Genomic DNA, 72,089 nt, shown 5'->3' with positions numbered 1-72,089 from the left:
TTTTATGTTGATCTTTATTGGCATGTTAACTTGTTTGTATGGGTTGTCTTGTGTATAGGATACAAAATACGTACGGTACTGTATGCTTTATACGTATGCCTTACTGTTTATCAATGTTAATTTCATAAAAACATATTTATTATTCAAACAAAAATTTGTTGTATTCTTTTTTTTCTTTTAGGTACTTTTTATTGTAATAATATTGTAGTACATTAAAATATTGTATGTTCTATTACATTTCTATATGGCATTACATTATTGCCAGCAGGTATATAAAGCCCAGCCATCTGAGATCTACTCTTTGAAAGCCCCCATGCACTCAGTATAAAGCTGTCATCCTTGGCTCCTCCCTTTGTAAGACCATAATCAAAACGGCAAACATTGCAATATGCATGTCACGAACCAGCGGGTGTGAACCCACTGTGCCACGTGTCCTACCTCCTCTAAGGGCGTTGTCTTAGTGAACTCCTCGATCTTCACAGAACCCCTGATGGTGAGGATAGACTTTCCCGAGGGGAACACCAGGACGCTACCTCTTGAGGAGGATAGGCACATGAGGCAGCTGGTCCAGGAGGACCAGGAGGTACCTGAGAAAGGTACCAGAGGTATAGGCGTTGTCAGCAGGCCGAGTCGTTACCAGGAGCAACAGTGCAGGACCGAAAATGAGGCAGAGGCGAAGTCAGACAGGCGGCACAGGTCAGGCAATCCGGATCGGCAACAGGAGAGTCAAGGCAAGCAGGGATCAAACATCGCAGAGTCCAGAAGTCAGGAACACAAGCAGATATCAGGAACCTTAGCAGGACACAATAACCTTAACACTGAGGCATCTGGGAAGGGGGCTGAGCTACTTATATATGTGCAGGAGGGCTAGGATTGGTTGGCGGGGTCACATGATCCAACCCATAAAACACAGGAAGTGACGCCTGCCGATACTTAAGGAAATGCTGCAGGAAAGAAGAAGCAAGCATGCTGTGGCCAGGGCTGAAAGGAAATACTGGCAGAAGATCACCGCTGAACACGGCGCCCGGGACCACGGCGGTAAGCAGGGGAACAGCGGCACACAGCAGCCGCTGTTACAATGCATACCATAATGTCCACCGTGACAGCTAGAATGCCCTTCATAATACCCACAATGCCCTCTATAACCGCCATGATAGCCCCATGCCTACCACAATGCCCCCATGACAGTTATGATGACCTCCATAACAGTACCAATAGCCTCTATGAGAGCCACAATGCCCCCATGATGGTAACGATACCTTGTAAACAGTAAGGATGGATGGATATTGGATAAATGGATAGATAGATAGCTAGGAGATAGACAGATAGATATGGGATCAGGCTCGGACTGGCCCACAGGGGTACAGGTGAATCCCCGGTGGGCCCCTAGTCTCCCACCCCCTGCACAAGTGGCACATAACACAGTAGACTTACTGCACTACATACATACATATACCTCAACCAGACGATGTTCATATAAAAAACATATTTATTATATTTGAATGCATCCGTACGGTGGGCCCCCAAAATAAATTTTACTCATGGGCCCTAGGTACCCCAGTCCGACACTGTATGGGATGAATGGATAGATAGATAGATAGATAGATAGATAATGGATAGATAGTTAGATAGGAGATACCGATAGATAGATAATAGATAGAGGATAGATAGATAGATAGATGGATAATAGATAGATATGAGATATAGATAGATAGATAGATAGATAGATAGATAGATAGATAGATAGATACCGGTAGATATCCAAGTGGAGTGCTGACTCATCATTTGTTTTTGGATATTGTCTATGGATTTTTGCGTGAAGTCCAGCATGCCTTGCACCCATTCTCACCACTGACAGTGCTGCTGCCATTCTTTGTTAGATAGATAGATAATAGATAGATAGGAGATAGATAGATACATAATAGATAGATAGATGATAGATAGATAATAGATAGATAGATAGATAATGGATAGATAGATAGATAGATAATAGATAGATAGATAATAGATAGATAGATAGATAATAGATAGATAGATAGATAGATAATAGATAGATAGATAGATAGATAATAGATAGATAATAGATAGATAATAGATAGATAGATAGATAATAGATAGATAGATAATAGATAGATAATAGATAGATAATAGATAGATAATAGATAGATAGATAGATAGATAGTGGATAGATAGATAATAGATAGATAGAAAATTATATATATATTTATATGAGAGATGGAGCCTGCAAAACTGGTAAAGATCCAGACTAGAAGTGACTAGCAGAAGGACCCAGATTCGCTCGGGTATATTTCATCTATTTGATTTAATGTTTGTGTGTGTCGTTAAAAGATATCGACAGTATCCCGCCGCCTTAAGAGGCAATTCACACGTCTGCAAAATTGCGGAACGGATCCGGACCCATTCATTTTTAATGGGGCCGCTAAAGATGCGGACAGCACACTTCTGTTCCGCAAAAAATAGAACATGTCCTATTCTTGTCCGCAGACACGGACAAGAAAAGGCATTTCTTTTTAAAGTGCCGGCTATGTGCAGTCCGCAAAATGGTGTCCGTGTTTTGCGGATCCCCAATTTACGGACCGCAAACACTTGCGGACGTGTGAATGGACCCTAACAGTGACCTCCACAGCCCCCCACCCCTTAACACTGACCCCCGCCACAGTGCCCCGTCTCCATATAATAGTGCCGGAAGTCCTATAATGGGGCCGGATGGACTTTGGTGTTGATACCTGGTTCCTGTGACGTTTCACCTGGTACTGACTTCGCACCTCTTCTACCTCTTCCTTCTTGCCTCTCCTAACCGCTATTCCAGTTGTAGGACCGTGAACAGGGGAGGGCTCCCCAGGATACAGCGAAGTCACAGACAAGGAAAGCAACACCGACACCAGCTTTTATGAAAACAGAAACTTTACTGAACAGAAGTATTAAACACAATCTCAAATGTAGTGAACATATAATAAAGTTACATACGCTCGGCCTGGACGCCGAGACCCCTGTGCTGCACAGCACGGCGCCCCAAGATGGCCGACACACACCACTTGTGATAATTTACTTATTGCGGGCACAACTATCACTGTCCCGCCGTACCGCTTATTACCCTAGGAAACGGGACCAATTGTGTGGGGTGCAAATTATAGGCGGCCTGCGGTGCAGCACAAGAGCTAACAATCTTACAGGTTTATACTATAGTTTTCCTTCCCTTCTACCTAAACGACATTGTGACACGTGTCCGTAATACTCCCAGTCAAGACGCTGGAGTAGTTGAAGTTTGCAGTGAAGTTCTTTGTTGATCCAGGAGCGAACTATAAACTTATAACTAGTAGGTCCTGGTGTTGGGTAATTTCAGAATCTTTGTAGCACAATCCTTGCAGCCTGCCTCACCCAGGATCCCTATCTGACTAACTAAATGCAGGCTAGATCAAAGTCTCTAGTTTTTCCAGGCTCCCACAATATACTGCGGTGCGTGCATGATCTGGCTTACCGACCTGGGTCTGTTCCAGTGGCGTACCGCCAATATAGGCAGGGTACGCCACTGCTATGGGGCCCGCGACACAGGGGGGCCCGGAGCGCACGGAAGACCCCGCCCCCTGCAACTGTGCTCACTGCAGGCTTAGCTTGAAGGCCCCCCCCCGAACTCTCACTGACTCTGCGCGCTCCCTAGGACCCAGCCTGACACTCCCTCAGCTCGTGCGCCTGCACAGCACCACACATTAGGAGTGTGCAAAAATACTGCTGCTGATTGGCCCAGTGTATCGCTGGCTGGCAGCAGGCGCGCACCCAGCGTGGAAGAAGTTGAGAGTGACTTGTGCTGTCTGCCCGCCTCGCCAGTGTCGCCAGCCAAACCGTCATCTCGCAGCCAGTCCGGACCTGTGCCACTGCCAGCCCCCCCACACAGTAAGACTGCCCCAGCCCCCAGTCACTATCTTTCCAACCCCAACCCAGATCATTAAATTGAAACAATTCTGTACTAATAACAGTCTGTCTTACTGGCACTGGTGTAATTAGAAATGACAGGGCCCCACAGCAAATTTTTTAATGGCCCCCCTCAGTTGTCCGGCACCTCTGACCGGCAGAGACCCTTGACTTCTTCCCTAATACAGTTCTATTATCGTCCAATAGACAGTGTCAAAATATCATACTACAGTATACATATATTTCCATGACTTGTCTATTGGACAATAATTGGACTGTATTAGGGAAGAAGTCAAGGGTCTCTGCCGGTCAGAGGTGCTGGACAACTGGGGGGGCCCGTTCAAAAATTTCCTGTGGGGCCCAGTCATTTCTAATTATGCCAGTGTCCCTGACGTTTTCGGTAGGTCATGTATACATTATTGGCAAATGGGGGAAGGGGGGGGGGGGGGGCATGGGAGGAGCCAGGGCAGGAGGTGGGATGGGCCAGGCTAGGAGGGGGGTTAGGAGCCCAATTCAGATTCTTGCTATGGGGCCCAATGATTTCTATGTAAGCCCCTGGTCTGTTCTTCATCCGATGGTGACTTAAACCAAATAAGAAGTCTGTCAATCCCCAATGAGGCCCTACAGAGTCTGTAGCTCCGTTCCACAGCTTTTCCAGCCTTCTGGGAACCGATCCTCTTTCCTGTATGACATCTGGATTGCTGACAGTCATTAGTCACTTCCAACAGTGACTCTGGCCACTCCAGGTCTCACTGACACCTGGATGCCACTAGATGCTGCCTTCCAGCTCCTGTCTCTGCAAAACATGTCTTCCGAGTCATTTCCCGGATCTTCTCCAGCTAGTAACCACACCTCTCAATGCATATTCAATTACTTGCAGTATGTTAGCTGTGTGGGGAAACAGCGGCCTCTTGTGGCAAAATGCAGAATGACAGTTCTAATAAAGTAATGTGTACAAAAACAGTATGAGCTGTTTCTCCATCTTACACATTGACAACCCTTGGCAATATTCCTAGCTTCACTACAAGTTCTGCGCCAGTGCGCACTGACCAGCAACTGATGAGCATTCAACCTGATCACAACCTGGGAGTCTCCGGAGAGCGGGGGCTCAACTTTTACATTAGAGTTGCACTCCTGGTCCAACAGCCTGGACGGGCAGAAGTGCTGATCTGGACTGTTTATCTGCTTAGATGCAGTGGCCAATAGTGACCGCGGTATACAGAGGGAACGGACTCCCACTGTCTCTTATCGGCACCCCGCAAATTACATCGTGGGGTGCTGATGTCTTGGCATGGCAGTATTGTTGAGCGAATCGAAGTTAAATGAATTGACTTTGATCGGATTTTCAGGAAAAATTCGATTTGCCACAAATCCAAATTTCCAGCTGCTTCATGGTAACAAATACATTTTTCCTGAAATGGCGGTAAAAAACAACAACATTACATACCTCGGGCTCGGGAGAGACCGTCGCGGCCATCTTGATTTAAGAAAACGCACCAAATCTCTTGTGCGCTGATGTATGACGTCATCATGTCATTAATCAGCGTGTGGGATTTGGCGCGTTTTCTTCAATGAAGATGGATGGGGTATGTATTTTTTTAACCCCTCATTAACCCCTGAAGGGTCTCAATGTGACCAGCCTCTGAGGGATACATTGACGGGGTGGAAGCACGATCGTCGTTCCCTGTGATCGCGCCCGTTACATACAATGGAATGCGGTTTGTGACAAAGTAAGGCCTCATGCACACGACCGTTGTGTTCCATTCCGCAAAATGGGGTTCCGTTGTTCCGTGATCCGTTTCCGTTTATGTTTCCGTGTGTCTTCCTTTATTTTTGGAGGACCACCAGACATAAAGAAATGTAAAAAAAAGACAGGTTTGCCATGCAAATGATAGGAATAAAACGGACGCGGACGCAGATGACAATCTTGTGTGCCTCCGCATTTTTTAGCGGTCCCATTGACTTGAATGGGTCTGCGAACCGTTTTTTTTTGCGAAAATAATAGGACAGGTAATATTTTTTTGACGGACTGGAACCACGGATCACGGACGCGGATGGCAAACGGTGCACTATCCGTATTTTCAATGGCTCCATAGAAATGAATGGGTCCACACCTGAAACGTTAAAATCGGCGGAACGGACGCGGAATCAAACAGTCGTGTGCATGAGGCCTAATTAATAAGAAATTGAATTTCTTTGTGAACTTCGGCGAAGCAGCCAAATCGAATTTCTGATAACTTTGCTCATCTCTACATAGCAGTCTAGGGCCTAACCCTAGTATCCTAGCAGACCATGCCTCTCTGGCGCAGCCTGCTGGTGACTGTGAGTATAACACTGACAGTGTAATTCTCTTGTTACTGCATAAGCAGTACAAGAGAATTATAGAAGCAATGAAAATATTGCCTATTATAGGCCCCCTGTGGTACTTTTAACCTCTTAAGGACACATGACGTACCGGTAAGTCATGTTGTCCTGGTACTTAAGGACACATGACGTACTGGTACATCATGTGTTGTTCCGATCACTGCCGCCCGGCGGGCGGTGATCGGAACAAGGTGCCTGCTCAAATAATTGAGCAGGCACCTCGGCTAAATGCGCGGGGGGGTCCCGTGACCCCCCCGTGTAGGCGATCGTAGTAAACCGCAGGTCAATTCAGACCTGCGGTTTGCTGCACTTTCTGCAGTTTCTGATCCCCGCGGTCAGACACTTTAACATGCCAAAAATATAGATTTTCACCCCCCCTGCACCCCTGAGTGATTTTATGGCAGCGGGTGGTGTAGGGGGGGGTTGCGGGTGGTGCGGGAGGCGGGCAGTGCGGCAGGCGGGATCACGATCCCCCGCCCGCCTCCTCTTGAATATTCATTGGTGGCCAGTGGGTATACCAGAGTGTCAGCACATTGCTGTCACGAGGGTGTCAAGAACCACGCCTGACTCCGTTATACCCGGGGTCAGGAAGTCGCAGCGGTTGGCTGCGCGCTCTATGTAAGATAGGGCTGTTTCCTTATGGTAGCTTTCTGGGTTTGCTTTGCAACCCTTTTTGGCTCACTCAGGGATCCGTAGCTCCTTCTCCTCAGCTGTTCCTTGTCCAGCACTCCCAGACCTCCTTATATTCCCCTCTCCCACTTCTATGGTTGCCAGATGTAGAGCTTCCTGCCTGAACATCTATTCTGACCCTCTGGAGCTGTGTTGCTGCGTTCTCTGGTAGTTGATCCAGAACGCTGCCCTCCGGATCCCTGTTGGACCTTTGTGGTATGCTGTTGTCGCCCACCTGGGTGTATGTGTTTGTCTGTATTGTCTGTCCTCTCCCTGGTGTTTCCCTCTTAGTGTCAGTGGTGCGGACTAGCGATCCCACCGGCCCGTATCTAGGACTCATTTTAGGGAAAGCCAGGGTTTAGGCACGTGATCGCCGCACGGGTGAGGAACCCGTCTAGGGACGTCAGGGCAGTCAGGTGCCAGCCGCAAGGTGAGTCAGGGGTCACCACCTTTCCCTCTCCCTTGGGCAGGGCTTTCCCTTTTCCCTCCCTGTGCGTGACGCCGGTCATTACATTATATATATATATTATATCTGGCCCTTATTTTGTGTAGGTAAAAAAAATAATTTTTTTTTTTACCTACTTAGAATCTAGTATGGATCCAATTGCTGCTTTGTCCAAACAATTCCATGGCCTGTCTTTGGAGGTGGCAGGATTGAAGACGTCGGTCCTCCAGCAACAGCAGCAATTACAACTGACCGCAAGGCCAGCGGTTGCTACTGGTAACCAGGTTGTTGCGGAACCCAAGGTCCCTCTCCCTGACAGATTTTCTGGGGGAAGGGACAAGTTTTTGACATTCCGTGAGGCCTGTAAATTATATTTTAAACTGCGCCCTTACTCCTCTGGTAATGAAGATCAGCGGGTGGGGGTTGTTATTTCCCTGCTGCAGGGGGACCCGCAGTCCTGGGCGTTCTCTTTACCCACTGATTCCCAGGCTCTTCGGTCAGTGGATGAGTTTTTCGGGACCTTGGGTCTCATATATGACGACCCTGACCGAGTCGCACTGGCTGAATCAAGATTACGGAGACTCCTACAAGGAGAGTGGCCGGTAGAGGAATATTGCTCTGACTTCCGTAGGTCGGCTACGGATACCCAATGGAACGATCCGGCTCTCAGGAGTCAGTTCTGCTCTGGGTTATCTGAAAGGGTTAAGGATGCACTTGCATTATATGAGACCCCCTTTTCCCTTGATGCGGTTATGTCCCTTTCTATCCGAATAGATAGACGCCTTAGGGACAGGTTGAAAAAACTATTTCTTTCTTTCTAGAAAGTGGAGCAGGGGTAAATTTGATAGATGCCCATTTTGCCCGCACTATGGGTTTGTCTCTCTGTACGCTACAGAGACCTATTCCCATATTCGCTATTGATTCTGCTCCTCTGTCTCAGAGAAACCTCACCCACATTGTTCATAATTTACACCTTCGGGTAGGGGACCACCATAACGAGATGCTTTCATGTTATGTTCTGGAGGGGCTTCCCACTCCGGTAGTGCTGGGCCTTCCCTGGTTGGTAGCGCACAATCCAGTGGTGGATTGGCAGGCCAGGGAGATATTGGAGTGGAGTGAGCAGTGCAGAGAAAATTGCTTAAATAGCAATTGCTTAGTCGCCTCCATAACTACCCTACCTACATTTATTTCGGATTTTGAGGACGTTTTTTCTGAAAAGGGTTGTCAGAAGTTACCACCTCATCGTCCTTATGATTGCCCGGTTAACCTTATTCCCGGCGCAAAATTACCCAAGACCAGGTTATATAATCTTTCGGGTCCAGAGAGACAAGCCATGAAAGATTATATCTCCGAGAGCTTGGCTAAGGGACACATCAGACCCTCTTCTTCACCCGTGGCTGCAGGGTTTTTCTTCGTTAAAAAGAAAGATGGGGGCCTGCGTCCTTGCCTAGATTTTCGCGAATTAAATCGGATAACCATCCGAGACCCATGCCCTCTTCCTCTCATTCCTGACCTGTTTAACCAGATTGCGGGTGCTAGGTGGTTCTCCAAACTTGATCTTAGGGGGGCCTACAATCTGATTCGTATTAAGGAGGGGGATGAGTGTAAGACAGCTTTTAACACCCCTGAGGGGCATTATGAAAATCTAGTTATGCCTTTCGGTCTGACCAATGCTCCTGCCGTCTTTCAACATTTCGTTAATGACATTTTTAGTCATCTAATCGGCAGGTTTGTGGTAATATACCTAGATTATATTTTATTCGTCTGATCTGAGAACACATGAGGTGCATGTCAGACAAGTACTGCAGGTCCTACGGACGAATGAATTATATGCTAAAATTGAAAAATGTGTCTTCGCCGCTCAGGAGATACAATTCCTAGGTTATTTTTTATCTGCTTCAGGTTTCCATATGGATCCTAGGAAGGTCCAGGCAATTTTAGATTGGGATCTTCCTGAGAACCTCAAAGCACTGCAACGGTTCTTGGGCTTCGCGAATTTCTATAGGAAATTCCTAAAAAATTATTCACTTATTGTAAAACCCCTTACTGACATGACTAAGAAGGGGACTGATTTTTCTAAATGGTCTGACGCCGCTAAAGTTGCTTTTTCCTCTCTAAAGGAGAGGTTTACCTCGGCACCTGTACTAATCCAACCTGATGTCTCCCAGCCTTTTATTGTTGAAGTCGATGCGTCAGAGGTGGGAGTGGGGGCTGTGCTGTCTCAGGGTCCGTCTCCTGGCAAATGGCGTCCTTGTGCTTTCTTTTCTAAAAAACTATCTGCAGCAGAAAAGAACTACGATATTGGCAATAGGGAACTATTAGCTATTAAACTAGCGTTTGAAGAATGGCGTCACTTTTTAGAGTGGGCAGTCCACCCCATCACTGTGATTACGGACCACAAAAATCTTCTGTACCTCGAATCAGCTAAGCGTCTCACCCCTAGACAAGCTAGGTGGTCGCTATTCTTTACCAGGTTTAACTTTGTGATTACCTATTGTCCTGGGGCAAAGAACACCAAGGCTGATGCACTATCTCGTTGTTTCCCTGGAGGGGGTAATGTGAGTGATCCGGTGCCCATTCTACAAAGAGGAATGGTTGTTTCTGCGGTACACTCTGTTCTGGAGGGGATGGTGTTAGAGGCCCAGGGGGATGCCCTGGTCTCTTGCCCCTCAGAGAAATTGTTTGTACCGTTGAACCTGCGTTTCGAGTTATTAAAGGAAGATCATAATTCGGCACTTGCTGGGCACCCGGGTAGTAAAGCAACCTTGGAGCTATTGTCTCGTCATTTTTGGTGGCCAAGGTTGCGTCAGGATGTATTGGATTTTGTGTCTTCTTGTTCTACTTGTGCGCGCGCAAAAGTTTCACATACACGTCCTTCAGGGTCTCTATTACCACTCGTCATTCCCAATAGACCATGGACACATCTGTCAATGGATTTTATCACTGACTTACCTTTGTCTGCGGGTAAAACAGTTATTTTGGTAGTAGTGGACAGGTTTAGCAAAATGGTACACTTCATTGCGTTACCCGCACTACCTAATGCTAAGACTCTTGCTCAGGTATTCGTCAGTGAAATCGTGAAGCTTCACGGGGTCCCCTCCGCTGCTGTTTCGGATCGGGGTACCCAGTTTATTTCTAAATTTTGGAAAGCTTTTTGTTCCCGTTTGGGGGTACACTTGTCCTTTTCCTCAGCTTTCCATCTTCAGTCGAATGGACAGACTGAGCGTACCAACCAAAACCTGGAGACATATCTAAGATGTTTTGTGTCTGAAAACCAAGAGTTGTGGTCATCATATTTACCGTTAGCTGAGTTTGCCATAAATAATAGTCGTCAGGAATCCACTGGCAAGTCACCATTTCTTGGTGCATATGGTTTCATCCTCAATTCTGTACTTTCAAAGAGGGGGGGGGGTCTTCTGGGGTTCCTGAAGAGGAACGGTTTTCATCATCTCTTTCATCGGTATGGCAGAAGGTGCAAGCTAACTTGAAAAATATGGGAGGTAAATACAAATGCATGGCTGATAAGAGACGGTCGCCAGGTCCGGACCTAGGAGTGAATGACTATGTGTGGTTGTCTACTAGGAATATTAAATTGAAGGTTCCCTCTTGGAAACTGGGTCCTAGGTTTATTGGTCCTTACAAAATTGTAGCCATCATCAACCCCGTGGCTTTTTACCTCAGACTTTTAAAATCCATAATGTCTTTCATAAGTCGTTACTCAAAAAATATGTTCCACCTCTAGAACCGTCACCGCTGCCACCCCCTCCTGTTGTTGTGGATGGTAATCTAGAGTTTCAGATATCCAAAATTGTTAATTCTCGTCGGGTCCGCCGCTCTCTTCAATATCTGGTGCATTGGAGAGGTTACGGTCCCGAGGGAAGAATGTGGGTTCCTGCGTCTGAGGTAAACGCCGACAGGCTAGTTCGGGTTTTTCATGCCTCTCATCCTGAGAGACCTGGTCCTGAGTGTCCGGAGGCCCCTCGTAGAGAGGGGGGTACTGTCGCGAGGGTGTCAAGAACCACGCCTGACTCCGTTATACCCGGGGTCAGGAAGTCGCAGCGGTTGGCTGCGCGCTCTATGTAAGATAGGGCTGTTTCCTTATGGTAGCTTTCTGGGTTTGCTTTGAAACCCTTTTTGGCTCACTCAGGGATCCGTAGCTCCTTCTCCTCAGCTGTTCCTTGTACAGCACTCCCAACCTCCTTATATTACCCTCTCACACTTCTCTGGTTGCCAGATATAGAGCTTCCTGCCTGGACATCTATTCTGACCCTCTGGAGCTGTGTTGCTGCGTTCTCTGGTTGTTGGTCCAGAATGCTACCCTCCGGATCCCTGTTGAACCATGGTGGTCTGCTGTGGTCGCCCACCTGGGTGTATGTGTTTGTCTGTATTGTCTGTCCTCTCCCTGGTGTTTCCCTCTTAGTGTTAGTGGTGCGGACTAGCGATCCCACCGGCCCGTTCACTATCTAGGGCTCATTTTAGGGAAAGCCAGGGTTTAGGCACGTGATCGCTGCACGGGTGAGGAACCCGTCTAGGGACGTCAGGGCAGTCAGGTGCCAGCCGCAAGGTGAGTCAGGGGTCACCACCTTCTCTCTCCCTTGGTCAGGGCTTTCCCTTTTCCCTCCCTGTGCGTGACGCCGGTCATTACATTTGCTGACACTCTGGTATAAACGGCTGACATCTGTGCTGTGATGTCAGCCGTTTAACCCTTTCCATACCGCGGTCCGTACGGACCGTGGTATGGAAGAGCAGAGGTTAACAGTCGGGAGCTCCCTCCCTCTCCCATTGGGGGGCTGCTGTTCCTTTGCAGCCCCCAGACAGGATGGGGTCACAGAGGGAGGGAGCCCCTCTCCTTACCCTTCCCCGTCTGCTCAGTTGTGGCCACAACTGAGCAGACGAGGAAGGTTCCCATGGCAACAGGACGCCTTCTCAGGCATCCTGCTGTCCATGGTGCTGAACAGATCTGTGCTAAAGGCATAGATCTGTTCAGACAAAGTGTAAGTAAAATACAGTACAATACACTATATAGTGTACTGTACTGTAATATACAGACATCAGACCCACGGGATCTTCAAGAACCAAGTGGGTCTGGGTCAAAAAAAAGTGAAAAAAAGTGAAAAAAGTAAAGTAAAAAAAAAAACATTTATCACTGAATAAAAAATAAAAAAATAAAATACACTACACATATTAGGTATCGCCGCCGCGTCCGTAACGACTTGATCTATAAAACGGTCATGTTACTTTCCCTGCACGGTGAACGCCATAAAAATAAAAAAATAAAAACTATGAGGAAATTTAAATTTTGCCCACCTTACTTCCCAAAAAAGGTAATAAAAGTGATCAAAAAAGTCGCATGTACACCAAAATAGTACCAATGAAACCGTCATCTCATCCCGCAAAAATCATACCCTACCCAAGATAATCGCCCAAAAACTGAAAAAACTATGGCTCTTAGACTATGGAAACACTAAAACATAATTTTTTTGTTTCAAAAATGAAATCATTGTGTAAAACTTACATAAATAAAAAAAAGTATACATATTAGGTATCGCCGCATCCGTATCGACTGGCTCTATAAAAATATCACATGACCTAACCCCTCAGGTGACCACCGTAAAAAAATTTAAATAAAAACGGTGTAAAAAAAGGCATTTTTTGTCATCTTACGTCAGAAAAAGTGTAATAGCAAGCGATCAAAAAGTCATATGCACCCCAAAATAGTGCCAATCAAACCGTCATCTCATCCCACAAAAAATGAGACCCTACATAAGATAATCCCCCAAAAACTGAAAAAACTATGGCTCTCAGACTATGGAGACACTAAAACATGATTTAAACCATTCTTGTTACCTTGCTTCACAAAAAGTGTAATATAGAGCAACCAAAAATCATATGTACCCTAAACTAGTACCAACAAAACTGCCACCCTATCCCGTAGTTTCTAAAATGTGGTCACTTTTTTGGAGTTTCTACTCTAGGGGTGCATCAGGGGGGCTTCAAATGGGACATGGTGTCAAAAAAAAAATGTCCAGCAAAATCTGCCTTACAAAAACCGTATGGAATTCCTTTCCTTATGCGACCTGCCGTGTGCCCGTACAGCAGTTTACGACCACATATGGGGTGTTTCTGTAAACTACAGAATCAGGGCCATAAATAATGAGTTTTGTTTGGCTGTTAACCCTTGCTTTGTAACTGGAAAGAAAATATTAAAATGGAAAATCTGCCAAAAAAGTGAAATTTTGAAATTGTATCTCTATTTTCCATTAAATCTTGTGCAACACCTAAAGGGTTAACAACGTTTGTAAAATAAGTTTTGAATACCTTGAGGGGTGTAGTTTCTTAGATGGGGTCACTTTTATGGAGTTTCTACTCTTCGGGTGCATCAGGGGGGCTTCAAATGGGACATGGTGTCAAAAAAACAGTCCAGCAAAATCTGGCTTCCAAAAACCATACGGCGCACCTTTCCCTCTACACCCTACTGTGTGCCCGTACAGTAGTTTACGGCCACATATGGGGTGTTTCTGCAAACTACAGAATCGGGGCAATAAATATAGAATTTTGTTTGGCTGTTAACCCTTGCTTTGTTACTGGAAAAAATGGATTAAAATGGAAAATTTGCGAAAAAATCTAAATTCTGGAATTTTATCACCATTTGCCATTAACTCTTGTGGAACACCTAAAGGGTTAACGACGTTTGTAAAATCTATTTTGAATACCTTGAGGGGTGTAGTTTCCAGAATGGGGTAATTTTTTCGGTGGTTTCTATTATGTGAGCCTCACAAAGTGACTTCAGACCTGAACTGGCCCCTAAAAAGTGGGTTTTTGAAAAAAAAAATTGAAAAATTTCAAGATTTGCTTCTAAACTTCTAAGCCTTGTAACATCCCCCAAAAATAAAATATCATTCCCAAATTGATCCAAACATGAAGTAGACATATGGGGAATGTAAAGTAATAACTATTTTTGGAGGTATTACTATGTATTATGTAAGTAGAGAAATTGAAACTTGGAAATTTTCTATTTTTTACAAATTTTTGGTAAATTTGGTATTTTTTTTTTATAAATAAAAATGTTTTTTTTTTTACTTCATTTTACCAGTGTCATGAAGTACAATATGTGATGAAAAAACAATCTCAGAATGGCCTGGATAAGTCAAAGTGTTTTAAAGTTATCACCACTTAAAGTCACACTGGTCAGATTTGCAAAAAATGGCCTGGTCCTTAAGGTGAAATAAGGCTGTGTCCTTAAGGGGTTAAATGGCTAAAAAACGTTTTAAAAAAAGTTTTATTAAAGTAAAATAATTCCATGTTGAAAAAATACACATTTTTTCCATAGGAAAAAAAAAGCTTTTTTAAGTGTGGAAAAAAATACAAAAATAAAATCCCCTTAACATATTTGGTATCACTGTGTCCGTAACTTCCCAAACTACACATCCTGTACGGTGAATGCTGTAAAAAAAACTAATCAAAAAACAATGCCAGATTTGTTGCTTTTTGCTTATTTACCACCAAAAAAACTGAATAAAAAGCGATCAAAAAGTGTCATATAACCCAAAATAATACCAATTAAAATTACAAGTCGTCCTACAAAAATCAAGCCCTTAGATAGCTCCATAGGAAGAAAAAAAAAAATTAAATTATGGCCCTTGGGATGCGGCGATGCAAAAACATTTTCTTCTTTAACAAATATTTTTTTATTGTGCAAAAGTAGTAAAACGTAAAATAAAACTGTAAGTATATAGTATCAATATAATCGGAGTGACCCAGAGAGTAAGGTTTTGGGGCCAGATTTATCATTACTCTGACAGCTCACTCCACTTTCACATATAGCTAAAGTCAGTTTTATCCAAGTCAGATTTATGATCGGCCCTTTAAGACTGTAATAAATGTGGTTTGACGGTAGCAGTTTATCCGTCAGTAAGCAGCTTTACAAAAGTCGCACATCTTTACGAAAAAGTCGCACATCTTTACGAAAAAGTCACACGTTTTACGAAAAAGTCGCACGTTTTACGAAAAAGTCGCATGTTCTATTAAAAAGTCTCATAAGATAAGCATGGTCCTCACTGGAGTGAAATTGCGCATTTTTTTGCGACTTTTTAAATAATCCCAATAGTAAATCTGTCTAGAGATTAATTTACATAAGTAAACACGCCCACTTTCAGCAAACTGGCGAGCATAGTGCAGAGCAGTAAAAAGTCGCAAATTTGTGCGCAGTTTTAGCGTTTGCACATTTTTTTGCGACTTTTTCACTCCATTATTCTGACTTGAGCTAATGATAAATCTGGCCCATCATGTTACCTATGCCGAAAAATGAACACCACAAAATTTAAAAAATAAAAACTCAGTGGCAGTATTGATGTTTTTCCCATCCCCCAGAAAGAGTTAAAAAAAATTATTCAGTAAGTTATTTGCACCCTAAAATGGCACCACTAAAAACTACAACTCGACCCGCAAACAAGAAGTCCTCATACGGCTACATAGACAGTAAAATAAAAAAGTTATAGTTCGTGGAATGTGGCGAAAAAATGAAGGAAAGAACAAAAAAACAATGTTTGGTCATCAAGGCCCAAAACAGGCTGGCCACTGAGGGGTTAATGACATAATCTTACCATGGTTCTCCGTAAACCCCAGGCACCCGATGTAAAATTAAAAAAATGCCTCAAATCCGCCTATTAATTTCAATGGAAGCTGGCACTGATTTTCTTCAGCAAGCTGGAAAAAAAAGCATCCTGTCCTGTCTTCTGGCAGAATCAGCGCTGAAAATCCTATTCAATCCGTGGGAAGCAGAAAGAAAACAGTTGTCAGAATCAAAATGAAGCCAAAAAGAGCGTATAATGCCAAAATCTGCCTCCAAAATCAGCTTGGAAAACAATCAGATTTTCGAGGCAGATTCAGCGACTGATTTGTTTTTTTCTGCCTCTTATTTTAAACCGTGTGAACACATCCTAGTAAGTCACCCGGAGAAATCTCGGGGCCTGTACTGTACCCCCGTATGACTCTTTTTACACAAGTGTCACTTCATTGCAGCTGTTACATAGTTATATAGTTAATACGGTTGAAAAAAGACAAACGGCCATCAAGTTTAACCAAGGGATAGGTGAGGACGCGAATCCCAGAAGGAAGTGAGACTCAGATTTCTACACGTTTTCATAAGCATTAATGTTGCTTAGTTTTAAGAATTCCTCTAAACCCTTTTTGAAACTGTCCACTGTTCCTGCTGTGACCACGTCCTGAGGACGTCTATTCCACAGATTCACAGTTCTTACAGTAAAGAAGCTTTGACACTTCCGGAGACTGAACTTTTTCCTCTTCAGTCGGAGGCAGTGCCCCCTTCTCTTTTGAGCGCATTTTACATGGAACAGTTTTTCCCTGTATTTTTTGTATGGCCCATTTATATACTTGTATAGGTTAATCATGGCCCCTGTTCTCAAGACTAAATACATTTAATTCTTTTAATCTTTCTTCATAACTAAGATCCTCCATGCCTCTTATCAGTTTAGTTGCTCTCCTCTGTACTTTTTCCAGCTGCAGTGCGTCCTTTCTATAGACTGGTGCCCAGAACTGGACTGCGTATTCCAGATGAGGCCACACCAACGCTTTGTAAAGTGGTAGTATTACATCCCTGCCCCGCGAGTCCATGCCTCGTTTAATGCATGACAATATCCTGGTGGCCTTAGAAGCAGCTGATTGACATTGTATACTATAATTTAATCTACCATCCACAAGGACACCCAAATTCTTCTCTATGTGACTCTCCCAGTGTTACATCACCTAGGACATATGAAGCTCGGAGATTATTACTACCAAGATGGAGAACTTTACATTTGTCCGCATTGAACCTCATTTGCCAAGTTGATGCCCAATCACTCAGAGTGTTCAAGTCAGCTTGTAGTGTGTGGACATCTTCTAAAGACTGTACAGTTCTACACAGCTTAGTGTCATCTGCAAAAATAGAAATAGAATAGAATAGCTGTGTGATGGAACAAAAGACCAATGATGGAACTAAGCAGGGGCAGACTTGGAACTTAAAGTAGCCCGGGAAAAAAACCTGTGTCCCCAAGTGTCCCCATGTGGTAGTGGGGGTCAAATTGACATAAGGGAGGGCAACACATGTAGGCAGGGCCACCAGAAGTAGGAGGGGCAGCAATACTATAATGCAGCACAAGATACCGCCCCTGCAGAACCAAATACTGTATCAGGAATGATACACATACTCAGTCAATGGGGGCATATTGCCAGAGGTGGGACACACACTTATATCGAGAATGGAACCCCGAAAGTTATGTAGGGGGCGCACTGCGCATGCTCAGCCGCCCTCCATTCATTTCTATGGGGCCGCCGAAAACAGCTGAGTGCTGGCCCGGCTATTTCCGTCGGCCCTATAGAAATGAATGGGAGCGGTGGCGGCGCAAGTGCAGTGCGCTCCCATTCACTTCTATGGGTAGAGCACTTGGTGGTGGCTGGACCCAGGGAAACACGGGGTCATCCAGCCACTACCTTCCCAGCTCCTTTCTCGATATAGATACCGGCACCTATCAGACAATGAGGACGTATCTTAGCGATATGCCTTCAGTGTCTCAGATGGGAATACCCCTTTAATGCTGAGCATCAGATTGGTATGTACCCAGCTGGCAGCCGTGAGGAGGGCCCCTGGACATCGGCCCATCGGGAAATCTCCCTGTAGGGTCTATGGCCATTCTGGAACCAGGTCCTGTGCAGATGGCTTTGCCGTGTGTGAGGCCTCATGGAGCATTTCTGCTTTAGGATAAGTGGATCACACATTTGTTTCTAGTAGTAGGATGCCAGTGGGGTACATGAAGGCATCAGGGCAATAAGAACCAAATGTGCTAGATATAAGCAGGTTCCTCGCTGGCCCAGGTACCATATATCAGCATTTTGGGAAGGAAAACTGCACAGACGATCATTGGGATGACATCATTTTGAGGAGTCAGTGTCACTTGTGTTCAAATGATGCTACACCAATATATCAGGTTCAGATTAAAGGGGTCCTCCAGGATTTACATACTGATGACCATCAATGTGTGATCGGTGGGGGTTTGATCCCTCAGCGATCAGCTGTTCATAAGGGCTGTAGCGCTCAGGCCTCTTCCTAGGCCAGTGACGTCACCTTCCATCGATCACATGGCCTAGGTGCAGCTCGGTCCCATTCAAATGAATGGGGCTGAGCTGCAATACCAAGCACCACCACTATAGAATGGATGGCACTGTGCTTGGTGAGCTGTTAAGAGACTGCAGAGATCTCTTGAAAGAGCTGAACATCAGAAGTCCTTATAGTCGCACTGCCGCCAATCTGATATTGATGACCTATCCTGAGCATACGCCATCAGTATCAACGTCCTGGATAAACCCCTTTAACACACACTACACTTGCAGTGTATATTCGGCATATGCACTGGGAGCAATGTGACCCATAAGGCTTCACTGACACAACATATGCCTAAAGAGTGTATTTTTGGCATACTTTGGTGATGCAGGTGTTGGCGATACCCTTTTTTATGTAAGTGGTTGTTCCTTGATTTAAAAGAGAGTCTGTCAACAGTTTTGACGATGCTAAACTACTGACAGCACTAGGTAGAAGCAGGAGAGAGCAGAACAAACACAGAAGTAGTGTGATTAGTACGTTTTATTCCGCCAGGTTCTGCTCCTGCAAGTGGTTTGATCCTACAGCAGAGGGGCTATGAAACAGCTCAATGCAGACATTATTTCACACTGAAGCTCCGCCTCCAGGGCGCTTACAGTAGCAGAATCTGGTAGAATAAAACTTCATATTAACACTACTCCTTTTTTTTCCATAAAAGCTCCACAAGCTCCACAGTACAGCTCTCCCTGGCCCCTATCTAATACTCTCAGCAGTTTAGCATGGTCAGAACTGCTGACAGACTCCCTTTACATTCACACCCTATTCACAGGATAGGAAATAAGTGTGTGACAGGTGGGGATTTAACCACTAGGACCCCCACCGATCATGAGAACGGAGGTCCTGTCCCCCCTGCATGAATGGATTTGGAGTTGAGCATGTGCGCTGTCTCTCCATTTATATCTATGGAATGGCTGGAGATAGCCAAGCGCTGTAAAAAATGAATGTAATGCAAACATGTAACCCCAGTTCTCACGCTCGAACGGATCTGAAATGTATCCCCTACCTTGTGGATAAGGGATACGTTTAAATCTTGGGACAATGCCTTTAAAGAGGACCAGTCACATGCCTGTTTCAGTAACTTCTTGCATTCCCTGTGCCATAAAAGTTCTGGAGCATCTATTCTTATAAACGTATGTTCCTTTATTATTCCTAATAGAAGTTTATGAATATATTACCAACCAGTTGCTACCATTCTGCTTGTCTAACAGTGTCAGCGCAGGAACATACTCCGAGTGGTAACATCCAATTGGGAATTTAACCATAAACTTCTAGTAGGAATAATAGAGGAAATACGGAACATAGAGTCATAAGAAAAGATGCTCCAGAACTGTCATTTCAGGTGGAATATAATTATTTACTAAAACAGACACGTCAGGAGGGATGAAAGGTACTTTTTAGGGTACTTTCACACTAGCGTTATTCTTTTCCGTCGCTGAGTTCCGTCCTAGGGGCTCAATACCGGAAAAGAACTGATCAGTTTTATCCCCATAAATTCTGAATGGAGAGCAATCCGTTCAGGATGCATCAGGATGTCTTCAGTTCAGTCTTTTTGACTTTTCAGGACGGAGACAGTGGCATCTCTAGCTTTCAAATTTTGGGGGGGCACACTGGGGGCCAGGACAAAAGTAGGGGGGGGCAGCTATAACAACGATACATTTACACAAGTACGCTTAGAAATGCTGCAATACTTTACCCAATACCTAAAACCGCAATAGGGAAGAAAAGTCCAGCTGTCTGTGGATGACACTTTTATAGGGAGGGGGATCTGTGGATGACACTGCTATGGGGGGGATCTGTGGATGCCACATACCGTATATAGCATCTTATGCTATATGTGTCATCCACAGATCCACCCATGACAGTGTCATCCCCATTTCCCCCTCCATAACAGTGTCATCCACAGATCTCCCTCCCTATAACAGTGTCATCCACAGATCTCCCTCCCCGCCTCTCACAGGAGTGTACATATATAAAATAAACATATTTCACATGAACACTTACAGTTACTTGGCTTGGCCCTTGGGATCTCGGACACCACTTCCACACTTGGCTGGGGGGCTCGGCGGAGCTGATGTTGTGTTTTATCCTAATGAGAAAGATTTCATAATAAGGATTTGGAGAAGGGGCAGAGGGATAGGAGAGCAGGGAGAGGCTGGTGCTGCTACTAGGGGGTCATACCATGGGGGAGTAATAAAGCCCACCATAATGCCCCCCAGTAGAAATAATTATTCTTATAATGTGCAAAACATACCCCCTTATGCCCCCAGTTGAGCTAATGTCCCCCATAATGTGCCAGTATAAAATACCCCCATATAGTGCACCAGTAAATGCCTCCATAGTGCTCCTCTCCCCCTTCCTGCTAGTGCCCCCCATAATGTACCAGTATAAAATGCCCCATATATCGTGCCCCAGTAGATGCCCTCAGTGTCCTCCATAATTTGCAAGGATAAAATACCCCTTCTTAGTGCCCCCCATAGATGACTCCATAGTACTCCTGTTTCCCCTTCTCCATAGTACCCACCATAATGTGTCCCAGTATAAAATGCTACTGTACAGAGCCCCCCATATAAAACACCCCTTCTTTGTGGCCTCAGTAGATGCCCCTATAGTGCCCACCAATAATGTGCCAGTAATAAGTGCCCTCAATAACGTGCCACTGCCAGTAACAAGAGCCCCCCAATGTGCCAGTAATAAGCCCCCATCACATGCCAGTAACAAGAGCCCCCATCACGTGCCAGTAATAAGCCCCCATCGCGTGCCAGTAATAAGCCCCCCAATGTGCCAGTAATAAGCCCCCCATCACGTGCCAGTAATAAGCCCCCCCATTACGTGCTAGTAATAAGCCCCCCATTACGTGCCAGTAATAAGCCCCCCATCACGTGCCATTAATAAGCCCCCCATCACGTGCCAGTAATAAGCCCCCATCACGTGCCAGTAATAAGCCCCCATCACGTGCCAGTAATAAGCCCCCCATCACGTGCCAGTAATAAGCCCCCCAATGTGCCAGTAATAAGCCCCCCATCACGTGCCAGTAATAAGCCCCCCCATTACGTGCCAGTAATAAGCCCCCCATCACGTGCCAGTAATAAGCCCCCTAATGTGCCAGTAATAAGCCCCCCATTACGTGCCAGTATTAAGCCCCCCATCATGTGCCAGTATTAAGCCCCCCCATCATGTGCCAGTATTAAGTCCCCCCCATCATCATGTGCCAGTATTAAGTCCCCCCCCATTGTAATAAGCCCCCCAATGTGCCAGTAACACTATTGTAAAAAACAAAACAAAAACAAAAAACACTTATACTTACCTCAGTGTCAGCGATGCGATGCAGACTCTTCCTGTGTCCCGCGCTGTAAGGCTCAGGCGGCGCGATGACATCATCGCCCCGCCTGCGCCGGCCTCTGATAGGCTGCCGGCCTAGTGCCTGCAGCCTATCAGGGGAAGGGGAAGGGACACGCCTCTCCCTCCCCTGCACCTCCGCTGGCACAGGCAGATTACAATGGAGATGAGCGCAATGGAAGCGCTCATCTCCCTGTGCCCGGCAGCGGCGGCTCACTTGGGGGGGGGGCATTTTAGTTGGGGGGGGGGCACATGGGGGGGGGCACAGCATGATGTAGGGGGGGCCGTGGCCCCCTCTGGCGACGCCACTGGACGGAGATAATACCGCAGCATGCTACGGTTTTATCTCCGTCCAAAATTCCGAAACACTTGCCGGAATGCCGGATCCGGCATTTTTTTTCCATAGTAATGTATCAGTGCCGGATCTGGCCCCGACTGTTCCGGCATTGCGGTCTGCGCATGCTCAGACCAGAAAAAAAAATTGAAAAAAATAAATGCCGGATCTGTTTTTCCGGATGACACCGGAGAGAGACGGATCCGGCATTTCAATGCATTTGTCAGACGGATCAGACTGATCTGTCTGACAAATGCCATTAGTTTGCGTCCATATTGCTGGATCCGGCGGGGCAGTTCCGGCGACGAATCCTCTGCCTCAAGTGTGAAAGTACCCTTAAGCAACAGGCAGTTGTAGCTTTCGGTTACAATTTAGATCTATACAAGTGGAAGACGCTGTAAGGAACACCCCGCCTTACAACTGCACAAAATGATGTCATGAAATGAGATTTCTTAGTTTACAAGAGCTCCATTCTACCAAATACCCGAAGCCGATCAGAGCGCACATGCTGCAGCAGCTCATTGTCACCTGCCTGTCAAGTATTACAAAATGGACACTAGATGGCGACAGAACACCACATGTTGGGAGTGTATAACGTCACAAAATGACCGATTTATTTACAAGGCGTCTCTTTTGTGGTTTTGTCACAAGACTATCGTCTTCTTTGTGGGTGATGACTGTTATCATGTCCACTGATCGTTTGTCGTTAAGATTCACCAGGCAAATATTTGTTTTGGTCGGAACTGTCTGATTTGATCAACTTTGGGGTGGATTCGTATAGGTATTTTATGGCTTTTTGCAGCACTTTGGTGCTTTTAGTGTGTTTGTTGCAGCTGAAGAGTTTGGTGCATTTTTTTTTTCTTCCAAAAACGCCAGATCCAGATGTTATCTGAACGTCTACTCAATTTTAGAATTTTTTTTTTTGCCTAGTGGCCTTTTTTTTCTCCATTTGCTGGCGTTTTTTGTGAATTTTCTTTCATAATGCAGCACGTTGAAGCTACGTTTTTATTTGGCATTTTTCCAATAACGCTATCCACACATTTGTTTAAAAAAAAGAAGCCACTAAGGGGGTCATTTATTAAGACCGGTATTTATTAAGACCCTTGCGCTACAGTTATGCAGATGCGCTGTCCTCTCCAATACTTTGCGGACCCATTGAAATGAATGGCTCCACATACGGTCCGCAAAAAAAAAAACGGAACGGACGCGGAAAGAAAATACGTTTGTGTGCAAGAAGCCTAAAACAGGTGTAGAAATGATAAATGAGACGGCCCTGCCGGCCTGCCCCCACTACGCCCCCTTTTTTAGACCTGATGTGAACGGGGAAAAGTCGCAGATTGCGGTGCAAATAACCTTTGCACCGCAATCTGCGACAGATATACGCCAGAAAACTGGCGTACATCAATTAGTAAATGACCCCGTAACATAAGTGCATTCTACAGCATTTTTTTGTGGTAAAAAAAATGCCACAATTTGTGTGTGAATGAGCCCCTAGCCTTATGCGTTTGGCCATTCCTCTATTATTCCTGCTAAAAGTTTAGAAATAAAGGTCCATCTGGGTGTTACCACTAGGGGGTTGTCCCTGCACAGCCTGACACTATCCAATCATTGCTGCCAGTGTCAGACTGGTAACACCCACATGGATCTTTATTGCAGACTACTGGCAATTCATTCAGAAACTTCTAGCAGGAATAATAGAGGAACAGAACAATAAGAATAGATTCTCCATAACTGTTATTACATGGGGAATGTAAGAAGTTACTAAAACAGACATGTCAGGAGAGGGGACAGCTCCTCTTTAACCTGTTCCGGACACATGACGTACCGGTACGTCATGTGTAGTTCCGATCACCGCTGCATGGTGGGCGGTGATCGGAACTGGGTGCCTGCTCAAATCATTGAGCAGGCACCCTGGGACAATGCGTCGGGGGGTCGTGTGACCCTCCCGTGTCGGCGATCGCAGCAAACCGCAGGTCAATTCAGACGAGTGTATTACTGTGTATATACGAGTGTATTACTGTAGTGCAGCGGCGGCATGAAGCGCACGGCGTCATAGCAACCAATGACGCCGTGCGCTCCTGCTCTGAACAGGAATCCAGCCCGGCATACCACGGACCGCTCTCGGCCGCGGAACACGGCCGTCTGCATTCGGCCTAAATCGGGTGTCTGGGGTCCACAGCACAGCTGTGTGACCCTAGACCCCCCCAGGGGTGCTGCAGCTTGCCCCCCTGCCCCCCCCACAACTTTTTTTGGGGCGCAAGCATATTATTTTTTTTCTGCGTACGCTGACTGTGGCCGGCACTTATAGCGTCCGGCCAGTGGCGTATCCAAGCTATGGCAGCCATGGCTAGTGCCATAGGCGCCAAGCGGGGGGGGCGACCAGGGCCGATCCTACACGGGGTGCAGTGGGTGCCCGGGCCCCGCACCCCAGCGCTGCGGCCCTGGTGACAAGTGGGGGCGGCCGCGGCCGGCGGCAGGGCAGAGCAGGAGATGAGCGCCTCCATTGCGGAAGCGCTCATCTCCATAGTCATCTGTATTGCCGTCCTCAGGACGGCAATACAGATGCCTGTCTGTGCTGCGGCAGAGGAGGGAGAGGTGTGTCCCCTCCTGTTCCTCTGATAGGCTGCCGGCTTAGTGCTGGCAGCCTATCAGAGGCCGGTGATGGCGCGATTACGTCATCGCGTCGCCTGAGCCGTATAGCGAGGGACACACAGACGGAAGAGGTGGCCTGCATCGCATCGCATTGCTGGAGGTAAGTATAAGTGTATTATTTTTTTTTATTTTTTTATATAGGTACAATACTGGGCTGGCACATGATAAGGGGGGCTACTGGGCTGGCACATAAGGGGGGCTACTGGGCTGGCACATAAGGGGGGACTACTGGGCTGGGCTGGCACATGATAAGGGGGGCTACTGGGCTGGCACATAAGGGGGGCTACTGGGCTGGCACATAAGGGGGGACTACTGGGCTGGGCTGGCACATGATAAGGGGGGCTACTGGGCTGGCACATGATAAGGGGGGCTACTGGCACATGATATGGGGGGCTACTGGCACATGATATGGGGGCACTCTGGCTACTGGCACATGATATGGGGGCACTCTGGCTACTGGCACATGATATGGGGGCACTCTGGCTACTGGCACATGATATGGGGGGGCTCTGGCTACTGACACATGATATGGGGGGGCTCTGGCTACTGGCACATGATGGTGGGGGGGGGGCTCTGGCTACTGGCACATGATATGGGGGGGGCTCTGGCTACTGGCACATGATATGGGGGGCTACTGGCACATGATAAGGGGGGCTACTGGCACATGATAAGGGGGGCTACTGGCACATGATAAGGGGGCTACTGGCACATGATAAGGGGGGCTACTGGCACATGATAAGGAGGGCTACTGGCACATAGGGGGGCTACTGGCACATAAGGGGGGCTACTGGCACATGATATGGGGGGGCTCTGGCTACTGGCATATGATATGGGGGGCTCTGGCTACTGGCACATGATGGTGGGGGGGCTCTTATTTCTGGCACATGATTGGGGGCACTCTGGCTACTGGCACATGATATGGGGGGCTCTGGCTACTGACACATGATATGGGGGGGCTCTGGCTACTGACATGATATGGGGGGGCTCTGGCTACTGGCACATGATGGTGGGGGGGCTCTGGCTACTGGCACATGATTGGGGGCATCTATGGGGGCACATCTTACTGCAGATTATTGGGGGGCACTATAGTGGCATCTACTGAGGCTAAAAAAGAAGATATTTTATATGGGGGCTCTGTATAGGGGCATTTTATACTGGGACACATTATGGTGGGTACTATGGGGAAGGGGGGGCACTATGGGGGTCATCTACGGGGGCACTGAGAAGGGGTATTTTATATTGGCACATTATGGGAACATTAGCTCAACTGGGGGCATTACAAATGTTTTGCATATTATAAGGAGAATTATTACTACTGGGGGGGCATTATGGTGGGCTTTATTACTCCCCCATGATATGACCCCCTAGTAGCAGCACCAGCCTCTCCCTGCTCTGCTATCCCTCTGCCCTTTCTCCAAATCCTTATTATGAAATCTTTCTCATTAGGTTAAAGCACAACATCAGCTCCACCGAGCCCCCGGCCAAAGTGTTGAAGTGGCGTCCGAGATCCCCAAGGGCCAAGCCAAGTAACTGTAAGTTTTTATGGGGGTTCTACAAAAGAGCTATCGTGTTTTTTTTTTTGTTAAGGTTATCTGAAAGATGGGTTTAAAATATTTTGACAGGGGCGCAGTTTCAGTGCTTGCCATAGGCGCCATTTTCACTAGATACGCCTCTGCGTCCGGCCACTGTTAGCACATCGCACACCCCACCGCTGATCAACTTTGGACGGTTGATCAGCGAGTTAGAATTTATTTTAATATTTTTTTTTCGAATTTTTTGGCCTTTTTTTATTTTATTTTTATTTTTTTGTCTGTTAGGTTTAGGGTAAGTCCGCGAACACCCGTGCCCCCACACACACGCACACCAAATAAAGTTTAACACGCACGCACACACACACATACGTCCAGCTTGCCTCTGAGTCCGAGAGCCCCAGTGAGGATGAGGATGACCCCACTTTCCTTTTGTCATCCGCGTCCTCCTCATTATCTAGCGATGATGATGAGCCCCCAAGGCGGCTAAGACGCCGCCAGGCGGAGCAAGGGGACCGCCATGCTAGGGACCCTGTGGCCCACACTTGTACGATCAGCTACGAGGTATGGCGTGAAGCTGTACAATCTTTGTGAGAGTACCTCAGGGTACACTTACAAGTTTCGTGTGTACGAGGGGCGAGATTCCCGTATTCAACCCCCAGAATGTCCCCCCACTCTGGGTGTTAGCGGGAAACTTGTGTGGGACCTTATGCACCCACTGCTAGATAAGGGTTACCACCTGTACATGGATAACTTTTATACTAGTATCCCCTTGTTCCAGTCCCTCGCCGCCAGATCCACGACCGCTTGTGGGACCGTGCGGAAAAATCAACGCGGCCTCCCTACCCACCCCCTCCAGGTACCTATCTCCAGAGCTGAGACCCGTGCCCTTACCAGTGGAAACCTGTTGCTGGTCAGCTATAAGGACAAGAGGGATGTCCTTGTACTGTCCACAATTCACGGTAATGGCATCACCCCTGTCCCTGTGCGAGGTACCGCGGCAACGGTCCTCAAGCCCGATTGTATCGTCGACTACAATCGGTATATGGGAGGAGTTGATCTCTCTGATCAAGTCCTCAAGCCATATAATGCCATGCGCAAAACCCGGGCATGGTACAAAAAAGTTGCGGTCTACTTGGTACAGGTTGCCATGTACAACTCTTTTGTGCTGTCCCGGAGCGCTGGCAGCACAGAGACATTCCTCCAATTCTATGAGGCAGTCCTCAAGGCCCTGATCTTTTCTGACCGGGAAAGAGCAGGCAGGAGTACCTCGGGAACTGGAGGCGCCCGGATCGTCCCTGGCCAACTGTTTCCAGGTGTGGTCCCCCATACTGGAAAGAAGGGACGAACCCAAAAAAAGTGCAGAGTGTGTCGCAGGAGGGGGATACGGAAGGACACGACTACTCAATGTGACACTTGCCCCGATCATCCGGGCCTCTGCATTATTGGTTGCTTCAGGGAGTATCACACTTCCATGGAGTACTAAATTTATATTCCCCTTCCCCAATTTAGCCACTAACCATCGGATAAAAAAATATGGTTCTCAGACATGAGACACTAAAACGAAAACATTTTATTTTTAAAAAATATTTAGTAAAACTAAAATAAATAAAAAAGTTGACATACTAGGTATCGTCACGTTCGTAAGAATTTGCTCTATAAAAATACCCTATGACCTAACCCCTCAGATGAACACGGTCAAGAAAATAAAATTAAAACGGTGCAAAAAAATAGTTTTTTTTTGTCACCTTACATCACAAAAATTGTAATAGCAAGCTATCAAAAAGTCACATGCCCCCCAAAATAGTGCCAATAAAACCGTCCTCTCATCCCCCAAAAAATGAGCCCCTACCTAAGATAATCGGCTAAAAACAACAACAAAAAAAAGATTCTTAAACTATGGAGATACTAAAATAATATAGTGCAAAACATAAATAAATAAAAAAGTAGACATATTAGGTATCGCCGCATCCGTAAGAATCTGCTCTATAAAAATACCCCATGACCTAACCCCTCAGATGAACACGGTCAAAAAAATTAAATAAAAACGGTGCCAAAACAGCATTTTTTTTGCAAATTTTCCATTTTAATCCGTTTTTTTCCAGTAACAAAGCAAGGGTTACCAGCCAAACAAAACTTAATATTTATTACCCTGATTCTGCAGTTTACAGAAACACCCCATATGTGGTCGTAAACTGCTGTATGACCAAACGGCAGGGCGCAGAAGGAAAGGAACGCCATATGGTTTCTGGAAGGTAGATTTTGATGGCCTTTTTTTTGGCATCATGTCCCATTTGAAGCCCCCCTGATGCAACTCTAGAGTAGAAACTCCATAAAAGTGACCACATCTAAGAAACTACACCCCTCAAGGTATTCAAAACTGATTTTACAAACTTTATTAACCCTTTAGGTGTTTCTCAACAGTTTATGGCAAATGGAGATGAAATTTCAAAATTTCTATTTTTGGTAACCTTGCCTCACAAAAATGTAATATAGATAAACCAAAAATCATATGTACCCTAAAAATAGTCCCAAAACTGCCACCTTATCCCGTAGTTTCCAAAATGGGGTCACTGTTATGGAGTTTCTACTCTAGGGGTGCATCAGGGGGGCTTCAAATGGAACATGGTGTAAATAAACAGTCCAGCAAAATCTGCCTTCCAAAAACCACACGGCGCACCTTTCCCTCTACGCCCTACCGTGTGCCCGTACAGTAGTTTACGGCCACATATGGGGTGTTCCTGCAAACTACAGAATCAGGGCAATAAATATAGCAGTTTGTTTGGCTGTTAACCCTTGCTTTGTAACTGGAAAAAATGGGTTAAAATTAAAAATTTGCCAAAAAATCTAAATTCTGAAATGTTATCTCTATTTGCCATTAAAGGGAGTCTGTCATCAAAGTTTCACCTTTTTAAACCTTCCCATAGCTTTCTAGCAGCCTTACAGATAATAAAAACGATACCTTTATGAGCAATCCTGGACTTAATGCGCATGCGCCGATGGACCGCCTCCATTGTGGTGTTTTCGCGCCGTTAGCCGGCTTATGCGCATTAATTACTGTGATGCCGTACAAGGAATGGGCATCGCAGTGCGCATGCGCCGGCCAACGGACTGAGTGCGCAGGCGCGGGATCTCGGCGAAACAAGGAGTAAGTAGATGGGTGGTCAGAGGGAAAGGATGGGCGGGCAGAGGGAAAGAATGGGCGGGGGGAAGCGACGATAAGGCTGAGCTAGCTGGGCACCTACGAGGGTAACGCCGCCCCTGGGCACTTGCGAGCCCTCATTTGCATATGCTACTAAGATGTTTTTTGCCGGTTTTATAAGTCCAGGATTGCTCATAAAGGTAACTGTGATAAACTCCCCTCTTTTGATTTTGCTACGAGTTCTTGGAGAGGACTACTTCCCAGCCTCTTACCATGTGATTACGGTCCCATGTTGAATGCACCGGTTTTATGCAATAGCTGCATAGTTATATAAGTTCATGTATTTTGCTGTCTTTTGCTACCATGTGGTTAATGGAGTCTTGCCTCTGTCCTTGGGAGATAAGTGGATCACTTCTAAATTGTCTCCAGGACAAAAGACTGTGTAGAACCGGTTTTGGACGGAAAAGCCATGAGTACAGCCAGGCCAAAGAGACTTTTACTAACTTTTGAATTCCTGGTCTAATTCGTGCCATTTTGGCATGTGTTAAATGTCTATGTGTATTGTAAAGGGTGGGACATTGTATATTTGAGTAAGCGATGTCTGTCCTATTGTCTCCCCGTGTGTATTGGCGATTTCCCTTTGTCCTGAGAGATAATAGAATTACACCTCGGTTGTCTCCAGAACAGAGGACATTGTGTATTGTCCTGCCTGGGATAATTATGTTAATCATTGAGTACGATAATTATATCACAGGCAGAGGGGAGGATGTTATGTGGGTTGTAACCTTTGTGTTATGGGTTATTGTATGTTATTTGTGGGTGTCTCCCTTGCATGGGAGCAGAGGATAAAAGAAATGGTATGTTTGAGTGCCTGTTTGCTTCCAGTAAACGTTTTCCAACATTCAGCTTTGGCTCATGTATGGACTTGTAGGGCGATACCGGCGATAATAGCGATTTATTGCTCTGTGGATTATTTGGCTGTGCTATTACATGGGAAGAAAGGAATACTAGACGGTGACACAGATGATCCCGTCACAGTAACGTTTTTATTAACTGTAAGGCTGCTAGAAAGCTATGGGAAGGGTTAAAAAGGTGAAACTTTGATGACAGACTCCCTTTAACTCTTGTGGAACACCTAAAGGGTTAACAACGTTTGTAAAATACGTTTTGAATACCTTGAGGGGTGTAGTTTATAGAATGGGGTCATTTTTGGGTGGTTTCTATTATGAAAGCCTCACAAAGTGACTTCAGACCTGAACTGGTCCCTAAAAATTTCAAGATTTGCTTCTAAACTTCTAAGCCTTATAACATCCCCAAAAACTAAAATGGCATTCCAAAAATGATCCAAACATGAAGTAGACATATGGGGAATGTAAAGTAACAACTATTTTTGGAGGTATTACTATGTATTATAGAAGTAGAGACATTGAAACTTGGAAATTTGCAAATTTTTCCAAAATTTTGGTAAATTTGGTATTTTTTTATAAATAAAAATGATTTTTTTTTTACTTCATTTTGCCAGTGTCATGAAGAAATATGTGACGAAAAAAACAATCTCAGAATGGCCTGGATAAGGCTACTTTCACACCAGCATTTCGGTGTCCGTCTGTGAGATCCGTTTCAAGGCTCTCACAAGCGGCCCCAAACGGATCAGTTCAGCCCCAATGCATTCTGAATGGATGCGGATCTGTTAAGAATGCATCAGTTTGTCTCCGTTCCTCCTCCATTCCGCTCTGGAGGTGGACACCAAAACTCTGCTTGCAGCGTTTTGGTGTCCGCCTGGCGATGCGGAGCCAAACGGATCCGTCCTGACTTACAATGTAAGTCAATGGGGACGGATCCGTTTACATTGACACAATATGGTGCAATTGTAAAGGGATCCGTCCCCCATTGACTTTCAATGTAAAGTCACTTAGACTTTTTTTGACTAAGTTATGCAGATGAATCCGTACTGAACAGATACCAACGTTTGCATTTATAGGTGTGGATCCGTCTGTGCAGATACCAGACGGATCCGCACCTAACGCAGGTGTGAAAGTAGCCTAAGGCCCCTTTCACACGGGCGAGTATTCCGCGCGGATGCGATGCGTGAGTTGAACGCATTGCACCCGCACTGAATCCCGACCCATTCATTTCTATGGGGCTGTGCACACGAGCGGTGATTTTCACGCATAACTTGTGCGTTGCGTGAAAATCGCAGCATGCTCCTCTTTTTGCATTTTTCAAGTAACGCAGGCCCCATAGAATGGGGTTGCGTGAAAATCGCAAGCATCCGCAAGCAAGTGCGGATGCGGTGCGATTTTCACGCACGGTTGCTAGGTGACGATCCGGTTGGGGACCCGATCATTATTATTTCCCCTTATAACATGGTTATAAGGGAAAATAATAGCATTCTGAATACAGAATGCATAGTAAAATAGGGCTGGAGGGGTTAAAAAAATAAAATAAAAAAATTTAACTCACCTTAATCCACTTGTTCACGCAGCCGGCATCTCTTCTGTCTTTAACTGTGAGCAATAGGACCTTTGATGATGTCACTACGCTCATCACATGATCCATCACCATGGTGATGGATCATGTGATGGACCATGTGATGAACGCAGTGACGTCATCAAAGGTCCTATTGCTCACAGATGAAGACAGAAGAGATGCGGGCTGCGCGAACAATTGGATTAAGGTGTGTTAAATTATTTTTTTAACCCCTCCAGCCCTATTGTACTATGCATTCTGTATTCAGAATGCTATTATTTCCCCTTATAACCATGTTATAAGGGGAAATAATACAATCTACACAACACCTAACCCAAACCTGAACTTCTGTAAAGAAGTTCGGGTCTGGGTACCACAGTCGGTTTTTTATCACGCGCGTGCAAAACACATTGCACCCGCGCGATAAAAACTGAACATCGGAACGCAACCGCAGTCAAAACTGACTGCAATTGCGTTCCTATTTGCGCAGGTTTGCCGCAATGCATCGGGACGCATCTGGACACGCCCGTGTGAAAGAGGCCTAAGTCAAAGCGTTTTAAAGTTATCACCACATAAACTGACACTGGTCAGATTTGCAAAAAATTAAGGTGAAAATGAGCCCGGCCCCTATGGGGTTAATGAGTGATAAACACCAAGAGCGAGATGTTTCACAATGTGTGTGACTGTGTTGGGCTCAATTGCACTTCTGGACGGAGGACAAGTGGTGCTTTTTATGCTTAAAAAATGTTCCAGCAACAGGTCACAGAAACTAAAAAAAAAAAAAAAAGTAAAAATTCAGTTTTTAATCTATAGTCAGGTCCATAAATATTGGGACAGCGACACAATTCTAACATGTTTGGCTCTATGCACCACCACAATGGATTTGAAATGAAACGAACAAGATGTGCTTTACCTGCAGACTGTCAGCTTTAATTTGAGGGTATTCATTTCATTTGGTGCATAGAGCCAAACATGTTACAATTGTGTAGATGTCCCAATATTTATGGACCTGACTCTACATTCCTTTCCTCTGACCACAAAACGATGACCATCTTATCAGTTCTCCTTACAGCGCTGCGAACGAGGCTTGTACTGGACACATAAGACGTTGACACTGTTCACATCAGCCTTTGGTGCTACGTTCCAGTATTTTTACAAAAAAGCAGAGAAATGTTTTTAGTAGTGTCGATGGGATGTCGATTTCCAATGGGGTAATGCCATTGTCTGGCTCCCATTAAAGGGGTTGTCCAAGGAAAAATATTCTACAGTTTTCAAACCAGCAGCTGGATCTGAATACTTCTGTAATTGCATCTAATTAAAAATGTTGCATAGCCTCTGAGTTATTCCATAAAATGTATCTGTATAGCGCCACCTGCTGTTTGTTCTTTTCCTCATTTCCCAGTTGACCTCATTCAGGTGGTCGCACATGCTCAGTTTAAATCGACTGCCTCCAGCCATATATTGTTAGAACAGGGATCAGCAACCTCCGGCTCTTCTCAAACTACAACTCCCAGAATCCTCCTTTGACTTCTATGGGCGTTACAAGAACTGCCAAGAAAATGTGCATGCTGGGAGTTTCACAGCAGCTGGATTGCCAAAGGTTGCTGACCGCTGTGTTAGAAGCCGTGACACTTTGGTTAGGTTCACGCTATTTTGGACAAGGACAGGGATTTTGGACAGTATTTTGGTGCCGATTCTACACCAAAAATACTTGCCGAAAATGCACGCAGAACTTCCCTATGGATTTCAAAGGAGAATCTGCAAGTTAATCTATACTGCGCAGTTTTTTTTTCCGTATGTGGTTTCTAAAACTACACTGCGGAAAAAAGAAGTGTCCTGTCCGTTTTTGGATGCGGATTCTGCACAGAATCTGCATCCACAATTCCACTGAAAACGGCCAGGAATAAAAATTCTTGCTGAAACTGCACCCAAAACTGTGTTATTAATAACACGTCATTAAAAAAACGCATTGGAGAAAAAAAAAAGGCGGATTGTGAACCTAGCTCTACAGGGAAAGAGCTGCAGCAGAAAGGACATCCCCCTGAGCTGTGATAGGGAGAGAGGTGCAGCAGAAAGGACATCCCCCTGAACTGTGATAGGGAGAGAGGTGCAGCAGAAAGGACATCCCCCTGAGCTGTGATAGGGAGAGAGCTGCAGCAGAAAGGACACACCCCCTGAGAAAGGACACGCCCCCTGAGCTGTCAGCTTGATATAAATCTAGCAGAGCAATGAATGGGGAGATCTTTGGATCCATGTGAGGTACAGGGCTGGTTCTAGCTTTGTTAGAAAGAGATTGTCCTGTACTATACGATGTCTGGTTTTTATTTTATTTTTTACATTAGTCATGGGATAACTCCTTTAAAGGGGTCGTGCCAAAAAAAGTTTTCTCCTAATCACAGGATAGGTTATAAATTAATATCTAATTTGAGGGGTCTCCACCAATTCCAAGAAAGGGGTCCTGTCGGAACCTGTCACTCCATTCCAGGCCTGGTGCTATAATAAGGCAGACCAAGCGGCCGCCTTAGGGCGCTGAGAAGGGGGGGCGGAAAAATGAAACTTTTTTTTTTTTCATGAATCACTTGCATGCCGCCGGCCTCCTGCGGCTGTTCTCCTCTGTGTGGTGGTCCTCATATCTTCTTTCTGGGCTTCCAAGTCCTGACAAGTTGTTTGAGGACCTTTTCCACTCTGCCAATCAGTGCCGCAGCTGTGTCACGTGTCAGGGCAGTGATTTCCCGCTGATCCAATCACTGGTCTGACATGTGACACAGCTGCAGCCACTGATTGGCTGAGTGGGAAAGGTCCTCAAAGTCTTGTCGGGAGCACTGAGAGAAGATACCAGGACCACACAGAGGAGAAGGGGAGCTGCTGCAGACAGGAACAGGCCCAGGTGAGGAGCATGTTTATTTTTACACAACATTAATAGAGGGGGAAAATGTGCCATGGAGGGGGGTGATGTGACACTGAGGGGGAGAAATGTCCCATGGAGGGGGAGAAATGTGACATGGAGGGGAGAAATGTGACACAAAGGGGGTGATGTAAAAAACAGGGGGCGATGTGACATGGAGGGGGAGAAATGTCACATTTCTCCCCCTCCATGTCACATCACCCCCCTATGTCACATTTCTCATCCCCCTCCATATCACATTTCTCATCCCCCTCCATGTCACATTTCTCATCCCCCTCCATGTCACATCACGCCCTCCTTTTTACATCACCCCCACCGAGTTGTGGGGGTGGGGGCTCCAAAATATAGCTTCGCTTGTGTGTGCAAAAATCCTTGCACCGGCCCTGCTCCATTCACACAGGGAATGGGACCATCGTTCTTGGGACTGGTGGTGGATTCACAGGACATGGAATAACGATCTGTTAATCTGCATTGTTAACAGCCGCATGGTATCAAAAGTGGCAGACCGACTAAGGCTACTTTCACACTGGCGTTTTGGCTTTCCGTTTGTGAGATCCGTTCAGGGCTCTCACAAGCGGTCCAAAACGGATCAGTTTTGCCCTAATGCATTCTGAATGGTAAAGGATCCGCTCAGAATGCATCAGTTTGCCTCCGTTCCGTTTTGGAGGCGGACACCAAAACAATGCTTGCAGCGTTTTGGTGTCCATCTGACGAAAATGAGTCAAACAGATCCGTCCTGACACACAATGTAAGTCAATCGGGACGGATCCATTTTCACTGACACAATAGAAAACGGATCCGTCCTCCATTGACTTTCAACGGTGTTAAAGACGGATCCGTCTTGGCTATGTTAAAGATAATACAAACGGATCCGTTCTGAACGAATGCATGTGGTTGTATTATCTGAACGGATCCGTCTGTGCAGATCCATGACGGATCCGCACCAAACGCGAGTGTGAAAGTAGCCTATATAGTGTGCCTTTATTAGTTTAGTTCGAGCCGTACTCTTCTTCAGCGTGGGTGCGTTGCCTGGTTGTGTCCTTAGGGTTGATCATGCTGAGTAAAACATCCCTCACTTGTTGAAATCCATGGACACGTTTTGAGAAATATGCAGCTTATTTTCATACCTTGATGAGCAGCTCAGAGCACCGCAGGGTGGGCCTAGCCCCCTGGTCCATCTTTTCAGCAGCATCTTTCCCCCTTATCCACCCTCCACTTGAGTGATAGCCATCCTCGCCGTCTTCCTGCCTGGCCCTGTAATCCTGCGCATACATCAGTGAATGTGCAATCAGCTTTCCCCGATGCTATGATCAGAATGTCGGAGCATGATGGAAAGCCGACTGAGATGTACTGTTCATGTGCTAAAACTCACCAGTGCATGCGCTGGATTACAGGGCCAGGAAGGAAGACGGATCAGTCTTGAACACCATTGAAAGTCAATGGAGGACGGATCCGTTTTTCTATTGTGCTTAGTCGGTCTGCCACTCTTGTCAGTTAGGCCTCATGCACATGAATGTATTTTCTTTCCGTGTCAGTTTTTTTTGCGGACCGTATGCAGAACCATTCATTTCAATGGGTCCGCAAAAAAAACGGTAGTTACTCCGTGTGCATTCCATTTCCGTATGTCCGTTCCGCAAAAAAATAGAACATGTCCTATTATTGTCCGCATTACGAACAAGTATAGGACTGTTCAATAAGGGCTCATGCACACGAACGGGTGCTGGCCGTGCCCATATTGCGGCCCTTAAACAGTCGGTCCGCAATACACGGGCATCGGCCATTTGCACCCCACATCACGGATGCGGACCCATTCACTTGAATGTGTCTGCAATCCGGAAGGTTTGGTATGGAACGGAGGCACGGAACCACTACAGAGTTCTATTTTTTGCGGTGCAGATGGATCACGGACCCATTCAAGTTGAATGGGTCTGGATCCGCCTGCGGAATCCGCAGGGATGTTGCCCGTGCATTTTGGACCACAAATTGCGGTCCCCAATGCACGGAATGGCCGACCAATAAGCGCGTGCATGAGCCCTTAGGGGCCAGCTGTTCCGTTACGCAAAATACGGGATGCACATGGACGTCATCCATATTTTTTTGCAGACCGCAAAATACATACGGTCGTGTGCATGAGTCCTTAAGTGCTCAACAGCAGGGGAACAAGGCTTCACTACCGTTGCTCATGATCTCCCTTCTCCAACCTTTCACAGTTGTCCACAAAATGACCCTAAAATAATCATGTACAACAGATGCCTCATTGGCAGACACTGCTGCAACCTACAGATGTCTCCACCCTTAACTTTCCCCAAATTTCAAGGACACCAGTTTCTAATGATAGAAATTCAATGCAATATAGCTGCTACATGATATTAATATGCCTGTAAGGCTGCAATTCACAACTCAACCACTGGGCGGCCGCACACAGACACAAATAGCACAGACATTCCCTGACAGAGTATCACAAAATCATGTTTCCTTTTTTTTTTTCCAAAGCCGTTCCTCGAGCCAAGAAGGAAGATAAGGAAGGAGACATCTGGATGCCATCTGTCACATCACGGACAATGCGTTCCCTCGGAGCGGTACTTTCCGAGTGGATTTCTTACAGGATTGGAATGAACTGCAATTCTCAAAATCATTTTATTTCTTTTACAAATGATAAATACTTTGTTCAAAAGATTTTCTGTTCTGGAGTTGATGATACAAAAAAAGGCATCTTCATACAAAAATATCAGAACTATATTAAAATACATTATATAGAATGAAGAAGGCACATGGAGAATCTGGGACGTTTAAACCATCGTTGCCGGCAGGACCAGAAAAAATTTATGTAAAAAAAAAAGTAAGATCCTCCTGGCAAAGGAAGGGTTAAACCATTCCCAGATGTTCACAGTTCCTTTAATACTGGTTTTCTTCACCATGTCCTACTGGAGACCTACAATAGTCCATCTTCTGGGGTGTAAGGAAAAAAAAAAGGATATTCGTGGTAAGGCACATGAGTGTGCTGAGAAGGTTCAGTGATTGTGCAATTAATATGGAGAAGTCGCTTTCTTCTCAGCCTTAAGATAAAAGCAAAATGGAAGGTAGATGTGCGTAGATCTACTTCTTAGAAGATCCTAAAACTTCACAGTATAAAAAGGTCTTTAAGGCAAATGTACTTGTTGGATCTCAAGAAGCCGTGGTCCTGTTTCCGCGTCCGGACGCGCTGGCGTGGAGCTCGGTCCGGTCTAGGTCTCTTCGTCCCATAGGCAGAGCTGCTTCTGCGTCACGTAGAAGTGGAAGACGTACCCTTTCTGGCAGCTGCGGATTCCGCACTTGTAAGACGTGGTCTTGCCAGAGGAATCCCGAGTTTTGCAGTATTTCAGGCTACAGGGAATCCATTCTAGGCTCAGACGGTAGGAGCAGATGCAGGCTTTCCAGTCGTGAGAACAGACCTTGCAGGGGTGCAGAAGAGGAAGGGACGACGACGTCTGAGGAAGGACTTCAAACATTGAGCCGTCCACACCTTACAAGGGAGAAAGAGTACAAGTCAGGCCAAGAAATGAATGCAGTTTCAGTAATGCCGTCTAGTCTGGACAAGCGGTGGACAGTGAGGACGAGAAGACTTTTCATTCTCTAGGCTGCTATATGAGGAACATCAGCTGTCAATGACCTTACAGGTCATCAATCTCAGACTAAGACCCCATGCGCACCACCGTATTTTGTGTCCGCATCTGATCCCCATTTTTGCGGGTCAGATGCGGACCCATTCACTTCTATGGGGCCACAAAAGATGCGGACAGCAAAATGTGTGCCGTCTGCATCCGTATGTCCGTTCCGTGGTTCCACAAAAAAGAGAATGTCCTATTCGTCTCTGTAGACGATAGGCATTTCTATGATAGTGAGGGATGTGCAGAACGGAAAAGCGAGGCCAGTACCCACGGTTTGCAGACCGCAAAACGGATATGGCTTTACACACCCTAAATGCAAGTTCTGATCAAACTGATCTTCTGCTAAAGATTGCAGCATTTCTAGGGAGTCACCACCCCACGGCGAGGTATGAACGTCACAGGCCCAGCCCAGTAACGGACACAGCAGGTCAACACTGTACAGACATTCTGCAGATCTTACCTGTGCGGGGAGGATTCCCGGTGGATTACAGCGGCAGACAAGTGACAAATCTCATCGAGGCAAAGTCTAAAATGAACTTCTGCGCAGATTTTTAGATCTGGAGCGTGTCAATTTCTGTCACTGATTTTCCCATAAAATTCACAAAACAACCCTCTTGTCTGCAGTAGATTTCAAAGCCATTTACCTTTTTTAGTCTTGTATTTTTATTTATTTTTTTGCACAAAAACCAGCAGTGTGAAATCATTTCCCTGCAGATTGTATGCGGATTGCTATAGCAAGTCGGACTCATGTGAACTTACCCTTAGGGCCAGTTCACACGGCGGAATTTGCCGGAGGGAATTTTGGATTTCGTGGCAGAAATCCATGTAGAAATCGCTCCCATTCCACATCCCATTGGTTTTGATAAAAACAAAACAAAAACGTAACATAGTTCAAAATCCACGTAAAAAAATAATACGGGTGTTAATTTAAAGTGTCATTTTTTCCTTTCTTTTTGCTAATGTGTAGGGACAGAGATAGGGAACATTTTTTCTAATATAGTTTATTTAGAGAATTTCTACATTTATAACAGAAAACTTGGCCAGAAATGAGCATTGCTTAGGGCTCTTTCACACCTGCGTTCTTTTCTTCCGGCATAGAGTTCCGTCGTCGGGGCTCTATGCCGGAAGAATCCTGATCAGTTTTATCCTAATGCATTCTGAATGGAGAGAAATCCGTTCAGGATGCATCAGGATGTCTTCAGTTCCGGAACGGAACGTTTTTTGGTCGGAGAAAATACCGCAGCATGCTGCGCTTTTTGCTCCGGCCAAAAATCCGGAACACTTGCCGCAAGGCCGGATCCGGAATTAATGCCCATTGAAAGGCATTGATCCGGATCCGGCCTTAAGCTAAACGTCGTTTCGGCGCATTACCGGATCCGACGTTTAGCTTTTTCAGAGTGGTTACCATGGCTGCCGGGACGCTAAAGTCCTGGTTGCCATGGTAAAGTGTAGTGGGGAGCGGGGGAGCAGTATACTTACCGTCCGTGCGGCTCCCGGGGCGCTCCAGAGTGACGTCAGGGCGCCACACGCGCATGGATGACGTGATCGCATGGATGACGTCATCCATGCGCACGGGGCGCTCTGACTTCATTCTGGAGCGCCCCGGGAGCCGCACGGACTGTAAGTATACTGCTCCCCCGCTCCCCACTACTACTATGGCAGCCAGGACTTTAATAGCGTCCTGGCTGCCATAGTAACACTGAACGCATTTTGAAGACGGATCCGTCTTCAAATGCTTTCAGTTCACTTGCGTTGTTACGGATCCGGCGTGTAATTCCGGCAAATGGAGTACACGCCGGATCCGGACAACGCAAGTGTGAAAGAGGCCTTAGGCAGATCTGTCTTCGTAGTACAGTAGAGTACAGTACTGAATAGGAAGACGCGCTGGGCTGGGAGCTGCTGCCCTCAGATAGTGTACAATATATTATAGGGAGCTGAACCCTGACATATCCCTGTTTTCACCCAGGCAGCCACTCTGATATGAGTATCGGAGAATTTCATGCTCCGATGCGCTCCCTTGCCCAGCGCTGAATCTGGAGAATCTGTGACGTACCGGGTCTGACCATGGGAATGCTAGGCAGAGGCTTCCGCCTAGCAGTGAGCCCGGTGATGTCACTGGCACTAATGGGCAGGCTTTAGCACTGCCCTAGTCTGTAAAACGGCTAGGGGAGCACTAAAGCCTACCCATCAGCGCTAGTGACGTCACCAGGAACACTGCTAGGCGGAAGCCTCCTCCTAGCAGTGCGAGAATGTGAACAAACAGTTCTTGCCCTGCGCTGTACAGACCTTGTCCGATGCTCATGTCAGAGGGACTGAGTAGGGGAAAGAAGGGGATATACAACCCCTTTAATATATTGTACACGGCCCAGCACAGTGCATCTTCCCATTCAGTACTGCACCGTACTGTACTACGAAGACAGATGTGTCTTAGCAACACTCATTTAGAGACATTTCTGGCCAAGTTTTCTACTATAAATGTAAAAATTCTTTTATTAGCTACACCCTGAATATTTATTCATCTCCCTGCTATTTCTCACTGATCAGCGTGGCCGGCGCCGACAGCGAGCGATCCTGCTGTATCCCCGGCATGCTAAGCGATTAACCGGCCGACGGGAGAGATCTGTGAGCGAACAGTAAGTGCTCGCTATTGTCAACGCAGGGAGAAACTGTTCTACTGTGTAAAGGGACTATTTATGCCGAAAATGTTTATGGCCGAAAGCCATAAAATGTATGGGGTTTAAGGGGTTAAACAGAGCTCTGCTGTCCCATTGTAGGAAGGTACTTTCCAGATGATGAGGTAGTTCCCTGCTCTTCCAGGGTTTTATTAGATACATGCCAGGAACGAGAAGACGTCAGCCAGTGAAGCCTGGCATGGACCCAGATCATCTCTGATATTGCAGGAGAGTTAATCCAGGGGAGATCTCAGAGGGGGCAATTACTGGGAATGAGGAAGTTCATTCCCGATTGTTGCCCGCTTGTTAGCTGCATTTACATGCAGCAATGATTGTGGATATGTGGGGGGATGAATGATCACTAATACGATTGTTCGTCCTCATCCAATTTCATGGTTTGTCAGCAGCACACCCCTTTTGGTGCTGCATGCGGTTTTTTTGCGCCACGCGAAAAATACGATCATTTAAATCAGTGGATCGTTTAAAAAAACGCTTGTTCCTGACAACTGACGTGTATAAACAAGCAGACAAAAACCCGCATGCAACACCAAAAGGGGTGTGGTGCTGGCAAATAATGAAACTGGATGAGGACGAACAAGCGTAGTAGCGATCATTCATCCCCGATATATCACCAATCCAAACAATTGTCCCAATCCTCAGCCCAAGTAAAAAGTATGTAAAACGACAATAAGGGTACATTCACACGACCGTGTGTAATCCTTTCCGCAAATAACGGAACCATGTATCCGCATTTTGCGGACGAATGACTTCCGTTCGTGTTCCGTATGTCTTCTGTTTTTTACAGTCCGCAAAAAACGGAAAGAAAAAAAAAAAATGAAGAATTAATTCATAGTTGTCAAGGTAATACAGAAACAGATGGATTACAGCAAAAATGGATTACATTCCGTAGGTCATCCGCAATTTGCGGATCCATTGACTGCTGCGGACCGATCTGTGCGGACAATAGTAGTACAAGTTTTTTATATTTTTGCGGACAACATACTGAATGTTGTCCGCACATTTTATTCACCCATATGAATGGATGGATCAGCATCTATTCCGCAAAATGCGGAACGGACGCGGATAAAATTATACGGTTGTGTGAATGTACCCTAAAGTGCAGATTTTTCAGCGCAGACTTACCTTTCTTTAGCCACGCCCTCACATCTTCCTGCCGTGTATAGATCGCCTCTCTGGCCTCAGAGCAGACGTTGTGAATGTGGGAGCTCAGCTGGATACCTTTAGTAAAATTCACAGCTACATCCATCTGCAAATTCTCGAATCCTCTTAGGTCTTCCGCCTGACGGACTGTGTGGGGGTTTTTCTAGGAGGAACAAGCGAGTGTGGGATTACGCCTTTGCATTTCATATCGTGTTGTCACAAGACTTAGAAAAACACACCCGGCACCGCACTCACAAATATTCATGTGGTCGGGGTCTCTCTGCATCCCCTTAGGTGTAGAGCTTCGTCCATGACTATTTTTCCCTAGTTGTGCCCTGGTCACCAATTGAAATGAATGTGGTCGGGGGGGTGGGAGACGGACACTTAGAAGGGGACTCCTCAGTATAGGTCATCAGTTTCTGATCGGTGGGGGTCCAACACCCTTATCTAATGGGAGAGGGGTCCAACACCCAACACCCCTGCTGATCAGCTGTTTCAGTGTAGTTCTGGCCCAGGAAATACACAACTCCGTCCACATTGTAGTAGACGGAGCTGCTTACTGCAGCACTGCTCCCACTGAAGTGAATGGGAGCAGTGCTGCAGTAACTGGCTACGTCCACTTCACAGTGGACGGAGGTGTGCATTTCTAAACTACACTGAAAAAGCTGATCAGCGAGGGGTGCAGGGTAGTACATCTATAGGAAAATCCTAGACAACCCCTTGTGAGTGTGTTCTAAATTTAACCCCTAGGCACACGTCTGTATACAAGGAGTGGTGGTCAACCTTGCTCGCTGCTACTCCATTTATCTTTATCCCAGTGCCGTGGAGAGGCCAAGTACAGCAAACAGCAATGTCTGGCAGACCTATAGAGATGGACAGAGTGGCAGTGGGCATGCTGGACCACCACTCCACTCATACAGAGAGAAAAGGTATCCCGTTTCTAGAGATAACCCGGAGGTCCTAGCAGACGGACCACCACCAATCCTATGGATACAGAGGGGGATAAGTTTAAAACTTGGCTCAAGAGGGCACACCACCTTCACTATGATGTTCTGTTCACACAGCTGATGGATGCGGCATCTGATCTGATGGTAATAGTAATGTCCCAGAACCATGACAGATCCACGCCCCCCAAGTCAGTGGGATCTCCAGTACGACGGATAGGACACAGCGTCACGGCTGAACTGCTTTCTTGGAGCTTTGGTTCCCCAGGAGAGTAGGTCAGTTTAAAAAAAATTCCATTTTGCGGAGCCCCCCCTTACGCTTTATTCGGATCAGCGGGAACAGGAAATGCTAGCAATACTTTAACCCCTTGAAGACACAGCTATGTCAGGCCGTGAGAACAAAGTGTTTTTGTTTAACCTTTGCATTACTGTGTTGCGAGAGCCATGGACTAAGCTGTATGAGATCTTGTTTTGTTACGGGATGAGTTGTATTTTTAAGAAGACCCTTTAATGTTCCATATAAATGTATTGAACAGAAAAAATTAGAGGGGAGGTGTAAAAAAAATTCTGCAATAGGTTTTTAAAAAAAAAAAAAAATAATTATTTTTTTCTTTTGGTTTTGCGGTATTCACCGTGGGATATAGATGACATGATAACTTTATTTAGTGGGTCCAGGCTACCAAATTTCCAAGTATTTGGAAGTTTCTAAAGTATTTAGTTGGCTTTTTTAAACAGGTGACAACAACCAGCCAAAACCGCCACAAACAGATCCTGCATAGAGTGAAAGAATATGACGCATACGCGCTACGTTCTAGAAAGCCGCTACAGGGGGAAAAGGGGTACAGCTATGCTTCTGAAGCCTGTCCCCAGAATCATTGTAGTGAAACTGGCAGCCTTGGTCCCATCCTCACCTGTGGCTTTGTTTCTGAGAAAAATAAACTTAATATATGCAAATGAGTCTCTAGGAGCAATGGGGGCGTTGCCGTTACACCTACGGGCTCCGTTCTCCCTGCTGCTGCCCCTGCACTTTAACTGACAGGGTCAGGCAGCGAAAACGTCATCACACCTGGCCCTGACTAGCCTCACGCTTTTTACGTACACTTCAGTACCTGGCGCAGGCGCGGTACAGGAGAGAGGCTCGCATCAGTTCCTGTACTGTTCCTGCGCAGGGTCCTGAGGCGTATGAAAAGAAGTGAGACTAGAAGAAGTCAGGGTCAGGTGTGATGACGTGTACACTGCCTGACCTTGTCAATCAAAGCACAGGGGAACGCGGCAGCAGCAGCGGGATTGAAGCCTCTAGGTGTTAAAGGGGTTTTGTTACTTCATCAAATAGCATTTATCATGTAGAGAAGGTTAATACAAGGCACTTACCAATGTATTGTGATTGTCCATATTGTCTCCTTTGCTGGCTGGATACATTTTTCCATCACATTATACACTGCTCGTTATCATGGTTACGACCACCCTGTAATCCAGCAGTGGTGGTCGTGCTTACACACTATAGGAACATGCACCAGCCTATGCGTGCTCCCACAGTCCCAGCCACCAGAGAGGCCGGCGCTTCTTCCTATAGTGTACAAGCACGACCACTGCAAATGGATTGCAGGGGGGTCGTAACCATGGAAACAAGCAGTGTATAATGTGATGGAAAAATTAAACCACTAGCAAAGACGTAGGCACAGCTCCTATGGCGTACTGGACATTTATGTAGATTTGCATAAAGTGTCTATGGCCAATGTGTGGTGCGTCAAATGTCACCAAAGAGCTCAAGAACAAGTCCAACAATTTCCTGACAGTGAAATGTATTGGGAAACACAAGTCAAAAACAGCTGTGCAAAAAAAATAAAAATATATATAATTTTTTTTTTTTTTTGCACACCTGTTTTTGACTTGTGTTTCCCAATACATTTCACGGTCAGGAAATTGTTGGACCTGTATATATATTACACATTTAAAATATTTTTTGGCAGTGAGTCACAACCTGTTCATTTAGCCCAAGCACATCTGGTTGGAGAACCTTGTAGGGCAGGATACACAGATTGAGCAATCTTCTCTGACCATGGCAGAAGACGCCCTTACATCATCATCGTCGTCGTCATGTGAAACATCGTTCTTACCTGTCGCAGCTTGGCCATGGACTCGCTGGGGATGATCTCATTATTCTGCAGCTGTGTAATGAAACAAAGAGCTTGAAACTGGCTCTGTCCTCGCTCTAATTCCCCCAAAATTAAGATCCGAAAAATCTTCACCTCCTGAAAAGACATTGAAACGTCTGAAATTAGTCTTAGGTGATTTTTAAACATCATTTTCTAAGATGTGATATTTCTTTTCCCCCAAAAAAAAAAAAAAAAAAATGACAATCCATCCCAGAACCCAGCAGTAATGTGTTGACACATCACCGCAGAGGCCAATTATTGGCTGCAGCAGCCCGTGTGATCCCATCTGCCTAGAGGTTTGCAAGACTAGAAGTCAGGGACCCAGGGAATGGAATGGGAGGGAGCAGAAGAGTAGGATTTTCTTTTAACATCAGACTACTGAAAAAAAAAGTCCAAAAACCTGGACAACCCCTTTAAAGGCTATGTATACAATTTGTTTTATTACTGCATTGTACTCATTTGGAGCTAAAAATCATGTTTTCAATTAGTCTTTTTTCAAAATGTTGAACCCCTGTCTCTGTGCAGCGTTGAGTTTCTATAGTAGCAGGTTCTGAATCAGACAGCTCAGCTGACGGCTCCTTATCTCTGACCTCTGAGCTTATTATAGCTCAGTTCTTATCTTACAGATAAGAATGTGACTTAAATAAGTGTTTATGACCTTTTAGTATTATAGAGATAAGGCTTCTTAGATGACCTGCACAAAGTGAAAGTAAAAAGTAGATTCACACAGCTAGAAACCCCTTTAACCATTTGGGGCTGAATATTTTTTAATAAAGACCAATTGAAAAAATGATTTTTAGCTCTATATGAGTAAAATGCAATCATAGAAAAAAAAGTGAAGCTAGGGAGGCTGGTCAACGTTGCGGCCTGCTATTGGCTGCTCCCCCTGCCGCCGGATGTTTTGATACACGTGACGGGGGGGATGCAGCGGCAGCGATCCAGAGGGACACGGGTGTCGGGGACTGGGCAAGTATCGTCTATAGGAGGAGCCTTGGCATTGTTGGGGGCTATTTCTACTATTGGATAAGCCCTTTAAGGAAATGCTTGCTTGGTGGATTTTTTTATTAGAGAAATCTGAAGAGGAATCCGTGGCAGAACTCCTTGGTTGACCCACGGCTTTCTGTGGATTTACAAATAGGAATTTGCAGCTGGGGAATTTGGAATAAATAGTAACCACCCACCCGGGAAAGCCCCCAAACAAAGCTGGACCAGCCATTTATGGGTGGACCATACATAATCCCTAACCATTTTTGACCTGGGACAGTTCAAATTTGCAGGGACTCTCTCTGAAAATTAGATATTCCTTGCAAATTTGGGACTGTTGGTAACTAGCCTAACCACATCTACCTCCTAGCTAAAGAGGTTTTTACTTCCCATGGAGAATCCCTTTAAAGGCCTTTCCCAAGGGCTGATGAATGGCTCCTGATCTTTGCCCACAGTACATGTGCCCTCCGTTCAAACAGTAAAAATACTAGTTTGTTGTTGATTGCATCTTTCATGTAGACACTAGACATGAAGCCCGTTACAATAACGGGCGCTAGAACAGTAGTGCAGAAACATTAGTAGGAACAGTCTATATTAAATGGCAAGGGAACTTGACCACACTGACTGGTGGCAGAGACTGGCAGCTGTGGCTGAGACTGCTGGTACTGACTGGTGGCCGAGACTGCTGGCCTTGATCGCTTGGTATTATACTTTGTGATGTAAGGTGATAAAAAAATGGCTTTTTTTGGCACACATTTAATTTTTTTACGGCGTTCACCAGACGGGTTGGCTCACATACTATTTTTATAGAGGAGGTTGTTACACAGCGATACCAAATATGTGCATTTTTTTTTTATTTTAGTTTACACACTAAAAGCATTTAAAAAAAAAATAATAATAATCATGTTTTCATTTTCTGAAAGCCATATTTTATGGGCGATTGTCTTAGGTAGGGTCTCATTTTTTGCGGGATGAGATGACGGTTTGATTGGTACCACTATGGGGCACATATGACTTTTTGATTGCTTGGTATTACACTTTTTGTAATGCAAGGTGATAAATTTTTTTATTTTTTTGGGCACATTTGTTATATATATATTTTTTATGGTGTTCACCAGATGGGTTGGATCACATGCTATTTTTATAGAGCAGGTCGTTACGGACATGACGATACCTAATATGTGCATTTTTTTTAACTTTATTTTATTCAATAAAAGCATGTTTGAAAAAAGAAAAAAGGTTTGTGTCTCCATTTTCTGAAAGCCATATGTTTTTTATTTTTTGGACAATAGGCTTATGTAGGGGCAAATTTTTTGTGGGATGAGGTCACGGTTTAACTGGTGATAATTTTGGCTACATATGACTGTTTTGATCACTTTTTATACAATTTTTTGGGAAGTGCGGTGGGCAAAATTACAATTCCATCATAGTTTTTATTTTGTTTGGGGTGTTCACCATGGGGATAAAAGTAACATGATCCTTTTATAGATCAGGTCCTTACGGACGCGGCGATACCAAACATGTTTAGTGTTTTTTATTTTTTTACATTTTTAACCAATTATGTGTGGATATAGGAAGTTTTTATTTTTTATTGTTTGGACCCAGACCCACTTGGTTCTTGAAGATCCAGTGGGTCTGATGGCTTACAATACACTGCAGTACACTGTGTACTGCAGTGTATTGAACTCGCACTAAGCCTGATCAGGCTTAGATATACCACGGCAAGTTGGATGCCTGTAACCATCGGGACGCTGCCACAGCGCAGCAGCACGATGGGGGAGGGAGCTCCTTCCCTCAGTTTACCCTTCAAGCATCGGTCTGCTGCCAGGGCAGAGCAGCGGCCTGATGGTTAGCCCCTCCATACAGCGGTCCCTAAGGACCACGGCATGGGAGGGGTTAAACGGCCGACATTGGTGTTAATTTAGCCTTTTTTAAGCAGAGTGTTAGCTGGACATTACAGCTTACACTTTGCCATCCTAAAAGGGGTTGGGGGGGGGGGGGGGGGGCTGCGGCCTCTGCATTTCCTGAGCCGAGAGAGGAGCGGACGGCAGCGGGGGAACTGTGGCCTCGGCGGTATCTATGGGCAGTCAGGCTGCAGGGAAACTTGTGTGTAGTGCTGTGTCCGTGTGGAGCGCTGTGTCCTGATTGGATGCCGCGCATGCCCAGTGCAAAACTGGTGACACACACACGGACACAGCGCGCTCAGACAGGGATTTTTATTAATGTAGACATAAAACGATCGTTGGTCAGAGGGACATCTCCAGGTGTGAATAGGACATGGCGCCGAAAATGTAAATCTATGTGAGGAGGGACTGTGTGTCCGATGCCCTCTCGATGACAGCCAAGTGAATATGAAAGCAAACAAGTACCTATTGACGTCTTCTATAATCAATCGCCACTCCCTACGGGTAATTCAAAGCCGGTGTAAAAAGGACCTTTACTCATAAAACTTTACAACTCTTATTTCTACTCTGAGCTTTAGTCCTAAGAGATAATACACAACCAACACTTCTTTGGATTGTGGCGGTCCATCTTGCTGCACGCCACGTATATATCGTCAAGCCCCAGATTATACACAATCCTAATGCAGAGATGCGAGCATCTTATGTGAATTTCCATCTAGGTCTAATCAAAAGCCAGAAATGTTTTATTTTCCCTTCAGTATCCGATTACAGAACAATAGCCCCAGGAATCTGCACATGGAGCATCCAGCCGCCCATGTCCTCAGATCACATTATTCTCTTTTTGAGAAATCTGGCAGAAAAAAAAGCTAAATTTTTCTCTGTGACCTCTGTGCAGAAGCAGAGGAGCCTCGGCCAAGAAGAGCAGAGGACAGAGTTACAGTCTACTGATGAGTTTCCCATGTCCATATATTAGAGAGACTTCTCCCTGACACCGCAGCACTGAGAAACGTGCGAAACAGAAGAACGGGGAGGGGGAGTGACACACAAGTACAATGTGGGTGGAAGAAAGCAGTAGGAAAACAGAGATGTGGAGAAACCAAGCCAGCTTTCCAGACAAAGTTCAAGCTGAGTCACAAGACTGTTGGGGAGAGTTCCTGCCACATCACAAACCGTCAAACCTAATGCAATTTCAACTCACTGACCAATTCCTACGAAAAAAAACGCCTCTTCCAAAGAAACTTATGCAATAGAGGTCTAAACTAGTTCAGAGGAACCTCAATGCTCAAGGAAGAAAAAAACTATAAATCTCAGTAAGCTCTCTAGCTTCTCCAACATCATACTAGAGTATCCGGCTTTTCAGAAAACTTTATGACATGTCAAAGTGACGTGAAAAGCTTTGTTTGGTTGATGGCCAGGAATGGAGACCTCGACCAATCATTGAAACAAAGGGATAAAGTACCCCTTTGCTGTGATCCACTCTCTTCGAAGTCTAGGAACCCATCTTCAGCTAACTACCTGAGAATGGGCGATCACAGCGATCGTTTCAGTGATCGGTGGGGATCCCAGCACCCGGCCCCTTCCACTGATCATAACTTCTGACCTCTATGATGTGTCGAAAGGTTTATGAAAAAGCAGTTAATGTCTGGTATTTTCTAAAATCCTGTTTCATGGATACATGGCCAGGTTTACACCACGTTCGGGCTTCGGACGTAATTGTAGGACCATAGATTTGGTGTCAGACACGTTACACTTTTTCTTACTTACACCACCTCATTATTCCTCATTATTTTTTCTCTAAGTTTCCTCTTAGTCACGCATGTTTTTCTACTTTTCCCAAACTATGGAGGAATGTGTGAAGTTGTCTGAAACACATGTGGATAAATCTTTGGGAACTAATTCTGGTACATTTTGCTTAGTGAATCTCTACCCACTTGTCCAATGTACGAGTGACATCTGTGTGGCATTGGTCAGGTATAGGTGACGCACATGTAATAATGACCATTTTGACAGCTGAAGGATGAGCCTCTAGGAGCAACGGAGGCGTTGTCATTACACCTAGAGGTTCTGTTCTCTCTGCAACTTCTGCACCCTCTCCACTTTGATTGACAGGACCACTGCCTGGTCCTGTAAAAGTAGAGCGGGCACGGCAGTTGAAGAGAGAGCAGAGCCTCTGTAGGTGTAACGGGAACGCCCCTGTTGCTCTTGGAGGCTCATTTGTATATATTACAACATCATTTTTCTCAGCAATGTGGGCGCATACGAACATGGGACCAACACAGATGCCTTCAGCTACCTAGCGCACATGATATGGGTCAGCCAGTTTCATAAGCACAAAACTGCTGACAGAGGCCCTTTGGTCATTTGAATATAGGAATAACATTTCTCAGGATTAGAACAACAGAGGACAGACTAAACAAACATTGTACACTCGCCAAACCTTTCAAGGCACTGTGCTTGGTTTCATACTGAATTTCTGGCTGATGCCCTTTGATATGATCGTTCTTAACTTCCCCCTAATAAACTTGACATTAGGTCGGCAGCACAGGAGATGTTCTACCAGCAAGCATTCGGTTTTTCTGATTTGATCAACTGTCAAATGTTTTCTCGTGTGCCGGCTGACTGGTGTAGGGTTTAATCGGAGCACTAATTGCAGAAGAACATCCTACAAATGATCATCGGCCCATTAGGCACCAGTGGTAAGTTTCTAGGTGAAGCATCACCCATCTTCTGCCCCAGGCCTGTATGGAGGATTGTTTTTTATGCAATTCTCTATTTTAGTGCAGGGTCATCAAACGTGGATTGTAGGTCCCTGAGATTTTTTCAGCTCGTGGGAACGCATGCGCAGTAGTGACCTGAAACTGCTCATCTGTTGGAGAAGCTCTGCTAAACCTTCAAAGCTTCCAGCCTGCAATGTACGTGAAGCCAGTGATGATGTCTGTCCATTGCCCCGACCAGAAGACAGACTACCGATTCTGGAATGGCATATCATAGGAATTGCAGAAAACAGTAATGAGACAGCCACGTGATCACAGAGACGGAGGAATTGCCCGCACCTTGGAAGGGCAAGTACTTTGCACACCTCTTCTTTCCCCAGGTACTCTCACATATAAAATTACAGTTGGCCGAACCTATATTTGAAGAGGGTGTCCAACTCTCCTTTGAAAGATGATCTTTGGGGAAAGAAGGATCAGGCAGCTGAATTTCAATGTCCAGTCCTTTTGTTTTCAGCGGCTCTCTCCCTTCTGAGAACCTATGCAGGCTTGGACGAGCATTGGTCAAATGAGCGATGGGTTGACCACTACTGAAGGTGTATGAACATCTTAAAAGGGCACAGCCAAGACAATGAAGACCGTAAACACGCAGGAAGAGACAGCAATATCTAAAGAGTCAGAGAGACAGTCTAAAATAAATGAGAGCGATACCTAAGAGTCACGCTTTCCCAGCAGAAGTGCCCGCTCAGGTTCCTCTAAATAGCTGTGAAGTCACACACCTGGAATCACATCTAACATACGGCGTGTTTACCTTCTGAGAAAGCACAAGGAAAAAAAAAAAAAAAGACCAAAAGAAAACTATTCAAAGTGCGATCGACGCCCTGGATCTGCTGCATGCTCAACGTATACCAGGAAATAATCCGCTTTACACAAGAAGGAGCGCTCTGAAGTCTGACCGCATTACATAAGCCGACACACATGAGCGGCAATAGACAGCAGAATGGTGGCGACATATATTAAAGTGCACCTTCCGTGTCATACAAGAATTAATTACGGGAGGGGATTCAATTTTTAGGGTAATTTCCTTTAAAAGGATGTCACAAGTGCTGCAAATGTCAAGCTATACAGAGACGCTCCTACTGCTGAGCCGTCCATTTGACACCAAACTACAAAATGATAAGGAACGACTTCTAGCCAAATAAACCATCATTTATATAATTTGGCGCATTTTACTCCAGTGCACTTCTAATTAAGACTGGCATATGAAATGGTTGTCTCATTACAACAACTTATTCCATTTCCCCAGGAGAGGGGAATCAGTAACTGATCGGCAGCAGTCCAACCGCTGGCGCGCTGACGGATCAATAAAACGGGGGGGGGGGGGCGTGTCTTCAGGCGGACACACCTGCACTGCCTCATTCAAATGGGGAACACAGGCCACCCCTTTCTAATGATCAGCGGAGGAACCCTCGACGATCGGACACATCCTGTAGACAAGTGATAAGTTGTTGTAATGGGACAACCCCTTTAATTATTAAACACCACCCCCCCATATGTATTCAGAGTCTAAGCATAATATATAGTAGGGTGCAGCTTCCTCTTTCTCATTAGGGTATGTGCACACAGCAGAAAAACCCAACCTGTATATTTGCCGTTAAACCTGCAGCAGAAATCCAAGAGTGACCCTCGAATTTTGTGCGACTATAACGTGTGGGGCTACCCGCTGCAGTCAAGTTCTCTTTTTTCTGCCACCTGCAGAATTAAAAAAAAAAATAATAAACCGCTATATGCACCAGTGCCATTGGAAACAGTGGCAAGCGTATTGTAAGCATTCTTTCACATGATTTCTTGTGAAAAAAGCTATTAAATCTCCAGAAAAAAAATTAAGGATACATTGAAAGGAACAATAAATATAGAAGATGAGCAAAAATGTAAAAAAAAAAAAATATTTATTGATCAATTTCTTGCTTTTTCCTTGATCCTAGTTTGTCCATATTGTAATTAAAACATAAAGAAATCTTCTAGACGTGTCCTAGGAGGTCAGTCATGTCAACAGCAGGACACAAATTCCCACCTCCTCAACCCAGACCGGCTTCCTCAACCGAGCCCCCGCCACCTCCTCAACCGAGCCCCCGCCACCTCCTCAACCGAGCCCCCGCCACCTCCTCAACCGAGCCCCCGCCACCTCCTCAACCGAGCCCCCGCCACCTCCTCAACCGAGCCCCCGCCACCTCAGTAGTTCATCAGCTGAAAATAATCAGAGGAGATAAACCCTACGTTTTCTGCAGGATTTATACAAGGAACATATATACTTCTACAGATGGACACACCAACGTGGACAAGTTTCTCTTCTGTTCCATTAATGTTCCTTTAAATCATATTGGATTTGTGTTGTCCCCAAAAGATGCACCACAAGGACCTGCTCCAGTGAGAAATTGTGTCTCTGAAACTTACATTAGGAGAGATTTATGGGAAACAGATTGGTGGGGGTGGGAGACAAATACTTCAATGAAAAGCAAGAGCTGGGAGATGTTGGCACTTAGGAAAATGAGATCTTATCATCTTGCTGACTACAGATCACATGTCTCCACATAGGAAAATGATGCAAACTAGGTAGAAAGCATGGCATTTATCACTCCGCTGTTACGTAGAGCTTGACAAACTGTATATTCGGTCATTTCCTCCAAGATCCGAATTCAAGGACCTAAAACCTTCCTTAAGCCTCATTCACACGTCTGTGTTCAAATCCGTGAGAAGGTGGTCAGTGATACATCCGTGAAGGATCCGTGTGTCCGTTTTTTGATGTCCGTGTTGCATCCGTGTTTCACTGACACTGAAGAGCTGAAAAATAATTTTCAAAGAATCTCTTCTTAATGATCCGTGAAACACGGATGGCATCCGTGTTTTTTTTACGGACATATAGACTATAATGGGAGTGATGGATCAGTTAACACGGCCAAAATAGAGCGTGCATCTGTGCTAAAAAAAACAAAACGGACCCACTGACCACACATTAAAATGAATAGGGACGTGTGCTGTTCGTGGAGAACACGTACGTACAGCACACGTGTGAATTAGGCTTTATAAGTAACCGGTCAACACATTTTGGCCTATGTACCTAATGACATGCTGCGTGATGTCACACCGCACTGACATCAATGCTTTATTTTTTTTAGGAAAGTCTCTGCCAAGCCATTTTCAGTAGGTAAGTGTGGGGCATGGAGTCATCGGGTGTCTCCCTGCAATTGGGTCATTACTGCAAGTCCACCCATCTTACTTTGACTGAAATCCTCCTAGCGAGACCACGTTATCACCAGCAAGTCTGAAATTTTGCGCGTACGCAGTAGATAGTATTTCTCTTTGCTTCTGCTGACATGCGCTGTGCACAGTGAGCTCTGGGATAGCAACTCACCTCAGCTCCAGCAACTCACTGCGCATGCGGCAGACAACTTATGGCTTATCTGACGGACGCAGCGACATTCGGTCTCCAGACAGGATGCGCGAGAATCAAAGTAAGATAGGCGGGCTTGCGGCAGTGACTCTGAGATTGCCCAAAAAGAGTCCACGTCCCACAAAAAATAGTTTTCTGTAAGATGTGACCTGAAGCAGAATGGTACACAGGACAAAATGTGATGACCAATTCCCTTTAAAGAGTAAATAAACTTTGTAAAAACCTCTAAAATGTCAAAAGGTTATCATTGGTTGGGTTTTCAGGAGCTGAAACCCTCTCCGATCGCTAAAACGAGTAGTTAGAAGCGCTCAGCTTGTCTCTCCTCGCTGCTGAAGGACAGGACTGAACACGGCCATGTGGACTTTCTATTGAGGTTGCCTTCAGCAGCGAAGGGAGAGAACACGCTTAGCGTTCCTCATTTCAGCCATCGGCAGAGACCTCAGCGCTCAAACCCCGCCAATCGAAAACTTTGAAGTGTCACTATGCCATACCAAAAGTTTTTATAAAGTGTAATTCCTCTTTGAATATCCTAGGCACCAAGTGTGTCGTTAAGATGTGCTCATATCAACAGAGGAGCCACGACAGATGGCCCTGTTTCTATGCCTAGCCTAAAAGGAACTCGTCAGAAGCAATTTACTCAACAAACTGCCACCAGATTTTTTGCAAAAAAAAAAAAAAACCTGCTCACACCATACACAAATTAGCTGGCGTTTGCAGTCAAGAAGTAAGAGACGCGAAAAAGACAAGTCAAACTTTCCTCACCCAACTTCTGGTCACCTTCAGAAGGCTTGTGGAGTCCATGCCTGACAGGTTAGACAAGGAGGACCTACACCATACTAAGCAGGTGGCTTTAATGTTACGGCTCATTGGTGTAAATGTTTAAAATGATTTGTTCTCAGGACCAGGTCACTTACATAGAACAGATTACGCACTTTACACACCTCGATAAACTTTGTCACCATGGAAAACACCAGTAAAGAAAATCAAACATCGCACAGCGCCCGCTGCCACATAATGGATGGCACGCTTTGATCACTCGGCATCCTATTTTCTACAAAAACACCAGCTTCCCGTCAGGTTACGTACAGTGTTCCCTCCAGAATTGTTTTCCTTGGTTGTCTGAGAGCGTAGCCTGAGGCCATTAATTGCTTTTTACAACATAGATGTATTGTACGTGGAAGGTTCCCAGGGTTTATCTTCCCACACATTCCAGACAGTGATTTCTAACCTGATGACACAGGATTATTGACCTTGACCATCAGACCTATCTTAGCAAGCAGGACAACCATGGAGAGATCACTTCATACCATGTTATTAGATTTATAGACAGCCATCCCAATCCACAAGACCGTAAAGCCAAGTGGACAGGGGAAAGTTGAGGCCCCCATGTTCAGGAACCATTAAATTCTTAGCACCACCTCATTTCAGCATCCGAAAGCGTGCATTTTTCCGGATGCAGATATGGGACTAAGCTGCTGGCAGACACTTCTAATGGTGGCGTATCCTCTCATGAAAACAAAAAGGTTGGACATGTTGAAATAAAAAATCTCGACCCTCCTTACAGCTGACATGTAGGTCAGGACACCTCTATAACATGAGATGGTTGTCTGGTTTCGGTCAACTTAAAGGAATTTTCCAGTTCTCTAAAAAGGATGGCCTATCTGGACATCAATACCAGATGAGTTGTGAAGAGGCTTTATAAGAGCTGAAGTCTCTTCATTCAACCTGCTGCGAAGACGGGGTTCTGGCGGCCTGAATCAGGTAGGCCATCAATTCTAGAGAACTGGAAAATTCCTGCAAATCAACCGAAACCAGACAACCATCTCAAAAAAACTGAACAAAATACCACAGTGTAGCACAAAATACCGCCCCAGCAGAACCAAATACCACAGACGCCTGGTAGGCGAAACATGTCGGGGGGCAGCGAGTGATAATAGCTTTTTAGCCAGTCTATGCCGGGCCTGCAATAACGTCTGGGAGACATAACGCTAGGAGTGCAGACTAGGAAGGCAGCTATGCTAGCAAGCAGCAAGCTGTGGAAATAACAGCATGCTTTAAGTGAGCAGAAAAAGGTTGCAATAAAGACAGTAATGAGAAACTTAGCTATACGTATACAGCACCTTCCAGAGGACGCACTCATTAATCAGACACTGTGTTGCTACTATAAACATTAGGCAGGCAGACATTGCTGATAATTTTAATAGTAGTGTTCTAATTGATTTGTTTTAAGGATTAGTAATAAAAGCTATATTTTATAATTAATTAGCACGTGTCAGCTCAGGGACATGGATGGTCTCAACGCCCAAATGTTAAATAAATGATATATAGTCCCAACACGTGTTAGGGAGATAAATGTAAATCCATCCAAATACCACAGTGTAGCACAAAATACCGCCCCTGCAGAACCAAATACCACAGTGCAGCACAAAATACCGCCCCTGCAGAACCAAATACCACAGTGCAGCACAAAATACCACCCCTGCAGAACCAAATACCACAGTGCAGCACAAAATACCGCCCCTGCAGAACCAAATACCACAGTGCAGCACAAAATACCGCCCCTGCAGAACCAAATACCACAGTGCAGCACAAAATACCGCCCCTGCAGAACCAAATACCATAGTGCAGCACAAAATACCGCCCCTGCAGAACCAAATACCATAGTGCAGCATAAAATACCGCCCCTGCAGAACCAAATACCATAGTGCAGCATAAAATACCGCCCCTGCAGAACCAAATACCACAGTGCAGCACAAAATACCGCCCCTGCAGAACCAAATACCATAGTGCAGCACAAAATACCGCCCCTGCAGAACCAAATACCATAGTGCAGCATAAAATATACCACCTCAGCAAAACCAAATTCCACAGTGCGGTACATAGTACCGCCCCAGCAGAACCAAATACCACAGTGCAACACAAAACTGCCGCCCACAACACAGTATGAAACTGTAACCGTGTCCTAAGGACAGTGACACAGTTGAATCCAGGAGGACATCTGCGGCCACTGGCCAGGTGCCTAATACTCCTACATTAATGCTGAGAGCATCAGATCATTATGTACCTGGATGGCGGCCGTGGGGAGATCTTGTGTGGCCCCCTGGGAAATTTCCTTGTAGGGTCTATGGCTAGTCCGCCCCTCAACTGCACTGTACTTTATTTAGTTGCTTGTTTGAGAAAAAAGTACTTTTAGTCCATATGCAAATGAGCAGTTAAGTGCCACGAGGGTTGGTCCAAGCCACTCTGTGCACCCTTGCTCCTCCTTCTTCCTGTCAGCCCCTCCCTCTCCTTGATTGACAGGGCCAGGTCCCTGCATACTCATCTTGCCTGGTCCTGTCAATCAAATAGGAGAGAGAGGGGCTGACCAGGGGAAGCAGGAGGAGCAAGGGTGCACAGAGTGGCTTGGGCCAACCCTCAGTGCACTCAACTGCTCATTTGCATACGGATTAAAAGTAAACATTTTCTTAGAATGAAGCAATGGATCACTAAGTGAAAGGTATCATTACATTCAGCCGAGCTAGTCCTAGAATGGACTGTGGCTGGTCTATCAGTGGATTTCCTGGTGACACGCTCCCTTTTAATGCCGTCCATGCTATTAATTACATGTTAAAAGCTTTACATTGTTAGTGCTCTAGAATGGCGGTAGAAGAAAAGCTCATCCGATATCAGTAATGCAGAAGATGAATCAGCCTGGATAGGGCGGTTTTATAGACAGATGGCTATAAACTCAATGGACCATAGAAGCGCCGTGGCACTCTGTACAGCTTTATCACTGCACAGTCAGCAAGTAGATAGAATATATGACTATAACCATTAACTCGCCTTCCTGCCGCACAACCAGCCGCCGAGCAGGCGCTGCCAATGCCAGAGCTCAGGTTCTAGGACAAAATCTGGGCTTTGTTCACCTGCACAAACATAAAGGACAAAAATAAAATAAAAAGAAGCCAAAACTGGCCAGCTGCCACCGGCTGCTCATAATACTGCGGAATATGATCGCACGATGAGGACAGTACAGCGGAGATACCGGCCGCGCGGGAGGGGGATTGTGGGAATCCAACCCGGGGTATTGAACCGTATGGGACAAAACACTCTGCTCCACAGGAAACGTGTTACTAGTGCATGAAATAATCCACAACGAGCCTGATCTCACTGCCACGCTCGTCCAGACGGAAGCAGCAAAAGTAAAAAGTGTAGTGTAAGGCTACTTTCACATCTGCGTTTCCCTTTCCGGTTTTGAAATCCGTCAGAGGATCTCAAAACCGGAGGAAAACGCTTCAGTTTTGTCCCCATTTATTGCCAATGGGAAAAAATAAAAAATAAATTAAAAAAAAAAGGAACAAACCGGAACGGAGTGCCCCGAAATTCATTCTGTTCCGGTTTGTTACGTTCCCATGCCGGACACAAAACCGCTGCAAGCTGCATTATTGAGTGCGTCATGGGATACCGAGCAAGACGGATCTGGCATTAAACACATTGTAAGTCAATGGTGCCGGATCGGTTTTTTTGACCACAAAAAAAAAAAAACGGATCCGGCGCCCATTGACTTACAACGGTTTTAGTGCCGGATCCATCTTGGTCATTTTGGAGACATCACAATCGGATCCGGTCTGAATGGATGCAGACGGTTCACGGTTGTAGTATTCATCGGATGCGTTTTTGCTGATCCCCCGATGGATCCAGAAAAAAACGCAGATGTGAAAGTAGCTTTAGAAAGCAGATATACATCCAATAGAAAGTCTATCAAACTACAAAGAAAAGAGATAAAACTACTGTCCAAGTCTCGCTATTCTACTGAAGGCACCATAAGACAGACAGGAGAAGGAATGTAAAGCCAGACTACACAGGGTTTGTTTGTAGTCTGTTACCATGGAGATAGATAGGGTCGGCATGGGAGCTGCAGACACAAAACTCAATTATTTTTACAGTATATGACTACTTGTAAAACTGTTTATTTTAGATGCATTCAGACAAAAAAAAATACTGAAGAACCACCAAGCTTAGACACTGTTGGGGTCATTTATCAAACTGTTGTAAAGTAAAACTGGCTTAGTTGCCCATAGCAACCAATCAGATTCCACCTTTCATTTTTCACAGCTCCTTTGGAAAATGAAAGGAGGAATCTGATTGGTTGCTATGGGCAACTAAGCCAGTTTTGCTTTACACCAGTTTTGATAAATCTCCCCAAAAGTCCAACTTTCAGATGAGCAACAAATATATGCTACATACCTGCATACCTACCTAAGCACAGCGGGCTAGGTTTATCAAACTGGTGTAAAGGAGGACTGGCTTAGTTGCCCATAGCAACCAATAAGATTCCACCTTTCATTTTTGACAGCTCCTTTGGAAAATGAAAGGAGGAATCTGATTGGTTGCTATGGGCAACTAAGGCCAGTTCCACTTTACACCAGTTTGATAAATGACCGCAGCACACAAACCAGGACAACACGGTCTGATGAGAAGTCGTTAAACCGTTGGTATGACCATTTTCCGTCACCTTCTTCATGAAGGAAACGGTTAACCACTTCTTGAATTTGTCATCTACATTTTCTGATTTCACTGAGGACACCTCCCCTGTGTACAAATGAAATCAGAAAATACAGAGATTTAAATGTAGAAATTACAAGGCTTTTTACAAGGTGCTTTCCATTGATGAATGCAATTCATCCCACAAAAAGGATGGATGGCAAAAATAAAAAAGTTGTGGTTCTCCGAGTGCATTGATGCAAAGACGAAAAAATTCCTGCGGTCCTAAAAGGGGTTGTCCAATTTATTTATTTATTTAATTGGAAAAAACAAACATCTGCAGCAGTTCCCTCCGATCCAGCAACACCACTACAGCCACTGATGTATTGTTGTGGCTTCTGCAGTGTCATCCTGTATACTACAGCAGCCAACCACTGGTCTCCCTGGAGTACACCGCTGAGACCAGCGATCGGCTGCAGCAGTCTACGGGACGTCACCGCCGCAGCTACGACAATATGTCACTGGCTTTAGCAAAGGAGGAAGGAGCAGTGGAGCTGGACTGGCGGAGGATGGGAAGGCGACTGCTTTTAATTTTTGTATCAGCCTGCCTGCAGTTTCCCCGAATTAAAGAAAAGCTTGGACAACCCCTTTAAAAAGGGGCATTCAGTTAGAACAAGTCATTCCTTTTCAGCTGGATAGGGCATAACTGTTCGATCGTGGGGGGTCCGATTTCTTGGACCTCCACTGATCATGAGAATGGGGGTCCCGCTCTCCTATCCTAATACAGCATCATCATCTATACAGGAGATTTTAAAAATCTCATCTACTTAGCTGGTACCGCATATATGTTCACACAACGTTTTTGTCTACGTGAATTTTGCCATGGATTCCGCTTGTCAAACCCGCAAACTATCCCCTATCTATAGTAAGTGAGCCTGCACTTTGTCCTGACCTCTACAATTATGGATCCGGACTATAATTGCAGCGTCATCGTCCACTCAGGGAGTAGCAATTGTCTTCCTTGCTAAAAAAAAAAAAAACTAACAAACAAATCAACTAACCCCAAGTTGTATCTGCTTTTCCTTTATAATATGCTACAGCCACATAATAGCATTAGACATAAGACAGAGAGCGAGGGCGTTCTCCTGCAGACAACAAGCCCTCGCAATCTAAACGAGAGCTCTCCGACAGGCAGGGATGCATCTGCCGTCCAGATGTGGCCACGTAGAAGACTATCCAGAGCGCTCATCCGCAGGAAGGCGACTCATAACAATGGCTACGCTTCGTACATGTGCACCACAAAAGTGCCCAGTGCCCCTGTCCGCCCCGGTGGAAAAGCCTAACTCTTCTGATGATGGCTGCACGGTAAATGACCACATTACATGAAAGAGCTTCTTCCCTTGGGACGGGGTGGAGAAGGCGAACGCGAACGCTAAGCTGCAGTAACTTGGGAGTAACAAAGGCATTTAATGGCTCGGGCGATTTATATTTTACAGACTAAATAGGAGATGACATCCTGAGGGCGATGACACACGGGCTGCGAGTGATTCATGAAGATCTGTGGTGAGAAAAGTGCAAGTGCCGCCGACGGCAGAGGAGAAGACACGTCAGGGAGCAAATACTTTTGATAGTGAGCCATACACTTTACCGAACGTTCCTTTGGCCTAAAGCAATCCCTTCTGCCCCCCCCCCCCCTTACATATGCACGCTCAATTTGGCCTAGCATGCGTGTTCTCAAGAGAGGAGACCAAGGAGCTGTTGGATACCACTGGTGGCGGCTTATCTCCTTGAGAACACAGATCAGTCATGCTGAAATCCCCCCCCCCCCCATTAGCAGATGTCAGGTCACCCCATACAGATCAGACGGTTGAGCAGAAATTGGAAGGGTTCAGTCGTCCTTTATCTGAAATCCAGAACACTTTCCATAGGTACTTTAGCCCTACATGAATCTCTCCCGATTCCTCCCGCACATGCACACTTAATTCAGCCAAGCATGCGTGTTTTCTCAATACGGAGAGAACAAGATGCTGTCGGACACCTATCTCCTTCATAGCCTAGGATCAGATATGTTGAAATCCAACGTACCCAATCCCTCTCTCCCCCTTGACATCTGCCACCATCATACCCCCATACACATCAGATCACTGTGCCGAAATCGGAGGGCTCAGCGCCATTAATGTAAGCTGCACGGTCAACGTAACGTTCTCCACAGTGGACTGCTGACGGGCGCTCCGGTATATGACTGCAGTGTAAGGTCCCCCGAAGTCCCCAGATGGTGCAGTGTATTGAGGAGGACGGCAGAAACACTGAACCATGCCAAGCTGTCACACAGCAGGGCTTGAAATGCGTTTCCATTTTCTCATCTCCCATGAAAGTGGAGCAGCAGATGTGAAGTATTCTGATTAAAGGGGGCCAAACAGCAGATGAATGTTGGCCAAAGACATTAAATTTCAGCCAGACTGGCCGACCACCTATGGTGAAGTCCTCACTCGCCACGGCAGATGTCTGGGACAGAAAGGTCGGGCATGTGGATTTCAGATTAATTCTTGACCTGCATCTGCACTAGAACAGCTATATGTCCCTTTCTACCAGAATTGCCAGCTTTAGTGCTCCTTTACAGAAGCCATGTCTACTACGAGGCACAATCCAGTGAAAAGTGGGACATTTCAGAGGTACGCCATCATAGCTAAATGACCACACAACCTGACAACCACAGACCAAAGGCTGAGATGACCACTGAGGCTTCATTCAGATCCTCGGTCAGTCAAAATTTGCAGAAAAAAAATAACACAATGGAACTCGATGGACTTCATTACAAGCCAATGGGGTCCATCAGATGTGTCATAGTATCAGAACAGAATATTTATTTTACTCCATATTTCTCCGACATTACCTGTCGGGGGAAAGTCGGGAACTCCCTATACAAATTAGAGTGTCGGCCAAACCCACCATTCTCAGTGAGTCCGGCCAACAAAAGTCTAAGGTGTATGGTAGCGTTTAGAAATACTAAATTACTGATCCAACTCCTGGTCGCACCACAAAGTGCGTTACTAAGGGGGATTTAGAGATTTCCTGAAGGCTCCTGGGTCGATGATCGGAGAAATTATGTGGAAGGAGCAACACTCATTCCCGATAACTGCCCAGTGTAAAGGTGCCACCCATCACCTTGTTCTTCGGGGTGAAAGCATCGTTGATGTGGACACCAAAATCATGGTTTCTTGGCAGCAGATCATCCTGTGTTAGAAGCGCCCAAAGCAGTAGTGATCCCTCATCCCCAAACAGTGGAGGCGATTGCTACATGTAAATACAGCTCTCAGCCCCTCTGACGGACAGGAAGTTATCAAGAATGAATTAATCTAGTTCTTGGTGACTTCTCCTCTGATGACTTGGCTTTGGCTGATCTAGGGTTTACAACTCGGCGCTATGTCTCAGTAATGTGCCGGTTTCCTCAGTGACCGGGGCTGCTGTCAGCTATGTCCTGCGAATATACATAAAGCGGCTATAGTTTTCCCTGAAGCTCCATTCTGACCAGGATTATTCTACGCAGGAAACTCAGGTGATCACAAGAGCCCCTTGTCTCTCCAGAGGACTAGGTACGTCCTACGTCCATACATTAGACAAACATATAGTCCATAGATGTGGTGCTGGGTTCTCACTCAAGTTCCAGCACGCTGATGGAGGACTCAGCAGTGAGACCCTGATCAGCCAAAGTGACCCTTAAAGGGTATATCCAAACGATAGATAAGGTTTCCACCTTTTCAGAATGATGTCCACTGACCCCTGTGCCGATGAATTTCGGTGAAGGATGAATATAGTGGTTGCCGCGTGTGTGTGGCTCACTCTATTCACCTTTATGGGAGCTAGCTGAGCAAACTTATTGAGAATGTGAATGAAGAGAGCAATAGACAACTCTTTGCTCACTCTCCACCTGAACACAGTGGCCAGCAGCCACCCCATCCCCTGGGACAAGTATCAGCGGACCCAGATTTAGAAGAAATATCCATAAATCAAAATCCCTCGGTAATAAAAGTGTTAAACCAGTGATTATACCAGTTCTGGATGACCATCTCCCCGATGAAAGATGCTACCTTGCAGATAAGGAACCCGTGATCTACCTTGCAGATAAGGAACCCGTGATCTACCTTGCAGATAAGGAACCCGTGATCTACCTTGCAGATAAGGAACCCGTGATCTACCTTGCAGATAAGGAACCCGTGATCTACCTTGCAGATAAGGAACCCGTGATCTACCTTGCAGATAAGGAACCCGTGATCTACCTCGCAGATAAGGAACCCGTGGATCTACCTCGCCGATAAGGAACCCGTGGATCTACCTCGCCGATAAGGAACCCGTGGATCTACCTCGCCGATAAGGAACCCGTGGATCTACCTCGCCGATAAGGAACCCGTGGATCTACCTCGCCGATAAGGAACCCGTGGATCTACCTCGCAGATAAGGAACCCGTGGATCTACTTTGCAGATAAGGAACCCGTGATCTACCTTGCAGATAAGGAACCCGTGATCTACCTCGCAGATAAGGAACCCGTGATCTACCTCGCAGATAAGGAACCCGTGATCTACCTCGCAGATAAGGAACCCGTGATCTACCTCGCAGATAAGGAACCCGTGATCTACCTCGCAGATAAGGAACCCGTGATCTACCTCCATCATTATCAAACACCAGCACGCAACACCTATAGCAGCACTTACCTGTCGGAAGTCAGCCAGGTAGGTGATAAAAGTGCCATCCGCCTTCCTGAACTCCAGAGTGATACAGTCCCTCTCGCTGTCCGCCTGCAGGCTCTCCTCTGCTACCTGACCATCTTCAAGACGGACCCGGACCTTCAGCTCCCCGAGGCTTGTTCTACAGGACCACAGCAAGGACAACAGCCACAAGAAGCTCCTGGCTGATACCAGAGGACACATCACCGGGCGGAGGAGGCCAGGGCAGCCAGGCTAGCACTTCTGGGAGAGGCTTGAGAGGAAGAAGACAAAAAAAAAATAACTTTCAATGGAAGAAAGTGAAAAGGCGAGGCCTAAAACGCGTGGGGTGGGGCCCCAGTATTGACAGTAAACAGATGTGGGTCAGGGCAATGCGGGCGCAAGACGGGCCAGCGCCAGGACTTGTACAAGAGTCACACGGGTGAGGAAAGTGAGAGCACAACCACAGGAACATGGGGAGACGGGACACAAGAGCCGGCCGCCATATTTATGCCCATTCTCCATGGCAACCACCAGTCTTCTCTGCCATGAGAAGGGCCCATGGCAAAAAGAGGCACAAAACGGGCTAAGTCTGCTGTATTTAGCGTGCGCCGTATCCTAGGCATTTGAGGGACTGCTCGTGTAACAGTCCCAGGCGACTACCTCGTCTATAAACGGACTAATCACTACAGAGGTGCCCACACAAAAGCTTCTAGGGGCCACCCTGCCCGGGCCCCACAGGGTCTCCTTAGTCTCATACCCGGGACCTAACACTTTCTCAGGGGCAGATTCTGTCCTTTGCTCCGTATTCACACGCGCAGGTTATTATTATTATTTTTTTTATGCTGTTTTAGTCACAGATTCAAAAAGAGAGAGAGAAGCAGCGTCTGTCCTTCACCCTGTCTCAGGGCTTCAAAAACCGCGTCTAAAAAAAACCTGCCCGTGTGAATACACCCAAAACGATAAGGATTTCTGTTATAGAAAAGCTCATTTCCATCAGGAGAGGGAATGCTAATGGCAAAGGAGGGTCTGCTACTGCAGAACTACAAATCCCAGCATGCCCTGCTTACTTTTTGCAGAAAACCGGAGGTGGGCTTTGCAGCTGTTGCAAAGACTACAAGTCCCAGCATGCCCGCCGTTTTGCAGCAGCTGGAGACCGCTGTCACGCACATGTCTGGATCGCACACAGCGTCGCTCCGTCTATGGTGACAGGATGGACGAGCGCCGCACTCACCCCGCAGCAGATGCTGACATCCGGAATGTGCGGGTGTTCCCTGCAGACTATCGCTCCTCATCCGCTCCGGCCGCCGCTGCTATCCCGGGCCGGACTCCGATCTTGGGATGTTTTCCCCCAGGCGGCGGCTTGCAGAGGCCGTCACTTCCTTCAGGACCTGCCCCTCGACTTAAAGGGACAGACACACGACGGCAACAATGGATGGGAAGAGGTCTGCGCCGTCTGCAGGCGAGAAATGTCGCAGGGCAGAGCAATGGGCTTGGCTTGTGTTTAACAACAACAACAAAAAACTAAAACAAAAAAAAACTTTTCAGCCCACTGCTGCCTGAGTTCACATGCCGAGATTTATTTCAGTGGAGTTTGAAGAAAAGCATGTGTTACTTGCGGTTTTGTTGCGGTTTTCTCACAGATCTCACCCTTGCATTGAAAAGGATGAAATCTGCACAAAGAACTGACCTGCTGCGGATTTCAAAATCCACACGGCAGATGAATTTCCACGCGGAATAGGGGATAACTGACCCATGTCTGGGCGATCACCCACCGATCCCGAGGACAGGTGCCCCCCCCCCCCCCCCTCATCGGGGTGAAGGGTCTGTCCCATGTGCGCTCCGCCGCTCCATTCATTCGCTGTACTCGGTCCCATAGAGAACGGATGGACGGAGCCGATTTTCCTTCTACGGATTTACGGCGCCTTCATACGCAGCGGATTTTTTGGTAGAAAATTCTGTCACTGAAAATCACTTCCGTTCATTTGAATGCGGCGGCGGCGAGCACATGGGTTTCTGCAAGCTGCACTGTGGTGAATGGGACGGATTTTCAGTCGCCACTAAATCTGCCGCGTGCGAAGGCGCCTTTATTTTGCACCTTATAAACGCATCAAAAACCGCAACGCATTAGGGGTCATTTAGGTAATGGTCGTTTCTAGCTTAAAAAAAAAAAAATGGCAGGACTTGCGCCATTGTCGTACTCTCCACTGCAAATTCGTTAACATTTGTGCCTGGAAACGGGGCGGAAATTGTGCTCCCGTCAGGCGGTGGAGCAGTAGTTTTCACTCCAAGCGCACGGACTGCAGGGGGATGCACCTAATTTATGCCGAGGCTTGCGCTTCGTCATAAGTTTGGCGCATCCTCTGGCAGCGCAGAGGATCTCAAAGGAGCAGCGTAAAACGCATTGAGTTTAACCTCTTCCTGCCCAGCGCCGTACATGTGCAGTGCTGGGCGGGCCTTTACAGTAAAGATGGCACCCACTCATGGGCGGCATAGCCATGGGGTGCCTGCTGTATTAAATAGCAGACACCCGGGGCTAATGCCGGTGATTGACGATAACATTGATCGCAGACATTTAACCCCTCGCATGCCGTGGTAAAAAAACAAACAAACAATGAGTGGGTGCTGCTGGCCGTGCAAAGGCTCCACCTATCCGGATCAGGGGAGCCGGATGGTGTGCGCTAGAGGTGAGCGAAGCGAGCTTCGGATGCTTCATCTGAAGTCGCTTCGTTCAAAACTTCGGAATAATACTGTACGGAGATCCGTCTCCGTACAGCATTAGAATGTATGGGCTCCGGTGAGCCGAAGTAATTTATTCGCAAAGTCGCGCGTGACTTCCTTGCATAACTTCGGTAGTTTATTTTTAAAGTGGAAAAACCACTTAAAAACTTGGATCCGAGCTCGGCTTTGGTTTCCAACTGGTACATCAGAGCCAAAGCCGAGTTCTGATCCAAGTTTTAATTTGCGCCAGATTTATCAATTGTCGAAAAAATTGGGGGAGATATATGAAAACTGGTGTAAAGTAGAACGGGCTTAGTAGCCCATGGCAACCAATCAGATTCCACCTTTTATTTTTCAGAGCTCCTTTGGTCACTGAAAGGATCAATCTGATTGGTTGCTATGGGCAACAAAGAGCACATTTGTCTTACCTGTGATTTTGCTTTCCTCGAGTCTGCAGGCAGCACAGAGCGGGATGTATGCGCTGCCCTGAGGACCATGAGGAAAGGCAGTTGTCTTTTACACCAGTTTCCATAAATATCTCCCATTTGGCACGTAATGCTTCTCTCTTGAGATGTTACTCCACTTTCTACACCTCCCCTTTGCTGGAGTCAGATGGAGGCAACTTTTTAAAAAGTCTCAGTTGACCTAAAGTTTTTTTTTTTCCATCTCAACCCTTGCCACAAATGTCAGATGGGTGCAGATCCCACCTCTGGGACTCGCTCCTATCTCCAGAATGTGGCCCCCGTCGTACATTTTCAGTCCGCTCAGTGGACTACGGCTCGGTTATATCCGGTATTAGGACTGGATGGCGGCACTCTGCGCTGGACGGAGCTCTTTACAGGACGGATCATTGTGAGTGAAGTTCCAGGAAGCCGCACACTAATACAGTAACGTCACCTGCACGCGGAAAACCCCTCCGCTCTTCAGACTATGTTTTTAAAACCGTACTTAACATTTTCTAAAAAAGAGAAGTTTGGATCTGCCCCTTTATTTTGGTGATCACTGTGGATCTTGGCACACGACGCCTGCCGATCAAAAAACTTCTGACCTGTCGCTGTAACCTGGGCATTGGTCGGAGTCAGTGTATTTGGCGCGCAGAGGCTGGTTGCTGACGTGCGATGCTGGGGACAGCAGGGTGCTGACCGCCCCTCGGGAGGAGATCATAACTTTTATGTATTTTGGTTGTATTTGTGCTTTTAACCTTTTGTCTGATAGGTGCGGGTCCCACCTCTGGGACCCGCACCCATCTCTAGAACAAGGCCCCCAAAGTGAACACACCCGCTCGTCTCTTTTCGCAACTACCATAGAAGTGAATGGAGTGCATGCCAATCATGTTCACTTTGGGGGCCCCTTTCTAAAGATAGATCCTGGTCACAGAGGTGGGGCCTGCACCAATCAGGCATTGGTGGCATATCGCTGAGATGGGTCAACCGCTAAATCAATCTATATGTGGGATCTGTTCTGCATTGCAGTTCTGAGAGCTGAAATAGTTCCAGATATGACCATAGGATAAAGTTTTGCTATACAATGTAAGTTGTATGTGGGTGACCTGACTAGCGCTGGGCCTCGGGATTTTGCCTCGTGCTCAGGATTTTCCACTTTTAACGTTCTACACGTAGATGGACATTTATCATTTCCTGAAGGCTAGAAAACTGGTGTCAAAAAGTTGCAAAGTTTGGATGCCCAGCTTGTCCAAAATTTTTTTACTTTTTCTTGGCCTTCGGCTCCACTCGCCACTCTTTCAAAAAGTGAGGGGGACAGGGAGTAGATGGCGCAGGGCTGGAAACCATGTGCTGTAGATGTAGCTGAACAAGTAGACTAGGCAACACGTCCGGTCACCACAGCCAGTCCAAACGCATCAGTGGCAGGATGGACGAGTAACTACTGTGGAAATGATGTCAGACCACTGAGGAGAAGCCCTTTAATAAACACCCCTCCTAAAGTTTAGCAGCAGGTTATGGGAACCATCAGCCATTTTTAACAGCGCACAGGTTGGAGTAATTATATCATGGTATGCTCAGGCCATAGGCTATTACTTTTTTGTGGGTCCCGTTCTTGGCAGCGTTATTTCTGAGCGAATGCTACGTGATAACTATTACTTTTGGAAGCACCCTGCTTGACACAATTATTTTAGGGGATTGGGCGCTATTACATTTGGGCACACTCTGCTTGGTGCATTTATTTAGGGAGACACTATTCTATTGAGGGCACTAAATGTTTCTATCCAAGGGGATACTCTACATGGCACAATCATTTTGGAAGACACTATAAGGAGCTCAGAATCCACAGTAGAAATCCAAGGCTGACCCTTGGATTTGTAGCTTCTCAAACAACGGATCCACATATACAGGGTGGGCCATTTATATGGATACACTTTAATAAAATGGGAATGGTTGGTGATATTAACTTCCTGTTTGTGGCACATTAGTATATGTGAGGGAGGAAACATTTCAAGATGGGTGGTGACCATGGCGACCATTTTGAAGTTGGCCATTTTGAATCCAACTTTTGTTTTTTCAATAGGAAGAGGGTCATGTGACACATCAAACTTATTGGGAATTTCACACGGAAAACAACGACGACCAATCCACTTTCCAGGAAACTGTTCATCTAGGAATGCTCGGACCTGACACCCATAATGTGGTGGTGCACTATCTTGCTGGAAAAACTCCCCCCTCACATATACTAATGTGCCACAAACAGGAAGTTAATATCACCAACCATTCCCATTTTATTAAGGTGTATCCATATAAATGGCCCACCCTGTAGATTAACATACAGTCATGTCCATAAATATTGGGACATCCACACAATTCTAACATGTTTGGCTCTATACACCACCACAATGGATTTGAAATGAAAAAAAAACAAGATGTATTTTAACTGCAGACTGTCAGCTTTAACCACCTCCGGACCGCCTAACGCAGGATCGCGTTCCGGAGGTGGCAGCCCTGCGCAGAGTCACGCATATATGCGTCAACTCGCGATGGCCGAGATTTCCTGTGAACGCGCGCACACAGGCGCGCGCGCTCACAGGAACGGAAGGTAAGAGAGTTGATCTCCAGCCTGCCAGCGGCGATCGTTCGCTGGCAGGCTGGAGATGTGTTTTTTTTAACCCCTAACAGGTATATTAGACGCTGTTTTGATAACAACGTCTAATATACCTGCTACCTGGTCCTCTGGTGGTCCCCTTTGTTTGGATCGACCACCAGAGGACACAGGCAGCTCAGTAAAGTAGCACCAAGCACCACTACACTACACTACACCCCCCCGTCACTTATTAACCCCTTATTAGCCCCTGATCACCCCATATAGACTCCCTGATCACCCCCCTGTCATTGATTACCCCCCTGTCATTGATCAACCCCCTGTAAAGCTTCATTCAGACGTCCGCATGATTTTTACGGATCCACTGATAGATGGATCGGATCCGCAAAACGCATCCGGACGTCTGAATGAAGCCTTACAGGGGCGTGATCAATGACTGTGGTGATCACCCCCCTGTCATTGATTACCCCCCTGTAAAGCTCCATTCAGACGTCCGCATGATTTTTACGGATGCACTGATAGATGGATCGGATCCGCAAAACGCATCCGGACGTCTGAATGAAGCCTTACAGGGGCATGATCAATGACTGTGGTGATCACCCCATATAGACTCCCTGATCACCCCCCTGTAAAGCTCCATTCAGATGTCCGCATGATTTTTACGGATGCACTGATAGATGGATCCGATCCGCAAAACGCATCCGGACGTCTGAATGAAGCCTTACAGGGGCATGATCAATGACTGTGGTGATCACCCCATATAGACTCCCTGATCACCCCCCTGTCATTGATCACCCCCCCCTGTCATTGATCACCCCCCTGTCATTGATCACTCCCCCTGTCATTGATCACCCTCTGTAAGGCTCCATTCAGACATTTTTTTGGCCCAAGTTAGCGGAATTTTTTTTTTTTTTTTCTTACAAAGTCTCATATTCCACTAACTTGTGTCAAAAAATAAAATCTCACATGAACTCACCATACCTCTCACGGAATCCAAATGCGTAAAATTTTTTAGACATTTATATTCCAGACTTCTTCTCACGCTTTAGGGCCCCTAGAATGCCAGGGCAGTATAAATACCCCACATGTGACCCCATTTCGGAAAGAAGACACCCCCAGGTATTCCGTGAGGGGCATATTGAGTCCATGAAAGATTGAAATTTTTGTCCCAAGTTAGCGGAACGGGAGACTTTGTGAGAAAAAAATTAAAAATATCAATTTCCGCTAACTTGTGCCAAAAAAAAAATTTTTCTATGAACTCGCCATGCCCCTCATTGAATACCTTGGGGTGTCTTATTTCCAAAATGGGGTCACATGTGGGGTATTTATACTGCCCTGGCATTCTAGGGGCCCCAAAGCGTGAGAAGAAGTCTGGTATCCAAATGTCTAAAAATGCCCTCCTAAAAGGAATTTGGGCACCTTTGCGCATCTAGGCTGCAAAAAAGTGTCACACATCTGGTATCGCCGTTGTCACGGAACCATGAACCAGACGTACAACAAGAGATAAGTGAAAATAAGAAGGCTTTATTGAAAATAAAGCTGTAAAGCAAAAGTCCAAACGGATGGTGAAACCGAGCAGAGTCTTTGCGAAGCCAG

The 72,089-nt window shown here is 46.0% G+C and overlaps 1 protein-coding gene across 1 annotated transcript; it reads right to left on the bottom strand.

Annotated features, from left to right (window-relative positions):
* Nucleotides 1-37,555: 37,555 nt before the first annotated feature.
* On the bottom strand, nt 37,556-66,095 carry OAF (out at first homolog). The gene is made up of 5 exons (XM_040425140.1): nt 65,959-66,095; nt 64,734-64,998; nt 45,472-45,606; nt 42,393-42,573; nt 37,556-38,432 (listed from the first exon to the last, which is right to left on the bottom strand). The coding sequence occupies exons 2-5, from the start codon at nt 64,947-64,949 to the stop codon at nt 38,155-38,157; spliced, it is 810 nt and encodes a 269-aa protein (XP_040281074.1). The 5' UTR covers nt 64,950-64,998; nt 65,959-66,095; the 3' UTR covers nt 37,556-38,154.
* Nucleotides 66,096-72,089: the final 5,994 nt, after the last annotated feature.

The sequence above is a fragment of the Bufo bufo genome, chromosome 1 (genome assembly GCF_905171765.1).
Source record: "Bufo bufo chromosome 1, aBufBuf1.1, whole genome shotgun sequence".
NCBI classification, from domain to species: Eukaryota; Metazoa; Chordata; class Amphibia; order Anura; family Bufonidae; genus Bufo; species Bufo bufo.
Note: the sequence above shows the minus strand (reverse complement) of the source record. Positions and strands in the feature narration are given on the sequence as shown.

What these genes read in the sequence shown, in the direction of transcription:
- OAF (XM_040425140.1), bottom strand. Translation starts at nt 64,949, where the DNA reads ATGTGTCCTCTGGTATCAGCCAGGAGCTTCTTGTGGCTGTTGTCCTTG. An exon ending in ACCTGGCTGACTTCCGACAG is followed by an intron (nt 45,607 to 64,733) that starts GTAAGTGCTGCT and finishes ATGTCTTTTCAG; the next exon opens with GAGGTGAAGATTTTTCGGAT. An exon ending in CCATGGCCAAGCTGCGACAG is followed by an intron (nt 42,574 to 45,471) that starts GTAAGAACGATG and finishes TGTTCCTCCTAG; the next exon opens with AAAAACCCCCACACAGTCCG.